The sequence below is a fragment of the Panthera uncia genome, chromosome E1 (genome assembly GCF_023721935.1).
Source record: "Panthera uncia isolate 11264 chromosome E1, Puncia_PCG_1.0, whole genome shotgun sequence".
Lineage (NCBI taxonomy): Eukaryota > Metazoa > Chordata > Mammalia > Carnivora > Felidae > Panthera > Panthera uncia.
The window spans coordinates 12,401,235-12,468,480 of NC_064814.1; the positions used below are offsets into that span (position 1 = coordinate 12,401,235).

Below are 67,246 nucleotides of genomic sequence, written 5' to 3' on the forward strand. Positions count from 1 at the left end.
TCCCTTCTTTCTTAGGTGCTGTGTTCACATCCCTATTTTGAAGTCAAGAAACTAAAGCTCAGGAAGAGTCTCAGCAGGGAGACCATCCTGGTTTGCGACTGTGGTTCTAGTGTCATGTGTGGAGCACCCCCTTCACCCTTTGAGGTATCTGAGTTTGGGTAATAAATGATATGGTTATCCTAGGTCTTTGTGAGCAGAACGCACATGAGCGATGGCAATCAAGGGTGGCCTCCAGTCCACTGCTCTCGTATCACACCCTGATGAAGCAGAAACAGAGGACAAAGGGAGATCTCACACACACACAAGAAAATAAATTCCAATGGGTCTCTGTTGGGGCACCTGGGTGCTTAGTCAGTTAAGTGTCCGACTTTGGCTCAGGTCATGATCTCGAATTCTGCGGATTCAAGCCCTGTGTAGGTCTCTGTGCTGACAGCTCAGAGCCTGGAGCCTGCTTTGGATTCTGTCTCCCTCTCTGTGTTCTTCCCTCACTTGCACTCTCTCCCTCAAAAATAAAAAAACATTAAAAAAAAAAAAATGGGTCTCTGGGGCGCCTGGGTGGCTCAGTCGGTTGAGTGTCTGACTTTGGCTCAGGTCATGATCCTACAGCTCGTGGGTTTGAGCCCCCCATCGTCAGGCTCTGTGCTGACAGCTCAGAGCCTGGAGCCTGCTTCAGATTCTGTGTCTCCCTCTCTCTCTGCCCCTCCCCTGCTCACACTGTGTCCCTCTCCTTCAAAAATAAACAAACATTAAGTTTAAAAATAAATAAAATAATCACTTTCTTTTTTTCTGGTTTTACCACCCATGGGTGCACAAAGCCAGGACTTCTACTCGGGTCTATGAAACTCCAATGTCTTTGTTCTTAACTTCGAGATACTTCCTCTTGTCCTAACAGTTGCTGAAAGATTGGTTTAAATCCTCCACCAAGCATGGATTTGTTTCTTCTTTTAGCTGTCAACTTCTGCTTTACATATTTTGAGGCTGTTATTAGATGCAAATTTAGAATACTTTGTCTTCCTTTTATCATTACGTATCCCTCTTGATCTCTAACAGTGATTCTGAAAGTCTCAATAATATGACACCAGGGGTGCCTGGATGGCTCAGTCAGTTAAGTGTCTGACTCTTGATTTCAGCTCAGGTCTTGATCTCACAGTTAGTGGGATTGAGCCCCACGACGGGCTTTGTGCTGACAGTGAGGAACCTGCTTGGGATCTCTCTCAAAATCCATAAACATTAAAATAATAATGTGACACAAGCTCTCTTTGGGTTAGTCTTCCGGGATACCTTCTTCCATCTCTTTTCTGTCTCAGTAACACACTTAGAGCATCTTTCTACTATATTTGTGTGGCCTCTTGACCTATTTGCAAAGTCATTGATACTTTTTAGTTCTAAAACACTAGAAATAAGGGAACACTTATTTCTAAACACTTATTTCTAAAACACTAGGAAAATAAGGGAAAAAAAAAAGAAAACGAGATATGATTGAATCTAAGCCCGAGGTTGAACCTCCAGACTGACTCGCCCTCCCCTAGACAGTCACATTTCCACAGGAAGAAAGGTTGCAGCTGCTCTTTAGAGAAATTAGTACACTTCCTCAACATAATGCTCCCTTGTGGAGGTTATGACTAACAGGGGCCAAATTAGAAAGCTGTTTATTCACAGATACTCATCGTGTAAACACACCAGAGAATACTGAATAAATCAGTCATATGCATGTGGTACCATAACCATTTCAAGTCAAGCTATTTTATTGTCCAAGAGACTCTGTGGTCACAGGAGGCCCGTTCTCAACAGCAGGAGCCCCAGGGAAGTGTCCAGATCCTCACTCCTCAGCACTCTGAGTGCTGATGTAGTCCTGGAGAAGCGCCTGCACCTCTGCCCGCCGGCTCATCTTGGTGGCCTTGCCCTGGAAGCGGCCTTTCTTCCCGGCTCCTTTGCCTTCCAGGACCTCAGCCACCCTGGGGAGCAGAGAGACATTCAGGCAGGAAGTCTTCAAGGGAAAGGCCACAGAAAAACCAAGGGCAGCTCAGAGTCCTTCCCCACAGCCAGGGCCGAGGGGAAAGAAAGATGGCTTCTAGAAACCCTTCTTAAAAATACTTGCACATATGCAGAGATATATGGACCATGTTTATTGTAAGAGTGAAGAACTTGGGGAACAAAAAATGAACTAGTATTTGTTGTTCTACATATTTTTTTTAAAAAGCGTGAATAACTGGATACAACAGAAGAGTCTAGAAATGGGAGGCTAGATAAATTATGGCAACACTCCTGGGAGTGTCCACTAGGGGTAAGGAGCTGCGGACACAAAAGCCTGTGGGGAGCAGCAGTGAAGCAAGCTGGGGGGGGTGAGTGAGAAGGGAGGGGAATGTGGACAGAGGGACAAGCCTGTCCTGTCTGAAGCAGGCAGTCACCACCCAGTTCCTCACAGCTATTGCCATGTGGGCCCAGTGTTGCCAGAGCATGCCTTTCTTTTCCTTTTGTGAGAAATGCTAGAACTCTACATTTTTATGTATAAATCTCCTAGTTTTAAAATGTAACAACTAACTTTGAAATTTTAAAATCAGGGTGCCTGAGTGGCTCAGTCGGTTAAGCGTCTGACTCTTGATCTCAGCTCAGGTCTGGACCTCAGGGTCCCGAGCTCCTGGCCTGTGCTGGGCTCCATGCTGGGCATGGAGCCTACTTAAAAAAAATAAAATAAAAAATTTAAAATAGTAAACAGCCCAAACTAATCTGTAGGCCACATCTGGCTGCCTGTCAGGAACCTCCACTTTAATTTCTTATGTTTTCCTTTGAAAACTCATCAGAACCAATCAGGACTTTGAAAACCCTAAACACCAGAAAGAACAGGGGACACTACACTCTGTATCTAATTTAAAGTGAGAAAATATAAGGGCACCTGGGTGGCTCAGTTGGTTAAGTGTCCTAGACTCTTGATTTTGGCTAAGGTCATGATCTCACAGTTGGTGAGATCGAGCCCCAAGTCGGGCTCTGCACTCACTGCACAGAGCCTGCTTGGGATTCTCTCTCTCCCTCTCCCTGCCCCTCCCCCGCTCAAGTGCGCATGCTTGCTCTCTCTGAAAATAAGTAATGTTTTTTTTTTAACATTAAAAAATAAAGTAAGAAAATATAAGCAATGAGGGTAAAGAAATTCAACAAAGTTCTAATTTTCCCATGACAATTACATCAATGCTGATTTTTACTTAGTCTTAAAATCCTAATCTCTTCTCCAGAATAGTTGGTCTGTGTCTCTGCTTTGCTGGTGCCTTAGTCACCCGTTTTATTGGCCTAGTGATAATACAGCACCTGAATTCGTGCGTCATTTATGTTATCTCAATTTCTAAAAGAAAAAACAGAAAAGCATAGGAGATTTGGAGCAAAAAAGACCTAGGTTTGAGTCTCAGTTCTACCAACTGTGAGATCTCAGGCACATGATATGTAGTCCCTCGTCTGTAAAATTAGGAATGACTGCGGTGATAATTGTTCCTGCTCAGCCCACCTCATATGCCTGTGATGTGAATCAAAATGAGATCACAGATGTGGTGGCCCTCTTTGTGGGTCAAGGGCTCTACTAGCAGGTTAGTGCAGACAGTCCACAGATTACCTGGGGCCCAGGGTTTCCACGGCTTCAGCTGGCCCTGCCAGTAAGAAGAGCCCAGCACCTTTCTCATCACCCACAGTTAAGAACAGGAGGGTCTCCTAGGAGGTAAGATAAAGAGAAGTCCTGATACTTGAGAAGTAGGGTCAATCCCCCTAAATGCTGCCCTCTCCTCACTCTCAAGATCAGACTTTTGCCCTTAAACCATGAGTGATGTTCCTGATGAGAGATAATGCAGCCCCTATGCTCTGGCCCACCAGGGCCAAGAAACTTTTTTGAGAATGACTATAGGAACTTAGGTTAAACATTAAGAAGGCAGAAGGCTGCTGACCATGGCCAGGCACTAAATGCCTTTTGTGACCTGACTCCCATCGACTTTTGCAGCCTGCCCACCGCTTTCCCTCACACAGCCTGCGCCTGCCACTGCCTAAAGCTGCCTGTCTCCCTCTGCCTGGCTACCTTTGCTTCCTCATCTGATGACCACTAGGCAGTTCTGCAGGCCACTCCCCTGGGGGCTCCCCACTCTTTCAGGTAACATGTTGTTCCACTTCCAGCATTCACCGCCCGAAATTAGAAATGTCACCATACGGTACATTTGCCTCCCAGACTGGAGAGTGAGCTCCTTGAGAATCAGTATGCTTTACACAGGACTATAAAGAGAGACATGTACACTGTTTGGCCCGGGGCAGGTACCCCAAAGAGTGTTTTTTGGAGTAAATGCAAAAGAGAGACCTGGAAATCATGAAGTTGCAGACTACCAGGATGGCACCAGAAGCCAGAGGAGAAGGAAAATGGAAAGGATGGCCTTCAAAGGGCCTAGCCAGCCCCATCGCTTCTAAAACCAGGCCCTTGGCACATATAAATGTGGGTGGCTTGGAAGAGTTTCAGCTCTGATAAAAGGAACTCAGAAGCTGGTAAATATTGCAGCCCCAGAGAGGTCACTATCACAGATCTCACAGCTACTGCTAAAAAAAAAAAAACCAGTACTGAATGAATTTCAATTCCCTACTCTTCATGCATTCACGGGAGGGACTTCAGCTAAACTAATGCCCCTCACTTAGGTCTCTACCCAGGAGAGATCAAGAATCTCATGCTCCTCTTACCTCTGACCCAATCTCATTGGCAATGATATTCATGAACTCAGAATCCCCCTCCTTCCTACAACAAAGGACACAGACGTCAGATCCAGCTTGGAGCAGGAGATGGGAAGCTGCAGGAAGCCCCTCTCCTCCTCATAAGGCTGGCCTTGTGGCAGGCTGTCTGTGCGAAGCCCCAGACTCTCTCAGCAAAGACAGAGAGTGCTGGCTGAGAGCCAGCAACATGTCCTTCTCGGCAGTTTATAGCATGCTTTGTATTTATTTCTGTCTCCCTTCAACAAGATCGGTCAGGTAAGGAGACATCTGTTAGATGGTGAAGGAGGTGAGGGAAGGTGGTAATGAAAGTTACAGTGTTACTATGAAGATGCTCTTATAGAACCCAGGAAATCTGGAAGGTAACACATCCCCTCAGGTCTGCTCAGCCTTGAGAAAGCAGTGAGTGACCCACCCCCTCCCACTCTCCCCTGGTGCAGTGCCTCCCACTAGGCACTGCACCAGGGGAGAGGCTGAGCCCCAAGCCCAGCAGCCCCGTACCCTGTGTCTCACCTATGTAACGTGACCACACCTCCCCAGTCCGGGCTGTTCCGCAGGCTGTGGGCAATGTGCACGGCCAGGTCTCTGAGTAGATTCAGGTTGTTCTGCAACAGATGCCGGAACTCAACAGACAGAAGGAGTAACGGGAGCTCACCATCTTCGCCCCACTTCATTCCCCCTCACTCCGGCTCTGATGAACTGGTTAGGCCCTCTCCAACCTCCATGGAATAAATCACCTTCTGCAAGAGCTTGGAAGAGTTCTGTAGCTTCTTCACTGCTTCCACGTGATCCTCTGCTCCACACCTGCAGGAGAAAGCTGTGTGGTCACCTGCCCGGCTTCCCAAACTGCTTTTGGGATGAGGTGTATATCCATGATGCCCTTCTTTCTTAAAAAAAAAAAAAAAAATTTTTTTTAACGTTTATTTATTTTTGAGAGAGAGACAGAGACAGAGAATGTGAGCAGGGGAGGGGCAGACAGAAAGGGAGACACAGAATCCGAAGCAGGCTCCAAGCTCTGAGCTGTCGGCACAGAGCCTGACGCGGGGCTCGAACTCACGGACTGCGAGATCATGACCTGAGCTGACGTTGGACACCTAACCGACTGAGCCACCCAGGTGCCCCACCATGATGCCCTTCTTGATAGTCTCCCTCCAGATGGGGACCTGGGGTCCTTCCAAGGAGGCTGCCTAAGCAACTGACGAAGAAGATATAAAGGAATAAACCATTTTACATGGGTCTGACTTACCATCCAAAGTGCTTCATCACTTATGATTGCATCTTACCCCCCTCCCCGTCCGCCCCGAGATAAAGAGAGAACTGTCTACCCCACAGGTAGGAGAGCTGAACTTGGGGTGGCCAGGACCTGAGACATGGGGGCAGCAGGGAGCATACTTAAGCAGCGTGGTCAGTGCTTTTTCAGTTCCGTGGCTTCTCTCCATCCACTTCAGCACCCGGTTCCCAGCCAGAAATGCCAGGTTGGTTTTGTTCTTTTTCCCCTTCTCGGTGCCCAGAATTTTAATGACCTACATGAGGCAAGGGAGTAACACAAGCACAGGTATAAACTGAAGTGGGTGCCAGAGCCGAGGGAGGAGATCCCTAGACCTGTGCCCCAGCTGGGAAGCACTGAAGGAGTGACTTCAGCCGGGCCTCCTCAGCTGTCCCCCTCGATCACGCTCAGCCCTCTCATGATCCCCACTTCCCTAACACCCTCTCTCCCAACCACTCAAGAGCCCTTCTTTACCCACCTGAAGGTCACTGAGATTGCTCACATGGGTCCCACAGCACATGTTGGAATCAACGCTCTCGATGGTAACAACTCGAACGGGCCCAGCATGATCGTCGGGCAAACCCCGGCCCCTCACCTAGAACACAGCAGAGGGAGAAGGGCTGTCTGAATTTTGATGACAGGCCCTTGGAGGGCCATTCTACAGACGCTGCCGCACTGGCTCTCTCTCACCTGCTCCACCTCAGGGTCATCCAGGCTCAGCTCTCGCACATTCACAGGCAGGCGGTCTCTGATTTTTTCATTGACGCTCTGCTCAATGGCAGCCACCTGCTCTGCAGTCACAGAGGGGCTGTCCAGCTCAATCACACTCCGGAGCCGCCCTAACTCCCTGCCAGAAGAAGTGCAGCAGTCACAGGGTGCTGATGATGACAGTAAGAATATAACAAAGTCTACAAAGAATGTTCACATAAATTCTCTTATTTAATCCTCACAAAAACCCTCCAAGGTAGAGACTGCCAGTCATTTCCTTTTTTATGGGTGAGGAGTAGGAAGGAATGTGATCAAGATCATGCAGCCAGAATTCACCCTCTGGCTCTCTGGGCTCCAAACTCCATATTCTTTCCTTCTCGCATCCTCATGCTTCCCCTGAGACACACAAGGTCACCCACCACCCCCACCCTAAGGGGAACAGGAGAACACAGCAGATTTTGAACCCTATCCTTTCTTTTATCCTCCTACCCGACCCATTACTGGGAGAGGAGCTGGCAGTCTGGGACCTGCGACCTATGGTTAGTCTTAGGTCCCCTGCTCACCAGGATGTGGTCTTCAACCCAAACAGATGGTCAGCAACTGCTGTGATGAGATGCTGCCCTGAGCGGAGAGAGCAAGAGACAGGGTAGAATGAGAAGTGCAGCCAGCCACATGCTCCCTGATATCATCACAGAGATTCTCCCCGTGGAAGACCTGCCGGGTACTGGCTAATAATACTCTTATGAGATATTTTACTGAAAATCCTCACAAGAACCCTACAAAAAGCTTTACGATGCCATTTCACAAATGACCTCTATCAGGCGTCTGGGGGAAAGACAATGAGAGCTGGGACCAGGATGACTGTGCTAACAGTGGAAGGAAGTGGAGAGATGTTCAGAAGATAAACTGCCAGGACTCAGTGGTTGGCTCTCCCCAAAGAGGTGTCTGCACTGACTTTCAGGATTTGAGCAACCAGGTGGATGTTCACGAACACCTGGTCTGGGGGAGGAAATGCCTATTTAAGTCCATTTTGAACACGTTGAATTTAAAGAGCCTAGGAGATATCCAGGTAAAGCCAAAAAGTGGGAGGTTGGTAAAACTCAAATCCAGAGGTTATTCTAATACTTTTACTTTAATTGTTCACATTGTTATAACATTTATCACCTACTGTCTGAAACGGAGCTGATTCTGATTACGTCTGTCCTTTCCAAAAGGTTAACCCCCAGAGAACCCAAAGACGTCCCAATCATTATGGCATTCCCATCCATGGCAACAGCCCCTCCTGCAGATCCCCCAGGCCGCCCCGCCTACCTGAATGCTGCTGCATGTGGTCAAACCTTCGCTCCCAGTCCACCCGGACCTGGACTTCAGTCCCTGGGGCCAGGGCTGTCTGTGTGAAATGATCAGCCTGAGCCCCGCGGCGGGTCACTCGCAACACAGAGATGTCATTGATCGTACCGTGGTCATCAGGCTGGGGAAAGAAGTAAGACTAATCAGCGGTGGGAGACAGAGCTCACCTTAACTCCTGGATACAAAGACCCTCTAGAGAACGTATGTGAGAAACACACCCAGAATCTGAGATTCCCTAAGGGACAAGAGGCACTGTCCAGTGAGGTGGTCCACTTTGTTCTGTGAGGGGATTCTATTCTCTTCACTCTGAACACCCATATATTTTGTTCTTGAGAACAAAACAGCAGACTTAAAACAGAGATTATAACTACAAAAAACAAAGATTTTAGTAAAACCCAAAGAAATGTAATCATCACTCTCACTGCCTTTAGATTCTTATCTTCCAAGAGTTTCTAAAATGGTTTGATTTTCCTTCCATCCTCCACACTACTACTAGAATTAGATACAAAAATATTCACTCATTTTAAGGACGCCTGGCTGGCTCAGTCAGTGGAGCATGCGACTCTTGATCTCCAGGTCATGAGTTCGAGCTCCATGTTGGGTGTAGAGATTACTTTAAAAAAAATAAAGAACAAAAACATTCATTCACTTAAAAAAATATCTAGTGCCACCTGCTTACAAGATCTGGCCATGACCCCAGAATACAATATAAACAAGACAAAGCCCCTCATGGATCTTAAGCGTCTGGAAAAAAAATACACACACACAGGTCACTGCAATATGATCTACAACACGCTATAATGTAAAAAAGTACACTGTTCTAGAGGAGTTCACAGGAAAAAGACCTAATAGTCTCAAGGAATTAGGGAAGAAACGTATACAATGAGTCTTTCTATAGTTGCCTGAGGTTACAGGTCTTCCATCAGCAGAAAACCCCTGTAATAATGACGCTGATATGAAATTGGAACTTTCTCGCTATCAAGTTTACTGACCATGTTCTCTCGTTTCACTTCTTTGCCTAAGTACTTCATGGTTCACCACAGCTTCTTGAATGAAGTCCACACACCTTAACACATCCTTCAAGTTCCTCTGAACTGACCCCAACTGACCTTTCCAAGGTCACCTCCAGCCTGTCATCAACACACACCATAGGCTCCAACTATATTAGACTACTTGCCTTTAACTAGACCTGTCGGATTCCTTCAGCCTTCCCTGCCTTTGTCTGTGCTATTATCCCTGCTGGAAAAAGCCTCTCCCATAACGCCCACCTTTTTGCTGTTATTACCCTCCTTTCTCCAGTTCATGTTGGACCTTGTCCCTATCCCATCACAGCACAAATAAGCCTGTCCTCTGTTGTGCTCCCTCAGGGGGAGCGTTTCCAGTCCCTGTCAAACACCCTAAGCTAATTCCTAATTCCTTTGCACTTGTTTTCTCGCTGCCTGGAATACTTGCTCCTTTCCCCCAAACACCATTAGGTAACTGCAATGGTTTACCCACTCCCTTCACTTAGGTCTGTACTGAAATAACTTCCCCCCTACTTAGGAGAACATCCCATGACTGTCTTTCCCTCAAGCTTTAATTTTCCTTAGAGCACTTACCAAACCAAGCACTCTATTTTATCTATTCACCATTTTGTCTGTCTTCGCCGATAAATATTCTCTGTATGTAGAGATACTGTCTTGTTCACCCCTTATCCTCAGAACCTGGAGTAAGTACCCAGGATATGTTATGGCCCAGTAAGTATGCGTTGGTAAGTATCTGTTGAATGAACAAACGAGCCGAATTGAACTAACTTCCATCTGTATTCATCACGGCTGGGGCAGAGGGGCAAGAGGGCATTTCCTGAGCAGAAAGGAATGAGGGGCTTCCTGGGAGCGGGTCGGGGTGAGGCGCGGGCCTGGTACCTGTCCCCCGCCCTCGGGGAAAAGCAGCGTGTCTTCCAGCACCACTTGGAAGCCACTCAGCACTTCCTTCTTGCCGTTGCTTCCTTCGGTCTGTAGCTCCGCGGGACGGCAGGAGACCACGGTGGTGGTGAACTGCACAGAGAGGGACACAGAATAAGGCGGACCCCAGCCCTCAAGACACCGGGACTGAGTCTCTCCCCGCAGCCCCTGCACGCGGCTCCATCTTCCCGCACCGCCCCATCCGCCCGGCAGCCGCAGGTGCCTCGCCCAGCCGGCCGCACCTCGCGGGCATAGCTGTCCCGCTGACACCGGAACGCCATCGCCGCTGTCTCCCGGGACGCGGAGAGACGCGGGAACCCTCGCACACTGGACGGCCCGCGGGAGGACGGAGAGCCGTGCGGGACAATCTTCACTGAGAGCGCGTCTCCGCGCAGAAGCACGAGGACAAGGGACGGGGTGTGGCTTGGACAAATTTACCGAAAACGCGATTTGTAGACGTTCCGGGGCGCCTAGCACCTGTTTGAAGACTTTGGCAAGGACCTGAAAACAAAATAAAACTGCGCTCGGCCGGGATTTGTCAAGGCACTGAGGTCAGCCTCGGCTGGGGAAAGAGGAGGTTGGGGCGGGGGGTACTGACATGGATCCAGGGCACTGCTGCTCAATAGAAATTAGTGCAAGCCATATACGCTAATGTTTCAGATTAACAGATCCAGAATATTATGTCATTTAATAAGTGTAAAATTAAGTGAGATTTTTTTTTTCTGCACAAAATTTTCAAAAGCTGATGTGTATTTATGCTTATAGCACATCTCAGCTTGCACTAGCCACATCTCGGTACTCAATAATCACATGCACTCAATAACCACATGTGACTAGTGTTACCTAACTGGACAGTGTAGAAAAGAAAGGCTAACAGAAATTAACAAACTGTAATCAGCGCCTTAAAACGTTAAACAGATTAAATGTTAGAATTAACTTCCTGCTTTCTTAAATCAAATAATAAAAAGCTTGAAGACGCCAGGTGTATCAGAATTTAGGATTTTTTCAGATTTTAGGCAGTAATGCAGAGCATACCCACCATGTGTTTTGTATGTGAATGTATGTATGTGTTTATGAACCCCATGTGTTCCATTTGGAATTCTGGAGCAACATCATGTCATCCAAAGCATTACTATTTATGCTGAGAAATAAATGCACTAAATAGAATAAACGAATACTATAAATAGCTTCACATCATTTTAGGTCAGGTTTTGCTGTCAAATGAGTTTTGCTGTCAATTTTTGTAAGTGGGTTTTCAGATTTTTTCTCGGTTTTCAGAATTGTGGATAAGGGAGGGACATATGCTATACAAGTTCAAGTCCCAACTCTGCCACGTATTGTTACCCGTTCAATCACCTATGAATAAAACCTAATTATAAAGTTGATATGAGGTTCAAAATTTTTATTAAGATAATATATAAAGACTTAGTAAATTGTACAGCATGATACAAGTACAACTTTGTATTATCAGACTTTTTAAAAAGCTTAAGAAGTAATGTCAATAGCAAAATGGGCAAAAGGTATGGACAGAGCACCTTAAAAGAAATACCAATCACTAATAAAAATAAACAACGAACAATCTTATAATTAAAAGTAAATTAAGTCGAGTACAATTTTTTATCTTTGTGAGTATCTAAAAGGTTTTGAAGAACGGGCCACTCTGTTGGTGGGAGCAGGAATGGGTCCAGTTTAGCTAAGAGCAACTTGGGCAACAGCTATCAAAACGTTTAAATGTATCTACTACTCTTTGACCTAGCAATTCCACTTCTAGGAATTTACCCTACAGATATTCTTGCCAAACATATAAAGATCTATTTTTGAATCCTTGTTGCAGCATTTTTTGAAAACTGAAAAAGACTAACAACAACCTAAATGTCCCTCAGTGAGGAATCGGTTACATTGTGGAAAGTATATTTAGCTGAATACCATGTAGCCATGAAAAAGAGATCTATATACACCAACTTGGAAACAGCCCCAATATATATTAAGTTTAAACAAGCAGGGTTTAAATGTACATAGTATGACTTCAAATGTGTACACACACTGCATTTGCTTATAGGTCTATTAAGTTTACAAAAATTTTTTATATTTTATTTATTTTTGAGAGAGAGAGAGAAAGACAGAGCACAAGTGGGGGAGGGGCAGAGAGAGAGGGAGACACAGAATCCAAAGCAGGCTCCAGGCTCTGAGCTGTCGGCACAGAGCCCGATGTGGGGCTCGAACCCAGGAACCGTGAGATCGTGACCTGAGCGGAAGTCAGTTGCTTAACCAACTGAGCCACCCAGGCGCCCCAAGATTTAATATATATTATCCTATATGTAAGTAACTGTATGTTTGTTTCATATGTATTGTTTTATATATCAGCTAACTATATAATACAATATGATTACATAAGCTATAAGTATTAATGCAAGTTATGTGTACAGTGTATATACATATATAGATATATCAATTTATCAGAGAAACTATTAACAGTAGTTACCTCTCTTAAAGGAGTACAAATTCAACTTTAAATTTTATACCCTTCTATACTATTTTAATTTTTAAACTGTATCTATATATGATTGACATAAACTTTTGAAGTTTAATTTTTTAAACAAATCTCAGTACTTTACCATGAGTTCAAGGGCAAAGAGTGGGTACGTCATTTTGTCTAAGTCACAGTTTAAGTACACATTAGGCACTCGAAAAAATGTTTGTGGATGAATGGGGTAGATAATGGATGGAAGAGCAAACAGATATAGGCATTAACTAATGTAACAATTAGCTATTAAAGTTCAAAGAAATTTCTGGGTTATGCAGGAAGCTGAGGTGGGTTTCTGGCTAGTTCTAGGGGTGGCAGAATTTACATGGTTCTAGGGGTATAGAGAAAGGCTGGTGTCTGGTCTGAGAAATAAGCATTGATCTAGGCATGGGGAAGTCCCATGTAGGTTACAAGCCTACTCCCAAAATCTTTGTTTCCAATCTCAACAGTGAAGACCAGGATCTGCAACACCCACCCCACCCCTTGAGAGGAACAATAAAGGTGGAAGAGGTTTGCCTCCAGGAGGAAGAAGTGCAAGAAGAAAGGAGACAGAGAATTGTTCTTACAGATTTATTATAATCTATACGCTGCTTCTTTGGCTTTTGCTCTACCACACACACATGCTCAAATACTCAAGAGAGCCCTGATGAGTGGCCCAAGCACAAAGATTACAGCCAATTGGTAGGAAGTCAGGAGCCCCACCAGTCTACTCTCCTATCCTGCCATCTGATGGAGCCATACTCAAGTGCCTAGGAAAAAAGAAATAAAACATAAAAGGACATGTAAAAAGAGTTTCTAGGAAAGTTCAGAGATCCTGGAGACCCCACAGCTAAGAGCTGGCAAAGACCCCAGCCCTAGCTTTTCAGAGCGACTGGAAGATGCCCCAGCTTCCTCCCCAGCTCTGCCGTCACAGAAGTTAATTACTTGTTGCATCAGCACTGTCAGAATCATCCTAGGGAAAGAAAAAAAGACAAAAGCGCCTGTAGAATCTGCAAAGAGTGAACATTTGTGTTCACAAACTCTACTCACTCCCTCCCGCTCACCAAGTTTTCTTTTGTGATTTTCTAAATCATACCATTTCCTGGTAGGCTAACAGAAGGATTTATACTTTCAAAAATAAAATAAACCACTGGCACTCAATTAACAACACTGTGTCAACCATCACATGGTTTCAGAATTTCAATTCAGGCCACTGCTCCTTACAACTGTGAATGCAGTCAACAGGGCCAGGTCTGCTCTAGGATAGAGAAGTAGAGGGGAGATGGGAGGGAGAAGGGTCTTGCTGGGGTTTTCTACAGCCTGGAGAAGAATATTCAACCTCCTGTGTCAAATCCAAATTTGGCTGACATGCACTGAGAAAAGTATGGTGTGCCAAGGACCATAACAAGAGCTTTCTAGTATCTTATTTTTTAGGGCTAAAAGGAAACCAAAGGGTTGAAAGGCAGGCTTTACTCACATCCAGGTCATCCATGCCAGGGGGAGGTCTCTTGATGCTGACCTTCTTCAAAAGCTAGTAGGAAGAGAAAAATGATTACAAAAGAAAAGAAGGGCAAGGGAAGAGCAACCTGTATGTTGATGGACCACAGGAGAATGGTCCCAGCCAGGCAACTGCCTTATCTGTACAGCCCCTAACACATCACTGGAATGAACTGGAGAAAAGTAAATCGATCCCCTTTTTAAAAGGATGTTGAAACACACACACAGCATCCTTCTTACTAATGCAGGTTACAGTCTGTTAGTATTTTGGCAACTTGAATAAATAGTAGCCGAAATTCTAAAACCAAATAATATATGGCAGGGCACAATTTATTTGTTTTATGATGTAAATTTTTATACTGCTTAGTTTGAGCTTCCCATGAAGTTGTCTGGCTCAGGAAACACACACACACAGAAAATAGAAGAGAGAACAAGAATGACAGAAAAGTTGGTAAAGGTTTTGCCAAACTTTTTCAGAATTCTGTGACTAATGCATGAATCCAAGTGTACAGTTTCACTAATATTCATTTCTCCCATCCCTCCTAAAGAAACATCACACAAAATATGTAAACAATATGAGCACGAATGAGACAAGCTCATCTATCTCTGTCTAGCCCTGATGACAGTCCTCCGTATGAGCAGAGACACAGAGAATGATCAAGATGGGCAGAAAATGGCATTACCTCTGCATAGTGTTCCACCTGAGCCAGCTCCACCTCTTCATCCCCCTCCCAGTCTCTCCAGTTATCAAAGTCCACAGACAACCACACCGGCTGCAAGAGGAAAGTATAGAGCATCACAAGTGCACAGAAGAACATGGCCGTGTGCACAGGAGCATGCTTAGGGGCAAAGAAGGCCATTGGGGGTACAGTCTTCCTTCCCCACAGCACCTCTTTGACTAGCCCCTTTCCAGGATGCCATCATCATCATCCGCAAAGATTTGCCAGGAATCTACTAAGTGTGAAGCACAATGCCAGGCATTATAGGAGATGGAAAAGCATAGAAATTTGGCCCTCCAGAAGCTGACTGAATAGAGGTATAATACCTCTAGAAAGATAAGTGTGTCATAAAATACTATAGGAATCAACCAAGGAAGACAGACAAGCTGCATCCCCTGGAGTTGGAGATAACCCTTGGAGGCCTGTGTTCTAAGTTCTTATAAACAAGAAAAGAAGTTACTCACTCATTGATTTTAACAGCTATTTATTGAACACATACTATGGGCCAGACTCTGAGCTTGGCATTGCAATTCTAAAAGGTTTAACAGAGGGGTACCTGGGTGGCTCAGTTGGCTGAGCGTCCGACGTCAGCTCAGGTCATGATCTCACAGTTTGTGGGTTTGAGCCCCATGTTGGACTTTGCGATGACAACGCAGAGCCTGCTTTGGATTCTCTGTCTTCCTCTCTCTCTGCCCCTCCCCTACTCTTTCTCTCTCTTTCTCTCCCTCTCAAAAATAAATAAATGTTAACAAAATTAATTCAAGAAAATGTTTAATATATATAGTCCCAGCCATCACAAACCAAGTGGGGAAGGGAAATTTAAATAAATCATTATAATAATAACAGCGTGGAAAGGGTGGTGGTGGCTTACGCAGGGGATATTATGGAAACACAGAAAGGAACTATAGGAGCCCAGGCTTCTTAGAGTAGCAGAGACTTAAAGGATGTGCAAGGGTTAGGTGGGCACAGGTAGTGATGATGGCTTTCCAGGAAGAAGGCACAGCATGAGCAAAGATAAAGTAATGACAAATAGCCTGGTGTGTGCAAAAGAGTTGCAAGACATTTGCTATGGCTAGAATGTAAAGTTTAGGGCAGAGACTAATGGGATATGATGCTCCAGAAGGGAGGAATAGCTTATATGTCACGCTGTGGTGCTTGGATTTCAACCCAAAGAGCAGAAGTGACAAGTTCAAATGCCTGAAAGAGGGTGCTAATGAAAAGGAGTAAAGTGCAGTGCACATCCTCCATTTAAAGCCCCATTTGGGAATTTATTTATTTATAAAGTAATTCTCTACATCCAGTATGGGGCTTGAATTCACAGCCCCAAGATCAACAGTCGCATGCTCTACCAACTGGACCGGTCAGGTGCCCCTGGCATTTGGGAATTTAGGCCAGTGTGATCAGAATCTCCATTTTCTTCTTCTTCTTTTTTTTTTTCAAAGATTTTACTTTTAAGTAATCTCTATACCCAACATGGGCCTCAAACTCACAACCCTGAGATCAAGAGACGCATGCTGGGCCGACTGAGCCAGCCAGGTACCGTTCAAATGTGTGTTTTAGATAGGCCATGCTGGGAGCAGTGCAAAGGATGGATTGAGGGTAGGACTGAAAATATGCAATAAACCTCACCCACTGATGGATGAGGCCTGAATTAGAAGAGATGAAGTAACAGACTCAAGAATATTTAGGAAGTCAAGTAGGACCTCGTGAGTGACTGAATGTTGGTGCGAAAGGAGCCAAGGGTGATTCCCAGATCTATGTCCCCAGGTACACAAAGAGCAGAGGAGAAAGAGCAGGCCATTCCCCACACACCTACTTTGATATCCTCTTTGGTGAGTCGAGGCCAGGCCACCTTCTCCTTCCATTTCCTCACAAAACAAGTAATGGAACGACCGGAGCGTTTATCCTGGGAGTCCTGCCAGATAGACAGCCTCATTGTTAGGATCTGAGGTGTAGAATGAATCTCCAATTTCCCAAGCAGCCTTTCCATCCAGACCTTACTGTCCTGTCCCACCCTTACCTTGGAGTTCACCTTAGCATAGAACTCAATCTCATTGTACAACTCCACTCCATCCGCATTCTTGCAGCTGAGGAGACAATGCAGCTGAGGAAATGCGGCAGGCTGAGCATGGGCACATTAGGAGAAAGGAAAGGTTCCTGGAAACCAGGCCCTCCAGAGAGGAGGGCCATTACCTGAACACAATGCGGTGGTCTTCGATGAGCACGTGGACATCGGTGCTATCCTCAACACAAAACTCCATGAACACATATTTGGGCCTGTCATACCACAGCGTCCTGGCATGCTGCCTGAAGAGGAGTTGCGGTGGGGCTTCATAGGAGTGGCATAGGGAAGACAGGGGGCATTGGGGAAGGGGGGGGGATTTTAGGGACGTTTTATGCCATGGCCCTGTCAAAGTGGAGCTAAGTGAGACAGAAGGAAGTGAAAGGGGCGTGATGGGAGTGGGGAGGAGGGGGGGGGTGAACCTAGGGAGAATCGAGAGTGCAAAAGTTGAGAGGTAGGGAGTTATGGAGAACATTCAGGTCACTTCCCTCACCACCCGAAAGTTATAGAGACCCGGAGTCTGGGGTTTCCATGGGACCTCGCAGGGCCCAGAGCGCCCAGAAAATGGTGGGACAAGGAATCTCCAGGGAAAAGGGCGACTGGAAACACTCACCTTGCCATGGCGGCTCCTGCTACCCGGTGGCGTTTGGAGTCCGAAGCAGAGACCGCTATCTTTAGATACTGGGGACGCCCCCAGCAGCTGCCTCTCCTTATATGGTCGGGGAAGGCCTTAGAGGAAGGGGGGATGTGGCCACACAGCCAAGGGATCTGCACTCCAGAGAGACTCTGGGAGAGCATAATCCCGGCAGTCCTTCACATCTCTGGGTCTCCAGAAATGTTCAGGTTAGGAATAGACCACCCACCCACGGGGACCAGGGCAAGAGCCACACTAGATAACGTGCACACCGAATAACTTGCTCCTGGCTTCATTCACTCGTTTCTCCAACTCTCAGGGCACTCAGTGTCTGATTCACGATAGGCGCTCAATAAAAAATTATCAGCCCCAGTTAAATCCCCTGGGAAGGCCCGCCCCAGGTGACCATAAACTGTCTGACGTATGTGCCCCGCCCACCCGCTCCTGCGGGTTTCCCAGACAGCTCGCCGTTGCCATGGCAGTGAGGGGGCGCGGCTGACGTGCGGCGGCGTTTCCGGGAAGATGGCGGCTGTCGAAGCGTCTGCGGAGCCGGTAATGGTGGTAGCTGCCGTTGGTCCAAAGGCGAAGGACGAAGAGGAAGAGGAAGAGGAGTCGCCGCCACCTTGCGAGGCGGTGCGCTGGGCCCCGGTGGGGGCAGTGGCGGAGGCCGGGCCTGGGACAGCTGCGTTCTCGGAAGAGGCGGCAGCCGAGGAGCCAGGCGCGGCCCCGGGCTCCCCTCCCGACTCTCCCGGCCGGACGCTGCGGCGGCTGCGGGCTGAGCGGCGGCGGCTGGACTCGGCGCTGCTTGCGCTGTCCTCGCACTTCGCGCAAGTGCAGTTCCGCCTGCGCCAGGTGGTGCGCGGTGCGCCCGCGGAGCAGCAGCGCCTCCTGCGCGAGCTCGAGGACTTCGCTTTCCGCGGTTGCCCGCACGTCCTGGGTTATGGGGGGTCCGAGGACCCCGCCAGCGACGATGGCGATGGGTTGCCAGGGGACCGGCCACGATTGCGGGGCGAGAACCAGGTGAGCATCTGGGCCAGACCCCTAGGGACAGGGGCATAGGGGGTTGGGTGGGTGGCGATGCTGAACCGGACCAAGGTAGCAGCGGTGAGAAGCCGGCTGGTCTCGGTGAGTACTTCGCGCGTTGGAGACGAGGAGATAAGACAGGTGTGCGAGGTTTGCTGAAGGGCAGGAGGACCCCGAGGCCTGGGAACCTCATTGTGAGGGGTGTCCACCTAGGGTGTGGAAAGAGATGCAGGTGTGGTGACGTGCGGGACAGAAGAGTGGTGAGCAAAGAGTATTCAAAGGGCAACAGGGCAACCAACCAAAGCAGTGCTGCTCCCCCTCACCTTGCCGTGGCCTCATAAAGTACCCAACGCCCGAGCACATTTGTTGATAGAGTACCCCGACCTGGGGCTGAGAACATTGGCTAATGAAGGGTAAGTGAATTGGAATCCATGGAAATTTAGACCTCTTGCCTGTTCCTACTTTCCTGGAATCTAGAAAACGTCTTTAATCTTTAGGCTTTTGTGGGGGCAGAAGCTTTGTTGAACAGCAGGATCACTTAGTAAATGAAAAAAAACACAACTCCTGATTATAGCCTTTCCTACAGCTGGAATTTTAAACCTCCTTGCCCATCCTGCCTAATAACTAGGTATTAGATAGGAAGCCCCTTTGGTAACTGTGACAAGATCTGTTCAGTTAGCCTCCACTGAGTAATGGGAGTCTGTATGCCAATGCCATTTCCTTAACAGTCTTTGAATCTCTGGAAGTGCACAGTTGCAGATAGCTTATTGGAGGTGTTGAAGAGACTTGGCCGTCTTCTCCACATTTTCATTCTTCAAGTTACTACCTGTACGTGGCTTTCTTCCCACTTAAATTGGGTTTAACCAAGGCTTATCAGTAGCAGATACTGACTTGCTTATTTTAACCTGAAATGTTTCCAGTGCAATCCTGTGTTTGTGGTTCCACCCTCCTCTCCGTATACCCGCAGCTCCTGGCACAAGGAGCAGCCACCTCAAATTGCCAGACTTTTAAAGAGTAGAAAGGAGTAGAAAGGATTACTGTAACCAGGCCCTTGTTCAGGAGCAAGAAGCATCAGAGTTTCTGTGTGGATGTGGTGCTCTTTTGGTTGTTCATTTTCTCTTTCAGAAGCAGAGTACAACTTTAAAAAAAAAAAAAAAAAAGTGCTCACCGGGCGCCTGGGTGGCTCAGTCAGTTAAGTGTCTGACTCTTGATTTCTGCTCAGGTCATGATGCCATGGTTGGTGAGATCAAGCCCCATGTCAGGCTCTGCACTGACAGCACAGAGCATGCTTGGGATTCTCTCTCTCTCTCTCTCTCTCTCTGCCCCTCCCCTGCACATGCTCTCTCTCAAAATAAATAAGGAAAAATTAGGAAAAAAAGCAGTGCTCAAAATACCACTTTGGTACCACCTGTTTATGCGTTAATGAATGCACAGAAGATTACATAAAATATCTAAGTGGGGGGACATGTTTGAACCAGATGATATACTTCTTGTTAGTTCCAGATTTTTTTAAACCAGTATTTCCTCTCACTTCATACTGGAAATCATTTCCACTATTTTCTGCCTTGAACCAGAGCTCGTTTTTCTCTATTACACTTGTTTGCCCACATTCCAATAAATAACACGCTGTAACTGCCATGGTGCCATGGCAGGAGACAGAGTTCAGCAGACATACTCGTGAAAACAGAATCAGGATTCATGGCTGTTTTTTTTTTCTTCTTCTTCCTTGGCTTAATGAAGTTAGGATACAGTGAAAACAAAAACAGAGCTTCCCTGTACTTTCTCCTTGGGCTGGCTAGACAGCTTCCTCCAGTCAGAGCTCATTATTTGGAATGTGTCGTTCTGTACCTGTTTTAGTTCAGTAACATACAGCAAATGTGTGTTGAGAGTTTATCCTGTGCCAAACACCATGCTAGGCAACAGGGGTACAAAGTCAAGGCCTTTGCCCTTAAGGAGTTCATAGACTGGGGGAGACAGAATCCTCAACAAAGATTATAATGTGACATGAGCTAGAGAAGTGTGTACACAGCATAGAGTGAGAAATGATCAGCTCTGCCCCGGGAGATCCAGGAAACCAGAAGGATAGCTAGGCCCTCACTCAGCAGGGGATGGGAAAAAGGTTCTAAGAAATGCCAATACTCAGAAAGGTTTGGAGAGGAAGTGTCCTGAGAAAAGGCTTGCTGTCATGTTGAGTAAAGCAAAAGGATTGCTTTTTAAAGAGCTTGAACAAAAAGTTAATTCATTGTTTTTCATTTGTCCTGTCTCATATCTTTTGGAGGGCTTGGTAAGTTCCATTTGAAGGTTAAATTTAATGTCCTATAGACTGCTGGTTGAAAATGCAGCCTTATACCTGCACCTGACTTGCTAGTTTTGTTTTGTTTTGTTTTTGATAATCAAGAAAGTTAAGGAAGAACTAGTATTTGAGAATACATTGGCAAGACTTCACCACCCTGAAGGATTTTTCATCATTTAAATGCAGAATCTGCCTGGTGGCCAACAATGGAGAAAGGAGTCACTGGTCAGGGAAACTTACCAGACTCTTTTTTTTTTTTTTTTCCTTTCTTTTTTAACATGGTTACCTTCCCACCCCTGTTGCTTGGCTTTTGGATTTTATTTTTCACTGCCCCAGGCACCTGCTTTAATTCTTTTGATTGTGCGAACATCTGTAATACATTGGAGGGGCTTTGAATCTTAAGAAAACTGGTTATGAGGGGTACTTGGCTGGTTCAGTCGATAGAGTATGCAACTCTTGATCTCAGGGTTGTGAGTTTGAGCCCCTTTGGATGTAGAGATTATTGAAAAATAAAATCTTTAAAAAATAAGAAGAATAAAGAAAACTGATTATGAATTATAAATCTTTTCTCTTACACCCTTATCTCTAGATTCTCTTGCAAAATGTGGCCGCAGAAAGTATTCAGGAGTTGATCTGTGGTAATTGGCTGTGGAGGATGGCATGTTTAATTCCTGGGGGGCTGTCTTGTCTAAGATAAATTGTCTCTATCCTAACTAGGCCTTTGTGGAGGGGCTGGGAATGCTGTCTTAACAAAAGGCCTCATTGTATTCATATTCTGTTTCCAATGAGGGACAAATACCTTTTTAAAGAAAACACATTTAATAAATTACTCTGGATGAAATCGTTATTCTCATTTTTGAACCTACGTATGAATTCTGTATTTCCTTAGGATTATATGGAAACACTTTGTTTCAGTAGTCATGGTTAGCTTGCGAGGATTCTTAATGTGCCCTTGTGCCCTGATTTTTTCTTTTCCTATGAAATAGACCTAAGTATTTTCTTGTCTTAGAGTGAGCAGGAGAAACGGGAACGTCTGGAAACCCAAAGGGAGAAGCAGAAAGAACTTATACTGCAGCTCAAAACCCAGCTGGATGACCTGGAAACATTTGCCTATCAAGAGGGCAGTTACGACTCCCTGCCACAGTCCGTGGTCTTGGAAAGACAGCAGGTGAGCAGACACCAGAGAGGCGCCCACCACTACCTAAGGCTACCTTGTCCCTTCCTGTGTTCACAGGACATTCTTTCCTAGCTCGTCCACCCTTGGTCTTACTGAGAATCCCTTTGCTGGCCCAAATCAAAGGGAAATGGGACAAGTCTTCATTCACACATGGAAACACAAATTCCAAAGCTTTCTAATATGTTAACTGAGCTCTTTTTGGTGGTTATACTAATAGTAGTGATATATAATAATCGTTTTGGGGCGCCCGGGTGGCTCAGTCGGTTGAGCGTCCGACTTCGGCTCAGGTCAGGATCTCACAGTTTGTGAGTTCGAGCCCCGCCTCGGGCTCTGTGCTGACAGCTCAGAGCCTGGACCCTGTTTCAGATTCTGTGTCTCCCTCTCTCTGCCCCTTCCCTGCTCGTGCTCTGTCTCTCTCTGTCTCTCAAAAATGAATAAACGTTAAAAAAAAAAAAATTTTTTTTTAAATAATAGTTTTTCATTTGATCATTAAAACAGTTCTACTTGGGCACCTCCTCCAGTGTAAGTTAGCTTTTCCCCACTACCAGTTGATAAGTATTCCAGGAATCCAGACTGGTTTTAATGCCATATTTATTTAAGCAACACCTGGGTAGGCAGGTAAATCTCTGGCAGAAATACAGCTACAGCCTCCCCTACAAACATGTTTATCTCTCACCGTGATGTGGCTGTTTCTCTGGCTTGGCTGGAGTTACATTAACTGGATTTCAAACTGTTCCAAATATTGTCACTAGGGCATTTTGGCTCTAATGCACTTTGATATTTAGTAGAGATTTTTTTTTTTCTTTTAGTTGCCTTGAGTAGGGCAAGAAGGGATGAGGAGAACTAGAAACTAAAGGAAATCCATATGTATTCTCTTGGAGGCTTTGGGGAAAGCTAACTATGAGGCTTTTTGGACTATCAACCACTTTGGATTACTCACACTGTTATTCTCCTGCAAGTTGCCTGGCCTGGTAGAGAATGTGCAGTGAGAGGAGCCATTTCTGTCTGAGAGGAACCAAGGGTCCTTGTTACTGTAGGAGAAGGAGCTCTGTGCTCTCACCTTGATCAGCAGTCGCATCGTGTCCTCTCCCAGGTTTGGGAGTTCTGTCTGTCGTTGATTTCCATTTAAAGGTAGGAAGCACTCCAGCAAATAACTCCCTTTTCAAGCCCTCTCCTTGAAAATTCTAAAGGGTGTGCCCATTGTTTGTGGTCTTGATAGGTGATCATAGATGAACTAATAAAGAAACTGGACATGAATCTGAATGAGGACATCAGTTCACTGTCCACCGAGGAGCTGCGGCAGCGTGTGGATGCAGCTGTGGCTCAGATTGTCAACCCGGCCCGAGTGAAAGAACAGTTGGTTGAGCAGCTGAAGACTCAGATCCGAGACCTCGAGATGTTCATCAACTTCATCCAAGGTCAGAGGAAGGGATGGGAAGAGCAGGGTGGACAGATGTCATAATAATTATATGTAATCCAAGTACTGGTTCCTAAAGGTGCCCATTCTTCATGTACTGTGTAGGAGGTTTGATCACTCAGTGAGGGAGCCAGCACGGTAGAATAGAAAGAACGTGGATTTTTCTTTTTTTTTTTTTTAAGATTTTATCTTTAAGTAATCTCTACACCCAGTGTAGGGCTCGAACTCACACCCCTAAGATCAAGAGTCACATGCTCCTCCGACTGAGCCAGCCAGATGCCCCAAGAAGATGGATTTTAGAACCAGATAGTTCAGATCCCAGTTCTGCCACTTCCTAGCCTTGGGTCCTTGGGGAGGTTCCTAACCTGTTTAGTCCCGCTCTCCTCACCCCTGAAATGATGATTCACGCTTCCTTCATTCAGCAAATATTTATTGAGCCAGTCACTGTGCCACACAAATCAGATGTTATTTGTAAAAGTCTTACATGTGGTAGGCACTAGTAAATATTCATTTTCCTCCTCTTTGTAACTCCTGCTTACAGATGAAGTGGGAAGCCCACTGCAGGCAGACAGTGCACACTGTGAGTGCAAGGCCAGTGGGAAGACAGGAAGTGGCTCCACCAGAACTGACAGCGGCAGACTGCCTCAAGGAAACAGCAAGAGTAAGTACAGCTTCCAGAATAGGCGAATCCAGAAAGGTAGGAAGTAGATTAGCAGTTACCTAGGGCTTAAGGGGCTGGGGAGAAGTGGGAATGGGAAATGCTAACGGTACAGGGATTGTTTTGGGGATGATGGGTGCACAGCTCTGTAAATACACAAAAAATCACTGAATTATACACTTTAAGTGAGCGGGTTATTTGGTGTGGGAATCACAGTAACAGCTATTATTAACCCAAAACAGTTAGGTCCAGCAACATGCTAGGTGGCTCTTGGCTTCCTGTGGGACGTGTACTGTAGCTCAGAAGCAGGACCGGATCCCAGCCCGTGACCTGTTGAATGTACCTCTGTGCCAGCATGGCCCTAACTGATGAGTCGTTGCATTTTCTGAACAGCAAAGGCAGAAGACGTGAAGAAGGTTCAGGAGACGGGGCTGCACCTCATGCGGCGTGCACTCGCAGTGCTCCAGATCTTTGCCGTTAGCCAGTTTGGTTGCGCCACGGGCCAGATCCCACAAACCCTGTGGCAGAGAAGCCAGGCTGACAGGGACTACTCCCCCTTACTGAAGAGGCTGGAGGTATCAGTAGACAGAGTGAAGCAGCTCGCCCTGAGGCACCAGCCGCACGACCACGTCATCACCTCCGCCAACCTCCAGGACCTCTCTCTGGGAGGCAAGGACGAGCTGACCACGGCCGTGCGGAAGGAGCTGACAGTGGCTGTAAGGGACCTGCTGGCCCATGGACTCTACGCCTCCTCACCGGGGATGAGCCTTGTCATGGCCCCCATTGCTTGTTTGCTGCCAGCCTTCTCCTCAGCCCCTGAGGCCATGCACCCGTGGGAGCTCTTTGTAAAGTACTACCATGCTAAGAACGGCCGTGCTTATGTGGAATCCCCCGCACGGAAGCTCTCCCAGTCCTTTGCCCTGCCAGTTATGGGAGGCACTGTGGTGACCCCCAAGCAGAGCTTACTGACCGCCATCCACATGGTGTTGACGGAGCACGACCCTTTTAAGCGCAGCGCAGACTCAGAGCTCAAGGCCTTGGTGTGCATGGCACTCAATGAGCAGCGGCTCGTGTCCTGGGTGAACCTGATCTGCAAGTCGGGGTCACTCATCGAGCCCCACTACCAGCCCTGGAGCTACATGGCGCACACAGGCTTTGAGAGCGCCCTCAACCTGCTCAGTCGCCTCAGCAGCCTCAAGTTCAGCCTCCCTGTAGACCTGGCCGTGCGCCAGCTCAAGAACATCAAAGATGCCTTTTGAGGAGAGTGCCCTGGCCCTACACCAGTACCTTCCTCAGTAGGGTAGGAACAGATGGTTAGTCTTCTAGGATAGAAACAAAGAGCAAGAGGAGGGGTTTAAAGACAGTTTCCCTTGCCAAATGACTGCAAAGTCTGTTTTCCAACTTAGCATATCAGAAAGAAATGCTGGAAACCCTCCCGCTAAAAGGTTCTGCCCAGGCATGTAACGTCTGGGCACATATGTTAGAGCCTATGTAAAAGAAATCAGCTGCGGCACACAGTGAATGTACCACCGCATCGTGCCACGTCTGAGTTTTACAAAACCCAGGTCACTCTAACCATTCTCTTTATGGTGGTGAGTGACAACATGAGTGAATTGTCGGTCCTGGAAGACATTCCACTTGAGGCTCTTGCCATCCAAGCTGGGAGCCGTATTCCTTCACTTGGAGCAGGTTCGAGAGAGTCCTAAGGCCGGAATTTAAATTCCCTTTATGAATACAGACACCCCTTTTCTTCCTGACCCCAAGGTCAGGGAAGGCCTTGTATTCCTTAGTTGCCTCTAAAACTGGGAATGGGGATATCTGATAACAGCATTTCTAAGGGAGTTAGTTAACCACTGTTAGGCTCAGTGTGAGCCCCTTTTTGGGGGGTAAGAACTGAAATCTGTTCCCGACAAGGTGGCGGCACAGATGATGCTCTTTTGATTCTGGAGCTGGTTATTTATGAGGAATGACCACCATTGGCTGGTACCATGTCCTCTGGCAAATAACCTTTCCCGTACACAACTCCCAACAAGATGCAGACACAATCTTTTTAGAAGTAAATACGTTAGAGCTGTACTCCTCAAGAGAATCCTTGCCCCTAAGTCAAGTGTGAATGGGAACACACTTCAGTGACCAGCAGCAGCTCCCCCCAGGATTGTGAGCCCACTTGTCCCGGAGGCTGGATGATGGAGGCAGTCTGACCATATGTAGATACTGCAGCGGAGGTAGGGACTACAGATCCCTGTTGACAGACAAGGGACTGAGCATTTCCTTGTAAAATGGACTCTAGAGTGATCCCATTTGGTCTTCAGTATTTTAGCCTTTTTAGTTCGTATTTATCATTCAGCTTGCATACTGCTTCAGGACTGACCAAAGATGGGCAAGGTCTATTCCTTTCTGGAAAACCAAATGGGATCTCAACCCTACGGATTCAGCATTGTTTCGTGTATTAAATTGCCAGCTGCACTTTGTGTCTGCACTATTACATAGTGCATTTTAACTTAATTGTTTTTCAACAACATGTTATTTAAGATGTATTATTGATAATTCATTAGAATTAGTCATCCTGTGTGAAGCAGGATAATTGCAAAATGTGGAAAATGATAGATCTGTGGTTGCTAATAAAATCATAGTATTTTATGTAGCTTCTCTGAAAGACCGTAGAGACTCTTGGCTTTGGTTTATAAGTCTGTGTGTTATTAGCTCATCCGATCCAGATCAGTATTTTCTTGAGCAGCGTCTGGCTCTTGGCCTTTCTGCCTCTTCTTGGCCCTCTATCCTGGACCAGGTCAACTTTGGTGGTGGTTTCTTTCTCCCAAATGTTATCATCCCATCTCGCCCAGGCGTGCAGTCTGTTCCCACGGCAAATCTCACCTTGCCTGCCACTTTTGGAGCTGGCACTTTTAAGTCCATTTATCTAGATATCATCCAGGGTGGATGATAAGTGCCGTGACTATGTGGCACAGCCCTGAACCACCCCAGTATTTTTCTAATCCTCACAAAGACTAATTTGTATCAAGGTTTTGATTCTAATCTGTATCAAGCATCATGGGAAGCTGTTTTAGGCCATCCTAACTGAATCCTCACTACTTCTAAGACAAGACCATATTATCTCCATTTTATAGCCGAGTACACTGAGGTTAAACATTTTGTCCAGGTGTATGTGATGGAAGAGCTGAGATTTGTACTCAAGTTGCCCGAATCCAAATCTTATGGTCTTTATATTCTATCATGTGACCTCATTGTATCATGCTGCTTCTAGATCTTTTCTTCCTCTCTCTCCTTTATCCACCCCCTCGCTCCACCGTCACTTTGGGGAAGAGAAGGTATTTCCCACATACCTACCAGAAATTTCAGCTGCCAAGGGACTAGGCCACAAGGAGATGGACAGACAGCCACCGTTCTGTCGAGTTCTTCCTGAAACAAAAAGACAATATGTAGAGACGGAGACAATGCTGCCAGCATCCCAGCAGTCAGATATCTGCTAGTCACTGATATCATCTGCATTATTACTTAGGACAGAACTCTGTCCTTGGCTTGGGGTGAGGCACACAGGACAAGGGAGGAGAGAAGGGAACAGTCAGCCTAGGTCTAAGCATATGCAAGAACAGGATGAAAAAGAATCATGGATATGTATCCATGAAAGTGCAGGCTGCACTGTTATAAAAGTATGATCTGCAAAGCATTTTTTTTTTTTAATTTCTTAAGTTTATTTATTTTGAGAGACAGAGCGAGCGGAGAAAGACAATTCCAAGCAGGCCCTGCGCTGTCAGCACAGAGCCTGACGCGGGGCTTGAACTCCTGAACCATGAGATCTCCACCTGAGCCGAAACCAAGAGTTGGATGCTTAACTGACCAAGCTACCCAGGCGCCCTTGCAAAGCATTCTTAAAGGTAGAGGCAACTGCCTGGCTCAGTTGCTAGAGCATGCAATTCTTTATCTCAGGGTAATAGGTTGAAGCCCCATGTGGGCTGTAGAGGTACTTAAAATCTTAGAAAAAAAGATTTCTAAGGCGTTCTGCATTCATTCATCCTTGAATGCCTGCCAACTGCCTGGGCCAGGCTAGATACTGAGGAAAGAGAGAAAACATACTCCCTGCCCTCAACAAAGACACGATCTAAGGACATTGGGGATTTGGGTAGCTTGTTAAAAATTGCTGGGTCCCATCCTACAGATTTTTATTCCGTTGTTCTGGGGTGTGGCCTGAAAATTCACAGTTCTAAGGTTCTAAGCATCCCAGACTGATGCAGCCGCTTTAGGGACAACACTTTGAGAACCATTGATCCAAACCAAATAAGATGTTCTCTAATAAAGATGAGTATGGATTGGATTGCTCAGGGAGCACAGAAGGAAGAGATTGATTCTGCCTGGGAGAACTCTGGAGTGGCCTTGAAGGATGGATTTGGACAGGGTTTTGCCTAGCTACAGTGGAGGAGAATAAAGACACATGGACCCACCTGAGTAAAGACCCCAGGAATCAAAAAGGTTGGATATTTCAGTAGTTGGGGGTGGGGAGTGGGGAGGGAGTGGTTATGTGAAGATGTGGAAAAATAAGGAATTTAGGCTGCAGGAAAAGAAAGGTGAGTTTAAACTTCGGTACACAGAGCCAATGAAGGATTTCAAGCACAAAAATGGGGAATTTAAGAGTTATGTTGAGGGAAGCTCCCCAAAATAAGCTCTATAGATCATATATGGCTCCACTCCAGACTGAAATTGTTATCTCCTAAGTTAGAAATCCATCTTTCATAAGCATAGCAAGCAATTCAGATCCACATAAAAGTTTGAGGAAGAGAGACACTTGGGTGGCTCAGTCAGTTAAAGCATCTGACTTCAGCTCAGGTCATGATCTGGCGGTTTGTGAGTTCGAGCCCCGCGTCTGGCCTGTGCTGACAGCCCAGAGCCTGCTTCGGGTTCTGTGTCTCCCTTTCTCTCTGCCCCTCCCCTGCTCGTGCTCTGTTTCTCTGTCTCAAAAATAAACATTAAAAAAAAAAAAAAAAAAAAAAAAAGGTTTGAGGAGGAGAAGAAAAAGATCTGAGGCTGGATCATTTAGGGACATTTTCCTTTTCTGGAAAAGGACAGAAAAGATTTAAAAGACAAGGAAAAATTCAGAAGATTTAGTACTAATTTGGGAGAGTGTTTGTGAGAAGAGTCCAAGGCAATTATGAGATTTCCGGCTGTGGTTTCTATTTTCCAAAAGATATACAGCAGAAGAGGCAGCAGCAGGCTGGGAGCAGACCATGAAGGTGGAAATGGACAGGGTGATGTAGTGTTATTAATAAGAGCACCAGGTCAGGAATGAGAACTTGCTCTTGCACCACCATCTCTGTGACTTTGCTGCTCTAGAGCTGTCCTCTTAGAGGCCAGAGTAGATGATCTCTGGAGGTCCCTTCCAATTCTAAAATGTCATCTTCCGATTTAAAACAAAAGATCTTTTTTTATTTAAAAAAAATTGTTTATGTTTATTTTTGAGAGACAGAACAAGTGGGGGGCGGGGGGAGCGCGGAGAGAGAGATACAGAATCCAACGTAGGGTCCAGGCTTTGAGCTGTCTGAGCAGAGCCCGATGGGGAGCTGAACCCACCAACCGCGAGATCATGACCTGAGAGGAAGCCGGATGCTCAACCGACTGAGCCACCCAGGTGCTCCGAAACAAAATACTGTAATTGAATATAGATATGTAAGTACATAATTATTGTGATAAACCACTGGCATGGGGTGTTGGCTGCAGGGAAAACTGGTCCCTGGAGAGGCTAAGAAGAGAATTGATGAAACCCTGATTTTTCTCATATCTTGCCCAAGACCAATTCTATAGATTCTTTCATGTTCAGAAAAGGAAAAACTGTAAGATGGTTTCCCTTTCTCTTGAACTCCGAAGACAAGTAAAGAACCATCTAAAAACAGTCTTCCAGGGTCACCTCCTGTATCATTTGGTAAAGCTAGGCTACCTAAAAAGCCTAGCACAGAGTAGGTGCTCAGGAATTATCACCATCATCCTTCACCTTCTTCACTGCTTATTCTAGTCGGGAATGCCTGTGACATCGCTAGATTCTAAATATTGGGGGTAAGCACCTTTGCCTAACTGATCTTCGTCTCTCCCCGCTTACGCCAAAAATGCACACTAATACAAGTCCTATTTTTGCTCTCTGACTCAAGTCATAAAAATCTATTTCAAACTGTGTCCCCTTCTAGCGCCAGAAAAAGGAACTGCAACCAAGGGGTGCGGCAGAGCAGTGGAGCCAAAGGTCTGCGCGCTTTAGAGCCTTCCTTGCTCTTCCCACCCACGCGGGAGGAAAGACTTTGCTTCTAGTGGAAGCTACTGATAAAGTTTGATTTGAATAAATGAACGCCCAAGTACTGCTCTCCCCGCCAGAGCTTCTTACGCCCGTAAAGGATTTCAAGAGGTGGGGCGAAACTTGCGGGGCGGGACCGGATGTGAGGTCATACTCCCCGAGGTGAAAGGTTAGCGGAAGTGGGCTTTCTTCCTTTCTGCCGTAGGCTCGAGTAGCTGGTGTCGGTGAGTAGAACCTTGGGCGGGATGTTCCAATCCGCTGCCATCCGCGGCCTGGGGGTCGAGATCCGGGGTGGCGCCGGGCGCTTTCCTTTGCCCGGTCTCCGGAGGCTTCGTAGCGGTCCTATCCTGCGATCAGGGGCCTGCGGGCGGCCTGGGCCAAGACGGCAGTGAGCGCAGCCTTGGCTTCTGGGCCCACATCCCTGGCTTGGCAGGTTTCTGAACGGCCCCTTCTCCTTCCCCTGCAGAGATGGGCAAATTCATGAAACCCGGGAAGGTGGTGCTGGTCCTGGCCGGACGCTACTCCGGACGCAAGGCGGTCATCGTGAAGGTACCCTCCTCGCGAGCCTCTGCGCGCCTACATCCCAGGAACGGGGCTGGTTTCGGAAGGCCTGCAAGCGTGGAAGTCAAGAGCTAGCTTGGGGGCATTGGTCACTGAGCATTGCGGGTGGGAGTGAGTGATCGGGGCTCTTGAGAGAGAAAAATGCAAAATACAAACAGATGTGAGTTGAATTGGGCGCCCAACATATAATGGGTTCTCTACTAAAGAGGCTTTAAAAAATAATAACGCCCGGCGTTTATCGAGCGCTTGCTTGGTATCTGGCACTGCTTTCCAGGTGGTGTCATGCCCAGTCCTTGAGGTAACCGTAGGGGATTCTTTTCTACTGCTGATGTCTGGAGACGTTAAGTAACTCAACTGAAGTAAAACATTAAGTGCTGCAGGTGGGATTCTGTAAAAAGAGGAGAAATTGTTTCTAGACAAAACGATCACTTAGCATATTCTAGCCCTCCGTTCTTTGCCTTCTGCCTACATTTTGTGGCCTCTTGTGAGATTTTGCTAAGCTCTGGCCAAGCACTTGCTTTTGGTTGTTGTGGGACCACTGGGACACCCTTTGTTTCCCTTCCCTCATCTGTCTGAGACTGGTTTCTGGAGTTAGACCACCAACTAGCCATGTAATTGTAGAAGTTAAGAGATGTTAAGTCCTAAGAACCAGTGCTTGATAGAAAGCAAACACTCCATACATGCTAATTATTGTTAGTTTTAAATCACTTAGCTCCCACAAGCCTTTCCAGATTCTTGGTGGGAATGAATACGACCCAATACTGTTTGGGCATCTAGCCTAGCACTCAGAATGTCTGCTTTGCGCAGTTTTTCCAGTAGCGGGTCTCAGATTGGGAGTGGGGGTATTCTTTTTATACATGGCCTGCATTTAGCACAGTGCCTCAGTAGGCCCTCGGTTACTAACATGTGATTCTTGCTTGTTCAGAACATCGATGATGGCACCTCAGACCGTCCCTACAGCCACGCTCTGGTGGCTGGAATTGACCGCTATCCCCGCAAAGTGACAGCTGCCATGGGCAAGAAGAAAATCGCCAAGAGGTCAAAGATCAAGTCTTTTGTGAAAGTTTATAACTACAATCACCTCATGCCCACAAGGTGAGCATATCAAGAATGGTTATGAAAGTGACTTTCTTTTCTCCCCTCTGGCCTGCTGAATAAAGAGACAACTTTCAACTTTGCAGCCATTCCAGTGTGGGGAAGAGACATTTTCATGTGTGACTTACAAAGTGGTCATGGTTTCAAGTGCTGCCTCTTTTTTTTTTTTTAAATGTTATTTTTGAGAGAGCACAAGTGGGAGAGAGGCAGAGAGAGACAGAATCTGAAGCAGGCTCCAGGCTCTGAGCTGTCAGCACAAAGCCCGACGTGGGGCTCGAACCCACAAACTGTGAGATCCTGACCTGAGCGGATGTCGGACACTCGGCCGACTGAGCCACCCAAGCGCCCCCCCCAGTGTTGCCTCTTTAATTCAGTGTGGAGCTGTGTTCTGTCATTTTCTGTGGTGACTTCCCTTACTGGGCCAAGCAGGATTGAAAAATCTTTTCCAAGCTTGCTCTTGATCTGTCTCCTCACCTGAAAATTCTAGAAGTGTTAGGTAAAGACTGCTGCATTTGTTTGCAATCACGATAAATACAGGCACGGGATCTGGCCTGCTGTCTTCCACTATTCCACTTTCAAGGATAGTTTTTATAGGCTTTCAAAAATTGTTGATAAATAAAGGAAAGCAAACCTCTCCCCAACTGATTCCACTTGGCTCTCAAGCCCTTGAGTTCCTGGCCGTTCACAGTATTGTGTGCCATTCATGCTATCTTGGTGTATAGGTTATAAGGAAATAAAAACATTTGAGAGAGTCCTGAACGATAATTGCCAAAACCCAGCAGTGTGTGCCTTACAGTTTGGTACCGGTGGCTGCATGTTTACTCTTAATTGGCTGTCTTAAAAGGGCATTGCTGTTTCTCAGGTGCTGGGAAACAGACCTCGGTAACTAGTCACCCAGCTTTTGCATTCTCATAATGAGGCTAACCCTTCCCCGGGCACAACTTGAACACCACTAAATAAAAAGGCTCCAAACAGGAAGCTGGCCAACCACCATGATTAAAGTGACAATCCTTAGCCAGAAAAATAGTCACTGTGGAAAGTTGAGAATGAAACGTGAAGTATTTTCATGGCTTGAGTCTTTTTAAATTGGCAGTTTCCAAAAAATATCATCAGGACTTTGGCACAGCTTTTGCGGATTGCTCTGTGGAGACAGACCCTGCCATCCCAATGTCCCAGACTGTGTGAAGGCCCTGGCCGCATGTGGGCTGATCTTCCCTCCCCACTGTTGTCCCCAGGTACTCTGTGGATATCCCCTTGGACAAAACTGTTGTCAACAAGGATGTCTTCAGAGACCCTGCTCTTAAACGCAAGGCCCGACGAGAGGCCAAGGTCAAGTTCGAGGAGAGGTAAATAGCTTTGGTAGTGGATGTTGGGAATATGGTATCCATATCCTCCATGAAGGGAATTGAGTTTCACTGTTCTCATTGGTGTCCTTTTCTTTCTGTCTAGGTACAAGACCGGCAAGAACAAATGGTTCTTCCAGAAGCTGCGGTTTTAAGTTTGTTTTGTTTCAGTCATTAAAAATACCAAAAAAAAAAAAAAAAAAAAATCACTGTCTGCTTGTAGCATGTATTATTAGACTGTTGAAGAACATTCATATGATAAGACGTTGGGTGGTGGGTGAGAGGAGAGGTTGTGGGAAAGTATATAAAATAGCGCTTTTGTGAGATTTGGACTACTTATGTCCTCCTCCTGATAATCCTTTAATCATCTGACCGCCCTCGGTGGGTAAGGCGTGAGCTACTGAATGATTTCCCAAAAAAAGACTACTACTGATGTGTAGGTGCAGAGTTGTTTAGCATCCCTGGCTTCAACCTGTTACCTACATAGAGAACCTGGGCCACTCTCCTCCCTCCACCCTCCATTGTGAACACCTACAGGCCCCTCTCAGCAGGCACTGATTACTTTGGATTGAGAGACACTAATCTGAGGTTCTCTGAACAATGACAAGGTGCTGAAGTCCCACTCTTGAGGTTTAGTAGGTCAGAATTTCAAGCAGGTTGTCCAGTGATCCCTGTGCTGCTGTGATGAGGCCCACACTGGAGAACTGCTCTAGATAGCAGTGGGGACTAATGAAGGCCTGACCCCTAGAGCACCCATTGTTAGTGAGATTAGAAGAGGTCCTCAAATGGCCTGGCTAGCAGAACAATAAGAAAAGGTGTGGTTCAAGGGTCTTGGGCATGGGTATGTCCCCACAGTTGCAGGAAAGATAATTTGGTCCTTTTATTTGGCATTTTACCTTTCATTGGACCCTAAGTGTTGACTCTTTTACTGGCAAAATAGGCTCTCCATTTGAATTGGTTCTGTCACTAGATGGAAGGATTCAAACAGGCACATTTGCCAAGCCTTACACTTGGCAAACATACCCTGGGATGTAGGGAAAGAGATTGAGAAGGGCTGAGTATAAATTACTCTGGAAATATCATGGACTAGCTAATAGGAAACATTGTGCACTGTGTCCTGTGTAGTTTCATTTGATTCTTCACCTTTAAGTATCAAACATCTCTCGAGACAGACCCCTCTAAGTAGCTTGCCTGCTCAGTCACAAATGGAACTGAATTTAAGCCTTCTGCCTAAAACTTCCAAGTTCCTTCCACTCAACCTCAAGGCTCAAGTTCAAGTATTGTTCTAACCAGGTTTAGATACATGCTTCCTAGCAATAGGACCTCTAAGCAAGTTTCTGCACTTCTTTGCCTCTGAAGTTTACAAGCTCATCTGTAAAATGGCAAAAATGGAACCAACTTTGTGGGGTTGTTTTAAAGATTAAGTTAATTCATGTAAAGCAGATCCAGTATTGGGCACAGAACAGCTCCCAACAAATGCTGGCTATTAGTACAGCTCTTGTGAATTTGGTGGAAAGGCTTTAGCCATCCTGGTTGCCTTTCTCATTCAATTAATCTTAATTTGTGTGTGCCTGGCATCTTTCTAGGTTCCAGGGAAATAACAAAGACACTATTCTACCAAAAGGCTTGTGTTAGAATGAGGGGTAGGTTGGGGCCCACATTCTGTTTGCCTATGTTTATGGGTAGACTCCCCTGAGACCTATCTGGGTGAAGTCAACTTCCGAGACCAGAAAGGCTCCTCCCTGGGGTGGGGAAACCAGCTGGGGGCGTGTGAACACCGAAGGGCAGGGATTTTGGTGAAATGAAAGTGGAAGCAAAGAGCCTGCCGGTTCTACATCAGAAGTGTATTTCAGGTCCGGCTTAGAGGAGACTAAAGCCCATCAGAAGGTACAAGCAAGAGTTCTGTCGCTGTGGACACTGCCACTTTGTGCCTGGCTCCGAAGCCACAACTCTTGCCAGCCGGACCCCAGGCCCATGTCAGTGACCCATGATGCCGTAAGTGAGGAGAGTGTTGGGGGGAGGGGCGAGAAGCAGAGGAGCATTTCGCTCGGCTGGAAATCTGCAGGTATCTCCGGGTCTGGTGGCCAAGCCCCTCTCTGCTCATCTCTTAGACTTGCTGAAGGACTGGGGAGAAATGTGGCGGGGATTACCTCTCCCCTAACCCACTGCCTCAAAGATAGTTCTATAACCTACACCTCAGGAGCTCAAGCATTTCTTGTGTGAATGTGCATTTTTCTGAAAGAGAATCCGTAGTTCTTGTTAGATACTCAAAGGGTTTTATGACCCAAAAAGTGTAAGACTTGTTCACACCCTTATCTCCTGAGATCTTGCCCAACAAACTTGCTTCCTTATATTTCATCTTAGAGTTGAAATAGATAGTTCCTCACCTTATTGTTGATGTCAGCTGAATCTTAGGCCCTCTTCCAGGTCACAGGGAGACATGTCTCTCCTCTGAGAGCTCACCTTCCCACTGTGTGCTGTGCTCCTCCCTTTCCTGACCTGTGAATGATCCTACTCCTGCTAGACTAAGACTGGTCCCCCGTCCAGCCTGTTCACCATGCCAGCACTGTGCCTGGCATGCACGCAGCCCTCAATAAACAGCTGTTAAATGAATGCATCTCCTCCCCTTTCCAGTTTCTTCCTTTTCCCCCCTCCCTGATACTACCCCATCTGTTATAAATACACAGATGTCTTTCTTGCTTGGGAATTTTTCACTTGCCCCTCAAATGTAGTAAGAAAGATCACAGGCTCAGGGCCGGCTGAGCCGGTGGAGCATGAAACTCTTAATCTCAGGGTTGTAAATTCGAGCCCCACGTTGGGTTTAGAGATTACTTTAAAAAAATCTTTGGGGCGCCTGGGTGGCTCAGTCGGTTAAGCTCCCAACTTTGGCTCAGGTCATGATCTTGCGCTCCGTGAGTTCTAGCCCCGCGTCGGGCTCTGTGATGATGGCTCGGAGCCTGGAGCCTGCTTCGGATTCTGTGTCTCCTTCTCTCTCTGCCCCTCCCCCACTGTGCTCTATCTCCCTCATGGCACAAAAATAAATGTAAAAAAAGTTTTTTTTTAATTTAAGCAGATAATCTATAAGTCAATATAGTAAAAACTTAGCACACTGGTTGGCACCTCCTAAACTTACAATACGTGTTTGTTATTCTTAATATTATTGCCAACCTTTCAGAACCCCTATTCCCCAAGATTATCTTGATTCACCTCCATTTCACTCCTACCTCTAAAATGGGTGCAGGAGACTTTTTTATTATGACTTTTTTTTATTGTTTATTTTTATTTATTTTGAGAGAGAGAGTACGAGTGGGGGAGGAGGGCAAACAGGGAGAGAGAGAATCCCAAGCAGCCTCCACACTTTCAGAGCAGAGCCCAACCTGGGGCTCGATCTCACAACCATGACCAAAGCCAAAAAGAAGAGTCGGACACTTAACCAGCTGAACCACCCAGGCACCCCTATGACTTTTTTTTAATGTCCATTTATTTTTGAGAGAAGGGTGTGAGGGTCAGAGAGACAGGGGGACAGAGGATCTGAAGCAGGCTCCAGGCTCTGAGCTGTCAGCACAGAGCCCAATGTGGGGCTCAAACTCACAGACCTGCAAGATCATGACCTGAGCTGAAGTCGGACACTTAGCCAACTGAGCCACCCAGGAGCCCTTCAGGAAACTTTTTTTTTTTTAATGTTTATTTATTTATTTTGAGAAAGAGAGAACAGGGAAGGAACAGAGAGAGGGAGAGAGAATCCCAAACAGGCTTTGTACTGTCAGCACAAACCCTGACGTGGGGTTTGAACTAAAAAACCATGAGATCATGACCTGAGGCGAAATCGAGAGTCAGATGCTTAACTGACTGAGCCACCCAGGTGCCTCTGAAATGAAACTTTTTAAATCAACAGAATAGAGATCACACTCTGTACAGTTTTATTTTGTATTTTGCTTTTTTAGCTTAGTGTATTTCTTCATATTGTTAAATGTTCTTTAATGTCTTCTAATTGCTACGTAATATATTTATTAGGCTATTCCTCTACAGTTGGACATGTAGATTTATTTTTGACTTTTTTCGTGTGGGCTTTTTTTTGTTTTTTGGCTTTTTTTTTTTTTTTTAATGTAAGCTCTACCCAACCTGGGTCTCAAACTCAGACCCTGAGATCAAGATTGCATGCTCTACTGACTAAGCCAGCTGGACACCTCTCTTTTGGGCTGTTTTTGTTTTTTTCTTTTTTTTTACCCTTTTTTTTTTTTAAATGTGTATTTATTTTTGAGAGATAGAGAGTGTGAATGGGGAGGGGCAGAGAGAAAGGGGGACAGAGGATCCAAAGCAGGCTCTGTGCTGACAGCAGAGAGCCCAGTGCTGGGGCTTGAACTCACAGTGAGATCAAGACCTAAGTCAAAGTTGGACGCTCAACCGACTGAGCCACTCAGGTGCCCCAAAGATTACAGTTTTAAAGCTCTGTCCCTCACAGAGCCCTTCCTTCCTTTTGACTTCTTCCAATACACATGCTGCTCCAACCCAGAGTTATTTCCACCAAGTCCTGTCCCTGACCATATGTGTCTTCAATGGCCTCGAGTTTGACTTACTTTGGCTCATTAATTAACCCTGACAAACCTCAGGTTCCTCATATAAAATGAGGATTCATAAAATAGGAAACATTCAACATAGCACTCATCGTGTGCCAGGCACCATTGTTCCCAACAAAATTATAGGTGGAAATTGCTATTATGTCCATTTTGCAGATAAGGAAACCAAGGCACAGAGAGTTAAATAACTTGTTCATTGTCTTGCAGTACTAAAAGGAGCTGGATGTAAGCGTTGGAGGTTTGTCTCCAGAGTTTGTGTTCTTAACTGTTATGCCGAACAGCCTCCCAATACCCTATGATGAACATAGACAGCAGGAGATTTTATCTTATGGGGTGGTTAGGTTGTAAATTTCGCAAGTAAGGCAGAAGAATGTAGGTAGTCAAAATTAACCTTAAATCATTAACTCACCCCTACAGTATCCAGAATTTACAGTCACTCAGTGAGCTCCATGTAGAATGGATTGCAGTTTTTTTCGGTTAAGCACCAGATGTACATTGGCTTACATTTAGGAGACCATGTTATCATGTCACGCAAATAATAGCATATATAGTTGAATTCATGTAAGTGACTACAGTCAGCTTGTGTTGTCCTTAAGAGGGTCCTATAAGAGAGAAGTTCCAGTTGGAACTTGGAGACAGGAGGCAGTTCTGTGATACTTAAAATGAGACGGAGTCCAACTGTGCCCAGCACCTGGCAGGCCCCCAATAACCACTTGCCCTCTTCCCTTGCCTGCTGGGTCAGTGGATTCTACCAAATTCTTGACCCCCAAGTCTACAACCTTGGCATTGTCTCTCCAGTTTGTCCTCTCCGTCTCCTTAATATAAACATCCACAGAGTCTGGAGGCCTGCTTCCTGAAATGTGCTCACCCGTGCATGCCCATTGCCAGAGGTCCAGCTCAGCTTGTGTCGTGTCAGGAGGAATTAGAACCTCAGAGTGTCCCTCCCCAGTTCCCGCTGCTCCAGCTCATCGTGCCATGGCTGCCAAGTTGCTCTCTTAAACACCATGTCCACCACCTCACCCCCCTCAGAAATCTTCACTAGTTCTCCATCCCCTACTTATATTAGATCTGAACTCCCCTGCTCCAATGCTTCTTTTAAAAACTCTATATTTAGGGGCGTGTGGATGGCTCAGTCAGTTAAGTGTCTGACTCTTGATTTCAGCTCAAGTCATGGTCTCACAGTTCATGGGATCAAGCCCCAAGTGGGCCTCTGCACTGACAGCATGGAGCCTGCTTGGGATTCTCTCCCTCTCTCTCTCTGCCCCTCCCCTGCTCATGCACCCACACTCTCTCTCGCTCGTTTGCTCAAAATAAACATTAAAAAAACTCTATAGTGGGGCACCTGGGTGGCTCAGTAAGTTAAGCATCTGACTTCATGGCTCATGGGTTCGAGCCCCACATCACACTCTGTGCTCACAGCTCAGATTCAGATTCTGTGTCACATCAGAGCACAGCCTGATGTGAGGCTCAAACTTATAAACCGCAAGATCATGACCTGAGCCAAGATCAAGAGTCAGATGCTTAAATGACTGATCCACCCTGGTGCCCTTTTTTAAAGCTATTTTATTTTATTTTATCTTTATTTTTAAATTTTGTTTGTTTATTTTATTTAGAGAGTGAGAGATAGCAGAAGTGGGGGAGGGGCAGAGGGAGAGAGAGAGAGAGGAAGAGAGAGAATCCCAAGCAGGCTCTGTATTGTCAGTGCGGAGAGCAATGTGGAGCTTCAGTCCACAAAACCGTGAGGTCATAACTTGAGCCAAAACCCAGAGTTGGACACTTAAACAACTGAGCCACCCAGGTGCCACTAAAAGTTATTTTATTAAATAGCATTGCTAATTACTAGATTTTCAAACAATTATGTATATTTAGATCAAGATTTAAAGCAGAAGTAAAAAGAGAATAAACTTAGGACTGAATCTAGTTCAAAACATCTTAAAATGAATTTCATTTTTTTTAATTTACTTTTTCATATATTTTTAAATTGAATTATCTCTTTCAAATAAAAATTCAGATTTTTATTTCCCTTAAAAATGGGAAGATATGGGGAGGGGCACCTTGGTGGTTCAGTCAGTTGAGTGTCCGACTTCGGCTCAGGTCATGATCTGGTGTTCGTAAGTTCCAGTCCCACATTGGGCTCACTGCACAGAGCCTGCTTCAGATTCTCTGTCCCCCTCTCTCTGCCGCTCCTCTGCTTGTACTCTCCCCCCAAATAAATAAATATATATATATTTTTAAACGGGAATATATGGGGCACCTGGCAGCTCAGTTGGTACAGCACATGACTCTTGATCTTGGGGTTATGAGTTCAAGCCCCATGTTGGGCATAGAGCTTACTTTAAAAAAAAAAAAAGAAAGAAAGAAAAGAAAAAGAAGAAATGGGATACAGGAACCACATTCCCATGTGAGAAAATCTTGGTTGGATGAGGTGCCTGGGTGGTTCAGTTGGTTAAGTGTCTGACTCTTGGTTTCAGCTCAGGTCATGATCTCATGGTTTGTGGGTTTGAGCCCCACATTGGGCTCCACACTGCTTTTGCAGAGCCTGCTTCGGATTTTCTCTCTCTCTTTCTCTCTGCCCTTCCCCCTTCCTGCACATGCTCTTGCTCTCAAAATAAATAAATAACTTAGAAAAGAGAAGAAAATCTTGGTTGGAGCTGAGAAGAAGTTGCCACTTTAGCGGGGACATGCTCTCTCCAGTTTGTGAGTCCCTAGCGCTCCCTATGGTCTACACTGGCTCCCTGGACTCACCGATGTCATCTAACTGGCCCTTAAAGACACCTTGTTTGTAGGCATATAAAGAACTAGGTACCTTTCTCACTACTCATAAACCAGCATTATTTGGTCAAGCCCTTGTTTTTGTCTGTTTAAAATAGAGTGAACTCACACTGAATAATTCAATGCCCTCTGTAATATACTCCCATTCTGTCATTAATTCACTTCATTCATTCATTCATTCATTCAACACACATTTACTGAATGCCTGTTTTGTGCCAGGAACTCTGCTGAACACTGGGGATACAGAGATGACTAGGACAGAGTCCCGCCTTCCCCAGTGAGCTCACACTTCTCTGAGCTGACCTTATTTATCAGGCTTCCCAACCACAGAGTGAACTCTGCCAGCTAATATCTACTTCATCCCACAAACAAAGGTGCATTTATTCGTATCCCTGGTGTCATTCCCCTGCCCATGTTGTCACTCTCTGTCTCTGGACTTGCTCCAAATCACACCCAGCCTGAAAGGCTGCTTGCTGCAGTGGAAAGAATGGCAGTCAAGGGACAAGCTAGGAGATGTGGGGTAAATTGTTCCCCCACCCTGGGCTTGATTTCTTCACTGTAAAGCACAGATTAGCAGTCTGGAGTCAGACTGCATAGGGCTGAATGACTTCAAGCAAGTCACTTAACCTCTCTGAGCTTCAGTTTCCTCATCTATAAAATAAGGATAAGAGGGAATTTATTTCACAGGGTTGTTTCAAGAATTGAGCCATATAAAAGCCGTAAAACGCTTAGCACAGGGTGCCTGCATGGCTCAATTGGTTGAGCATCTGACTCTTGATTTCGGCTCAGGTCATGATCCCAGGGTCATAGGATCGAGCCCCGCATTGGGCTCTATGCTGAGCATGGAGCCTGCTTGAGATTTCTCTCTCTCTTCCCACTCCTGCGTGCTCTCAAAAAAATTTTTTTAATTAAAGCTTAGCATAGTGCCTGACATATAGTAAGTGCTCAATAAACATTAGCTGGGGCACCTAGGGTGGCTCAGTCAGTTGAGCATCCAACTCCAGCTCCAGTAATGATCTCACAGTTTGTGGGCTCGAGCCTCATGTCAGACTTTGCACTGACAGTGTGGAGCCTGCTTTGGATTCTCTCTCTGTCTCTCTCTCTCTCTCTCTCTCTCTCCCCCTCCCCCGTTCATGTGTGCATGCATGTGCATGCAAGCTCTCTCTCTCAAAAACAAATGAACATTAAAAAAAAAAGTTAGTGAATACTATGACATTTTGCCACTCTAAGCCCCCACTCCTCCCAGAGGCCTCCCTAGTTATGTTAAGCCCTATGGGACTGTCCCTCCTCCATACTCCTGATGTCCTCCACAGTCTATCATGTGAGGGTACACTGTCTTGGGTGGTGTTTTGTACAGACCCGAGGGCTAGCCTCTTCTCCCCCCTTGCCCTGTGTCAGTGCCCAGCACCGCACAGCAGGAGCTCGGTGTCTGTTAAATGCAAGCTGTCCTGTAACAACGCAGCTGTGGCTGCTGCAAGGGCTCCTCCGCTTGTCCCCCTCCCCCAGCTGAGATGAGGCCAACCAAATCCTGAGGGGAGTGGGCCAGGGCCAACCCCGGGACAGGGGAAAGGGGTTGGGCTGTTCCGGAGCTGAGCTCTGCTGTGGGAGAGTCCAGGATCGGGTCCCTTTCCCCTGGGCTCATTCTCTGGGAAGGCAGATGGAAGTCTGGTCGTCTCCCCCACCCCAATAGGCTCTCCATGCCCTTCGGGAGGAGCAGGCCAGACTAAAGAGGAGGCTGCAGCAGCTGCAGCAGCGGAGGAGGGAATTTGGGGACTTCCCTCACCACAACCAGGTAAGCTGGGAGAGGGGCGTGGTGTGGTAGAAAGAACCAGTTTCTCTCCTGGCTCTGCCACTTCCTCACTGCATGACCTCCAGTATGGCACTTGAACTCTCTGGATCTGTTTTCTCATCTGTGACGCTGAGCTACCAAACTTGCAGGCTTGTGAGGACAAAGCAACATCTTGTGTGGAAAGTGCTCCTACAGGCTTGACCTACCTTCATCCACCCGTTTATCCAGCTCTCCTTTCAATAAGTGTGCTCATCCCCGGCCTCAATTCCATGGAACGCTTTCCTTCTAGGGGTGGTGGGGCCTCTCCCACCCTTGAAGGCTGCATCAGCCTCCCCTCCCCCACCTCCAGGTCCCATTCCCGGTGCCCTTGGTCCCGCTGGTGTTCCGAGGACACACTCAGCAGGGCACAGAAGGGTCCAAGCCTTTGGTTTCCAAACTACGGATCTGCTACCCTCTGCCTGGAGGCTCTGCTCTGGTCACCTTCGACGATCCCAAGGGTGAGCTCTCACAGAGGCCCTGGGAGGGAGGCTGGGAGGCTTCCCAGTACTGACCCTGCTCCCCCGACCCAGTGGCCAAGAGGGTGCTGCAACAAAAGGAGCATAAGATCGACATCGATGAGTGCCGGCTGCGGGTGCAAGTCCAGTCCTTGGAGCTGCCCGTGGTGACCACCATCCAGGTGACAGGACTGCAGCGTCCTGGGACATGCAGGGGGTGCCGTGCACTTGGGCACAGGGGATGAGTGGGGCTGTACCTCTCCCTCCTGTCTGTCCCTAGGTGTCCACACAGATAAGCAGGAGGAGTGTGCTGGTCAGTGGGTTTCCTGCAGGGCTCAGGCTGAGTGAGGAGGAGCTGCTGGACAAGCTGGAGATCTTCTTTGGCAAGTCCAGGAATGGGGGTGGCGATGTGGAGAGTCGGAAGCTGTTGCAAAGTGGTGTCGTGCTAAGTTTCACTAAGGATGCAGGTAAGGGTCTTGCCGACAAGACTGGGGCTGATGCATCCGGCCACAGGGGAGAAAAGCCCTGATGCTAGAGGTCCATCCCTCTCTGTCCCCACAGTGGCCCAGCACCTGTGCCAGGCTGGCCAGTTTACAGTGCCACTGGGCACGAAAAGCTTCCCTTTGAGAATCTCTCCCTTCCTAAGTGGGGAGATCCAGAAGGCTGAGGTAAGTGGGAAGGTGAAATGGTGGCTGGGCCAGGAACCTGTCTGCCTGGCACTTGCCCAAGAAAGGATCAGAGTCCCCTGACTCCACTGCCCTCCCCATTGCCAGCCAGCCTCTCAGGCCTCCCGGCCCTTCCCAGACCCCCAGGGGTACTGCCTGCCCCCAGTCCCTGACTCTCATGAACCAGGCCCATCTCCTGGCTCCTTTTCCAGATCGTGTTCCGGCCAGTGCCCCAGTCAGTGCTGGTGCTCGACATTCCTGACGTCCTGGATGGCCCGGAGCTTCAGGACATCCTGGAGATCCACTTCCAGAAGCCCTCCCGTGGAGGTGGGGAGGTGGAGGCCCTAACAGTCGTGCCCCCAGGACAGCGGGGCCTGGCGGTCTTCACCACCACGTCAGGCTAAGAGCCTGCCCTTCTCATCCCCTCACCCGCACCCCTGCCAAGCCTCTCAAACCAGGCTGGATTTGGGCGCACAGGTGCAAGAGATCGTGCTGGTCAACAGCGGCAGGGATTATGGCTTATGAAATGCTGCCCAAGAACAATAAAAGTGGCGTGACCCTCTTCTCATTTCATTTCCTGAAAGGAAACTTGATGTGAGCACAGAAGGAGGAACCCTCACCTTCCAGGAGCCCACCTTCCCCTCCACTCTCGGAGGCAACATCCAGGACCCAGGGTTTGGCTTTTTATTGACACAAACACAAAGGCAGCTTCGGTAACAGTAACGGGGTGGGGTACACAAAAGCAGAAATCGCCCTTCACACATTTAGGCCTCATTTAGACACTGAAGAGGCTGAGCCCCTCCCCCCACCTCCCATTGGCAATAGCTGGGCAGTAACCCTCCCTAATTCCGTATCAGAGAGCGGAGGGAGTTGTACCCCTGCGCCAGGAAGTCCCCACTTTGGTTCCGGTGGCCCAGGTCCTAACCACCCCCCTCCTTATTCCCCTGTTCCATCTCCCCACCCATGTAAACAAAGTTTGGGGCTGAGTTTGAAAAGCTGCCCTCCTGCTCTGAGAAGGCAGTGGGCCTCCCTCGACTACACAAGAAATGTGCTTCGATTTTTACTTTGGTCCCAGAACAAGAAACAGATGGCATTGCCTCTCAGAGCTCTGGCTGGTAAATGCCACACTTATCTGCAAGGCTGAGAACGCCACCCTGCCTTTTTCCCCTCAACCACCCAGAGAGAAATGACAGCCCCAGAGACGGGACACGGCACAGACCCCAGGAGGCTAGGGGCTGCCCCCCGCCCCCACTGGCACACACACAGATTTTTGGCAGTGTTGTGGGACAGCAAAAGCCCACCTCCACCAGAACGAGGAAGGCACTGGGGAGTTCAGGGGTGGAGGAGGAGATGTGAGACAGGGACCCCCCACCCACCCACACACGCAAGCACAGGTTTTCCGTTGCTAAGGCACTGAGAACAAATCCACTAGAACTCAGTGAAGGATGGGGCGGAGGGGGGGGGCTCTGTGTCCCTCCCACAGAGTCGTGACCTAGGGAAGCAGGTCAGATTCCCACCCTTGTTGTAAGAGGCAACCTTGGTTAAGAGTGGCAGAAAACCTGCAGGTGGAAGAAACCCAGCTGTGCTCAAGGAGACGGGGACCAGAGGACAAGGCCATGCAACGAGGCAACAGAGTTCAGAGGTGGGCGCCAGTTGGCCTGGGCTGAAGGGACAGGAGGGCGAGACAGGGACATGCTGGATTCACACAAATTGGCCCCATATCCTGAGCTGACATTTCGATTCTTTGGGGAGGGGAGTGTGGGGCAGGGGCAGGAGGGGAGATGAGGCAGAGGTGGAAGCACACAGAACTGGACGGAAAAGGACTGGCTAACCTTGGCACAAAAGCAGCACAGCAGGCCCAGGGAAAGGGTGGGGGCAGGAAGCAGCCGGCCTCCCTCTGACCCTCCCTGTCCCCTTGGCAGGGCCCAGACATCCAAGTGGTCACTTCCCAACCTCTTCGGAGGGCAGGAAGGGGGGAGGGGGCCCTGCCTAAGGAGAAAGAACAGGGCAGGGGAGAGGTCATCACCACGGAGACCTTTGGGGGCAAGTGGGCAGAGCATTATGAGGAGGATGAAATGTAAGAGAGTCTGGTGACCAACACAACGTGGCTCCCTAGCTTCTCTCTTCCCAGGTCCCGAGGGTCTGCCAGCCCCGGCCCTAGTTCTCCTTCTCTGGTCCAGGCACCAGGAGGACTTTGCCCACATTCTTCTTCTCCTGCATCTGCCTCATGGCATCCGCCACCTGGAGAGGAAGACAAGACCCGGTGCCATCCGGCCCCTCTAGAGAGCCAGCCTAAAGGGGTGAGCCCTCCTCTTCCCAGGAATCCTACCCCTGGGAGCCCAGCCTGCGGGGACCCTCCTCCGGCCCTCCCTGCACAGCCATCACACTCACCTTCTCAAAGGGCCACACGGAGTCAATGTGGGGTTTGATGCGGCCCTGGTTGTACAGAGCCAGGAGGCGGGCCACCACACCACTGACTAGCTCCACCTCACCCTCCAGGTAGCCCAAGTGGAAGCCACACACAGCGCGGTTGGTCGGCAGCAGCTGCAGCGCAGTCACACTGAACTGGTTCCACCATGTGCGCGCCAGGGCCATCAGGTTCCGCTTGGGGCCCGTCAGCAGGTTGGCCATTCCTGAGGGATGAGGAGACGCGGCCCGTGAATCCAGGTGCTGGGCACATCCCTGTCCAAATCCATGCTCATCCACCCCCTCTGGGCCTCTTACAATCATCCACAGCAGTGCCAGGGAGTGACAGGATAATCCCCCACCTGCTGGCTGCCAGGCCCAAATGGACTCCAGCTGACTCAAAAATTGCCTGAATCTTTATTCACTTGCTGATTGTGTGTGTGTGAAATAGTTTTTCTTTCTTTCTTTTTTTAATCTATTTTTGAGAAAGACAAAAAGAGTGTGAGCGGGGGAGGGGCAGAGAGAGAGGGAGACACAGAATCCGAAGCAGGCTCCGGGCTCTGAGCTGTCAGCACAGAGCCTAATGTGGGGCTCGAACTCATGAGCTGTGAGATCATGACCTGAGCCGAAGTCAGATGCTTAAGCAACTAAGCCACCCAGGTGCCCCATGTGTGAAATCGTTTTGCAAATGAAAATGCAGCCTGACCAAGAAACCCAGGAAGGTAGGACAAAGGAAGGCAGGCTGATTGATTTTGCATCTGGAAAAATCCCCAAACAGGAGCACAGAGAGAACACAGAATGCACTGTGACTCACAGGAACAGTAGTGAAAGAGAATGAGAGTAGCTGCCCCCCACCAGAGGTAGCAATCTGAATGCATCACCCAGGCCAGTCTTAACCCGATGCTCCCTCGAGCACTGGAGTCCCTGGGCCCCTGCATCCTACCCTTCAGACCCACCCTGCTTCCCACCTCCATGCCCAGCCTACTAACTCACCATAGGTGACCACTTTGCCCATGGGTTTGAGGAGGTTGTAGCCTTTGGCAGTATCTGACCCACCCAGAGGGTCCATGACGATATCCACTCCTGTCACAGAGTAGGGGGGCCCAGAGGCAGCATTAGGATCCACAGATCTGGAGTGTCCCATCCCTGTCCTGTGCCATCCTGCCCCTGCCCATACCCATACCCCGATCCCACCTTTGGGGGAGACCTTCTTGATCTCATCCACATAGTCAGTCGTATGATAGTCGATGGGGTGTGTGACCCCGTTCTCCTTCAGCACCTCGTGCTTGCTGGCCGAAGCCGTTCCGAACACCGTCACATTCTCCACTGTGCGACACAGCTGCACGGCGGCCATACCCACACCCCCTGCAGCAAGACACTTTCATAAGGAGGGGATGTGGAGTCACCCCGCCACCGCTCTCCATTCTTGCCTCTCAAGGACTCCATTCATCACCTTCATTTTGCCTGGGCCCATTTTGAGGCTTTCTCTCCTCATAACCATGTCCAATTTCCATGATTGAGAATTGGGGGGAAGGGTAGCTGGCAAAGGAGGGGGGTGCCGGGTGAGGGCACGTTGCTACGGATAGCACACCAGGCTGGACCTGGTGCCTGCATGTTACCACGGCAACAATACTGCAGAGGCCTCTGGGAGCCATAGGCCGAGGCAGCCTGGTGTTGCCATGACAACCGTCCAGACAGGCTGCAGGGAAGGGGCCCGAAGGAAATCAGGGTGGGGTAAGGAGGGGGGCATAAAGGGAGGGGGACTGTCACCTGCAGCCATGTGTACCAAGACGCTGTGGCCAGGCCGTAGGTTGCCGAAGTCAAAGAGGACCATGTAGGCTGTGATGTAATTGACCAGCAAGGCAGCGGCTTCCTCAAAGGTCATGGCCTCAGGCATCTGGAAGGTCTGGGCTGAGGGCACAGTCACCTCCTCCTGCCACATGCCTGACCGGATCAACACCATCACCCGGTCCCCCACCTTGAAGAATGGAAGAAGAGCAGCATTCAGTCCCTTGCTCATTCACCCATTGGTGATTTATCACCTGCTATGTACAAGGGCCTCTTCCTGGCAATGAAGTAGAGATAGAAGCAGTCACAGTAGTCATGGTAATAGTAATAATAATAATACCATCAAAAACAATACTAACTTACCTTTACTGAGTGCTTACTAAGGGCCAGGTCCTATTATAAGTGCTGTAGGTCTATTATAATTTTTTTAATGTTTATTTTAGAGAGAGAAATAGAATGTGAGTGGGGGAGGGGCACTGAGAGAGGGAGACATAAAATATGAAGCAGGCTCCAGGCTCTGAGCTGTCAGCACAGAGCCTGATGTGAGGCTCGAACTCGTGAACCGTGAGATCATGACCTGAGCCAAAGTTGGACGCTTAATGGACTGAGCCACCCAGGTGCCCCTAAGTGCTATAAGTCTATTATATATAAACGCTCAATTAATCTTTACCTGCTCTTTGAGGTAGAGACTGTCCTTATCTCTACTTTACAGATCTTATACTTCACTATTGTGTAAGATCCCTGAATGCCACAAGCTTACAGTTATGGCAGCATGAAGTATTGTTAAAGAGATCAAACTGTTTTGGTTAAAGAAAGATGGGCTCTGCTGTTTACCGAACAGTGTGACCTTGGGCAAATAAGAACTATTTAACCTTTTTGAGCCCCAGTTTTCCTGTCTGTCAAATAGGGTAGTTATGATGAGTAAGTGGCAAAAAAATCATTTGGTAATTTTTAGCCCAAGTGTCTGTGTCTGGAAGCAGTTCGTAGTATTAAATAATAAGAATGGTAAAGTGCCACTAAAGATCTCTGAGCAGCTAGGGCTGGGTGCAATCACCTCCTGAGCCAGTACTGGGGGCCCAGAAAACACCTTCACCCAGAGTCAGGGGGAGAGGTGATGGGCAAGGACAGCTACACAACCCTATCCACCAGGAAGAAGCATTTTTCCCCCACTCTCTCAGCCACCTGCACAAGAGCCTCATTACAGGAGGGAAAGGGGGCAAAGAAAGCAGAATCTTTCCCTCCAGCTTAGCATCTGGAGTCAAGAGGAGAGCAGAGGAAAGGTGGCAATCTCAGGAGAAAGGAAGGCCTCTCCTCACTCTCTGAAGCCCATGGAGAGGGAAGTGTGAGTGCTATTCCAGGACAATCCGAGTCTGTCTTTGTCCCTGCCAGGAATGATGGAAATTCTGTATATTAAGGAGACTTGGGATGCATGGGAAGAGGGGATGGGACTCCCACACACACCCCTTTTCATGTCCCCACACTCCATTAACAAAGAGGATGCAGGTTGGGATCTTGCCTTGCAAGCGCTGGCCTGAGATGAGGTCTGGGGAATGGAAACATCCCACCCTAGGACCTCAGGACCAATAGACTCAGAAATGGCCCAGGAGTGCTGGAAAGTGCAGTGTGGCCAGCCTGGGTCGTGACCAGTCTGGACCCGTCATGATCTGGCTCAGGACAAGGCTCACTTATCCAGGCTAATACCCACCCCTCGCCCATCACAGGGCAGAGCCATGAACCTCTCCCCAGTCCAGACATCAGGAGGGAGGGAGGGCTCTCCCCACAGAATCCAGCCTCTTACATCAGGTTCTTGCCCTGGACAGGATATCCTGTATTTACTAAGCGGAAAGTGTGGGGAGGGAGGTTAGGTGGGTGGCCTTCAAACATGAACTACAACTCCCCCCCCCCCCAACACACACACAAAATTCCTTAGTATCTTCTCAAGAATTACTAAGAAGTCAGTGGAAAGGGTGGGGCCAGAGCTGAATTGAGGGAGAAGTCCTTTAAGGAGGAGATGTTTGCATACACAATAAATCCAAGAATTCCAGCTCTGGGATCTGGGACTAGCAGGTCGAAGAGGATGGCTGCATCTGAGGGGCCTGTCTTGCAGGGGGCTGATTTAAAATGAAACCCCCAAACAAACGACGTGCAAAAGCTTCACCCCAAGTCTCTCAAAAAGTTGCTCATTTGGAACTCCCTCTCTGGTGTCCGGGTTTATGGCCAAGATTAATGATAAACAAAAAGAGAAACAGACCGGCAGAGCTGGGCCAACCTGCTCCCGGTACCACAGCCCCCCCCCGCCCCCAGTCCAAATGGACACCGCTGGGGTTTCCGAGGTGAGGGTCCTCCTCGAGGAAGGCGGAGGGGTGTTCTCTGTCCTCCCTCCGACGTTCGCAAGGGTAGCCTAGGGTCGTGACCCTCTGGCTGAGTCACTGGAGGAGGAGATATTGAAGTCACGGGATACAGAGAGCCTAAGACAATGATCCAGAGACCGAATCTCGTCCCGCCAACCCCAAGAGCAGAGGGGCAGCGTGAGGCCGGCGGGAGGGCGAGTGGCAAGCTCCCTCTCCTCCATGATGGGCGTGCCTCATCTCTTTGGCCGTGCTCTGGGAGGGGCCTCCTCACACCCCCACAGACCACGGGGCTGCATGTGACTGGGGCTCTGGCAGGGTCATGCGTCCCCGCCCAACCCTGACAACATAGCTCCTTAAGCTCCCTCGGGGAAAGAGGCGCTAATCGGTACTCAGGGTCACAGACCACAATTACCCAGGCAGTGTTTGGTGGGCCAGGGTACAGGTGTGGTTTTAAGCGAGGGGAGGGGGGCGAAGAGGGGGTGGTGGCAAGGTGATTGTGCGCATGCGCGTGGGTGCCTTATTGTGTTCCCCCCCCCACCCCAATACACAGCCACGGCCGCCGCTTCTGGGCGGCGGCCGCAATTGAAATGGTTGAGGAGGGGGCGATAACTCCATCTTCACTCCCTACCCCCCAATATCCACCCAGTTCTCCAGGGCCTTCGGAACACAGGCTCCTTTCCTAAGCCTTCCATGCCCTTCTATCTGAATCAGTGCCAGTTTCCCCCGCCCTGCCACACCCCCGACCCCCGCCCACTCGAGCTCCACTGCCCCAAGGCCTGGGCAGCCTCTCCCTGCCCTGCCGTGGCCCGCTCACCTTGCGGTCGTTGACTCCCTCTCCCACTGCGACCACGACGCCGGCGCCCTCCATGCCCGGAGTGAGGGGCAGCGGCGGCAGCCTGTCGTACAGCCCCTGCCGGGCCATAAGGTCGGCAAAGTTGAGCCCGCAAGCCCGGACGCGCAGAGTCACCTGGCCGGGGCCGGGGGCCGGGGGCACGGCCGGCCGGCTCTGCAGCTTCACCTTGTCGTAGCCGCCGAAACCCGTGAGCACCAGGCAGCGGAGCTGCGGCGGCGACGCGGCGGCGGCCCCCTCGGAAGCCGCGGGTGGCTGGGCGTCGCCAGCTGCCTCAGCTTTTGGGGGCTGAGAAGAGGCGTCTTCTCCGGCCCCTGCTTCGGCCGCCGCCACCACGGTGGCCGCCTCGGCTACCTCTCTCTCCGCGGACATGTCTGGGACTCCCGACGTGCGCGCAGCTGGACCTAGGGTGCACAGCTGGGGAGGGCGGGGCGCGCGTCGGGAGAAGCTGCGGCGGTGGACTCCGAGAGGGAGGGGAGGGGCGCCGGGCCGGGGGCGGGGCCTCGCGCTCCGACTTAAAGGGCCACAGCGCGGGCGTTGCAGGAGCGCGAAAAGTGAAGACCTGGAACATCTGGAGACAGACACTGGAGAGGGCATTCTTAAGGTCATTCAGACTGCTGCTTAATTTGCTTATTTATTCATCATAAACCTTACGCAAGTTAAACAATATGTAAAAGGACAATCTGAAGAACGATCCCCAAACCTCAGCTTACATTAGATTTGGGGAGCCAGCCACCTGTGGACTAGAACCCAACTAAGTTGCTCCTCAGGCTCTGACTCTACCCATATGTAACCCATTCGTGTGGTCTTGCAGTGGCAACTTGGAGCAGGGAGACCGAGTCTTTAAAACTTTCCATCCGACTGTTAAAGCTCTGTGCCTCAACTTTCCCTTCTGTAAAATGGTGATATTGCTCGCTCTAAAAGATAAAATTAAATCGAGTATAACCGATGTAAAACAAAGCGCCTTTAAAAGGTAAAAGATGCCATGCAAATGCAAAAACAGTTGTGTAGTAATCATTAGACTCTGGATCAAGCCTTAAATGACTTTAGGGCTTGTCTCTCGCTCCAGCAGGGCTGTCATTCTGGGCAGTTTTATTTTCCTCTTCCTCCCCATCTCTGTCTCCCCGAAGTATCCACCAGAGGACGCAGCTACCCCAAAACTTTCCACCCTGAGCCAGGCTGGAGAAACTCAGTCCACACTTGCCTGCTAGTCCAAGCCCTCCGTTAAGCCACCCCAGCCCCAGACTAGGCCGGTCGTTGCCATGGGGACTGGAACCATGATGTCACCACTGTCCGGGTGGGTGTGTTGGAGTCCAAACCCTCCTATCCCCAAGACTCCCTGCCGGGACGTGAGAGTGGAGGGGTGGGGGGCGAGACCAAACCAAAAAGACTCCCTCCTTCTCCTACCATCTCGCGCCCCCCTCCTGTTCAGGAAGTGGATGGCTGCCCCCGCGCGTGTCCGCACTAGCACACCGGCGTGCACGCGTGGGCACGCAGAAGGCCCGAGCCTCGCGCGTTTGCAGCTTTCACCCTACCCCTCAGAACTTCGCTCAAACTCTGCCCCGCGCCCATCCCCAAAGCAGTCAAAACAGTCAAATAAGCCCGACTCGCCCTGCCCCAAACCCACAGGGGGTCCCTCATATCACACCCGAGCGCTGGAACCCGGCTCCCAGCCCTGGCATTCCCCGGGCCCCGCCCGGCTCCTCTGGGCCCCGCCCCCTCCGGCTGCGCTGGCGGGAGGCGGGGCCGGAGGCGCGGCCGTCGGGCTGGGGGCGGGGCAGAGGGGGGGGCGCGGCCCCGGGCGGGGGCTCGGCGCGGGCCCGCGAGATGCCGGTGTCGGCGGCCCGAGCGGCTGCAGCTGCAGCGGCGGGGGAGGCGGCAGCGGGGCCCCGGAGGGGGGCTGCGCAGGGGGCCGGCGCGTAGCCGGGACTATGGAGGGGCAGAGCGGCCGCTGCAAGATCGTGGTGGTGGGGGACGCGGAGTGCGGCAAGACGGCGCTGCTGCAGGTGTTCGCCAAGGACGCCTACCCCGGGGTGAGGGACCCGCGTCTAGGGAGGAGGGCGCTGAGGCCGCGGGGGTGGGTGACTAGGGCCCTAGGGACGGACGGAAATGGGTGCCAGGGTAACCAGGGTCGAGAGAGAGGGACTCGGAGGACCGCGGACCAAGGGAGGCGCTGGGGACTCTGGAAGGACTGCAGAGGATTGGGGTGGGAGGAACTGGGGAGCAGGGAGAGATGAATGGGGCTTCGGAGAACCAGAGGATCCAGGAGGGGACGCTAGGGGAATGTCGGGGGTCCTGGGCATTGGAGAGAGGAAGAACTCGGGGCCGAAGGGACCGGGAGAGGGTCTGGGAGCCTAGCACACATTCCGCTGAGGCAGCCGCTCCCGGGATCTCCCCTTTGCCCAACACCAGACCAACTTGTGTCCAGGGGCCGGGCTGGACGGTGTGTGGGAGTGAGGAGGGCATTTGTCTGGGATGAAGACTGGAGGATCTCATCTTGACCCATCCCTGTCTGCAGAGTTATGTCCCCACCGTGTTTGAGAACTACACCGCGAGCTTTGAGATCGACAAGCGCCGCATTGAGCTCAACATGTGGGACACTTCAGGTAGCCAAGTCCCTGGGGTCACCCTGACTTCCAAGGCCCCTACCCTCACCCATCCCTTGGCTAGACCCTTAGGCTCCAGGTATGCCCAGCCCATCCATCCAATTTTAGAAGGAAGGAAAATCAATTTCCTACTTAAAGCAAGAGAAACTGAGGTAGAGTTTGCAGAGACACATAGAAACCTTGTCCTGAGGGAGGGAGAAAGCCCCGTATCTGATCTTCTCAGCTGGATTCTGCCTACCTGGGAAAGTTGTGAGGAATGGATTTATTTTGGAACATGTTCCTTAGGAGGAAGGGCTGGGTTTAGGAAAGGCATTTAGGATTTCTTCGGGGAGTGAGGAGCTGCTTCTATAGACAGAAGTATAGAAATCTGAGCTGTCCCAAGCCTGCGCGAGAGCTCTGCCCCTGCCCCTCCCCCTCCTCCAAAAAAGGAGGAGGTTTTTATTTTTACTCAGCTCCCCCGGGGAGGGCTGTAGAAGACGTCAGTCAAAGCTCAGAAAGCACATGCAAAATTTTGAGAATGTGGAGAGATTTCATGAGCTTCTCAAAGACTCAGAAAAGATTAAGAATGATTACTTTTAAAGAAACCCCTAGGGAAGTGGAGAGCTGTTCTCTGCCATCTAACCTCCCTCTGCCAACGCCCCTCCTTGAAGAAACCCAGACTCCTTGATGGGTACCAATACCTGCTCTCTTCCATCCTCTGCCTCTAGCATCCCCTGGTCAGGATTGGTAAGGTCTCCCATTCCCTTCCAGGCCTCCCACCCACACAGGACCCTGTCTGTCCCCTCCCTCCCTGTCTTCTCTCAGGTTCTTCTTACTATGATAACGTCCGGCCTCTGGCCTATCCTGATTCAGATGCTGTGCTCATCTGCTTCGACATTAGCCGACCAGAAACATTGGACAGTGTCCTCAAGAAGGTGGGAGTCTGGGGAAGCAGGATGGCTACACTGAGGGGGACCAGAAACCAAGGTTCTGACACAACATGGCCTGGAGGAGGGAGTGATGGCTGGGGCATGGTCATCAGCTAGAGAGTGTGTGAAGCTCTCCTCTTTCCCCATCCTCCTCACCCATCCACCGCTCACCCCCCACCCTTTCTTCCTGGAAGTCAGTCCTCAGAGCTGGATCCAGCATCTAGGGGGAGATAGAGGAGAACAAGGAGAAGTACTCAAGGGATTCCTTATCCATCCTTCCCATCTCCTTGGGTGTGGGAGCCCCAGATGGAGGGGATGGGAATGCTGCTCCGGGAGCTCAGAAGAGCCCTGTGGTCTCCTCTTGAGGCCTCTGTTTCCAGGAGAAAAGCCCACGTTGAATGGACAGAAGTCAGCTAAAGCAGCCCTAGTTTCCAGGTGGAGGAAGGGCAGATTGGTCTGTTCCCAGGAACAAATTTGGGACAGGGGGCGGGGATGGGAAGGTTTCAGACTGCTAGACCCTTCATGGCCACTAAGGTAGAAGCAGGGCCCCTGACCCTAGAGCCCCTCCCCAGCCCTTTCCTCCCTCCCCTTCTTCTACACCGCATCCTACTTTCAGCCAAAGGCCACCATCCCTACCTCCTTGCTCATGCGGGGGTGTCCAGACGGAGGGGTGCATGGTTTCTGCATGATGTGAGGAAGGGTGTTCTCCTGGCATGGAGTAGGGTTCACTGTGTGCCTCTACCTACCCTTCCATAACTGTTTTCTTCCCCCAAATAGTGGCAAGGGGAGACTCAGGAGTTTTGTCCCAATGCCAAGGTTGTGCTGGTTGGCTGTAAACTGGACATGCGCACGGACCTGGCCACACTGAGGGAGCTGTCCAAGCAGAGGCTTATCCCCGTTACACATGAACAGGTGGGACACTTGACCTCTGACCTAGTCCCCGCCTAGACCTCTCACCTCTGCCCCTATCTCTGATTTGAAAACACCCTGCTTGGCCCATCCCTTGTACTGGCTTCTGACCTATGACCTGATCCCTTGACCTCCCACCCCCCCTCCCGCCACGCCACCCCGCACTGCCCTCAGCCTCCCTTGTCCATTGCTGAGCTGCAGGCTAAGCCCCATAACTTCCTCCATGCACTCCATCCTTCCAGGGCACCGTGTTGGCCAAGCAGGTAGGGGCTGTGTCCTATGTGGAGTGCTCCTCCCGGTCCTCTGAGCGCAGCGTCAGGGACGTCTTCCACGTGGCCACAGTGGCCTCCCTTGGCCGTGGCCATAGGCAGCTTCGTCGTACTGACTCACGCCGTGGACTGCAGAGATCCGCTCAGCTGGCAGGCCGGCCGGACCGGGGGACCGGGACCGAGAGCGAGATACACAAGGATAGAGCGAAGAGCTGCAATCTCATGTGAGGGGCTGGGGCGGGGCCAAGTGTAAGGAGCAGTGGCGAAGGGCTCAATTGTTCCCCTCTGCACCTGGTTCCTGACCTCCTGACTCTGGCAGGGACTTCAGGACAGGCCGAGTGAGGGATTCTCCTGGTCAGGAGAGCTGAAGGCAGAAGGGGCCACCATCCCCACATCCTTATCCCCCTCCTCTCCACAGGAAGCTGAGGAAGCTAGCAGGACAGGGAGCTGGGCTGGGAGCTGGGGGGCAGGGGTGGAGGAAGCTGGCATCAAGTAGTGACTTTGGTTTGAATCTTAGTATATGAAGGGTGCTTTCCCTCCACACCCCCAGTACCCATATCCTGGCCCTGGCTTCCTTCCCTAAGGAAAGTGTCCATTCTGTGGCCTTCCCTTTTCCTCTCCTTTCCCTTCCACAGCTGTTCTCACTCATCCTAACCTCCAGGCAACATGCACTAAATTAAAAAGCAAGTTGAGTCCTTCCCCCTTCTACCCACAGTCCTAGCTCCCTCAATCCCTTCCTGCAACTGTCCCCAAATAAAGCCCATGTCCATGGAAAACAGCTGTGGCTTTAGTTTTGTTGCTTTCTAAAAACCCAATCTATCAATCTCTAGCAGCAGGAGGGAAAGTTAGACTTCAGGAAGAACTTTCTTATCTATGCCCATAGTTGGAGCAGAGGAAAAAGCCTTGGGTCAGATTAGCAGTGTCCTTTTAGGAGCCAGAGGTGGGGGAGTGAGAGGTCTTGGGAATATTCATCTCAGTTAATGAGCCAGACAATCCTAAGGCCATTAGGGGTTTTTAAGTGGACTGATGTGCAATTCATTCCTCAGCCCAGCTGGGGCCACCTGCTTGTGTGGGAGGGGTCCTGCTGAAGTGGTCCAGGCCCCTTGCACACCATCTCCATCCCCCAGCTTGGAATCTGCTGGTGTCCTGGGAGTTGTGGGGGTAGGGAGAGTATCAAAAGCCTCCACAGCACAGAAGCTGACCCTTCTGTGCAATGAAATTACTCAAGGAGACAATGGTTTGATTCTGGGGTCCCTTGGAGGTGAGGGCAGGGGCTCTCACCTTCTTTCCATCCTGAGCTCCTTGATGATTTTGGAGGGAACATCAGCCGTGAGTTAGGGTCACTGCCCCCCCCCCCCCAGAGGGGGAAAGCCAGTGGAGGGGCTGGCCAGAGCTCTTGTTGTCAGGAAAGACAGTACTGGTCTGTTTTCTTGGGAGTCTGGTTTCACATTGTCCTGTATTCCCTCCCTGGCTCTGGTCCCACTGGCCTCTTTTCGGTGACATTCTCCCCCAGGAACCATCCCTGGCCATCCCCTCCCCCCCCAGCCCCAGCCAGTCCTTCCAGACACACTCTGGGAGGGCACACAAACCTTATCCTCCCATCTGCTGGGATCCCCCCTAATTCACAGCCCATCCTTCCCTCGTTCATTCAGTAAGTATGTACTGAATACCAACTGTGTGCCAGACACTGGCTTGGATTCTGAAAGGACCAGTTTCTGTGCTCTGGAGGCCAGCCCAATGAGAGGTATCCCAGGTGTGACAGTACCTTGTCTGCGGGAGCTCCGTACAGCTTCAGGAGCCAGTCCTCTGAGCCAGGTCCTGAGGGTTGAAGAGCAGTTTGCCAGGCAGGGAAGGGGTAGGAAAGGCACTCTGGGCGGAGAGGGTACAGCATGTGCAGACACATGGAGATGAGAATGAATGTGGCACGGTTGGGGCTGCCATGGCGAGGAGGGCAGAAGACAAGGCTGGGAAGGTAGATCAAGGCCACTTCAGGGCCCACAAAGGAGCCAGAACTTCATTCTGAGGATGTGAGGAGGCACCAGGGATTTCAAGCAGAGAATGAAGTGACCAGATTTGGTTTTGGAATGGATGCGTATCTGGATGAGGTGATGGGGGCTGGGGGATTTGGCTCTGAGATGTGTCATTTAAAACGGATTCTCCTTCCCTATGCCAGGGCCCAGTCTTGAGAGGAAAGGAAATCCCACCTACTGCTGGCTCATCAGACACCCCTTTCCCTCCCTGTCCTACAGGACCCTGTCCCAGTCCATCTCAGCTAATCTCAAGGATTCTGAGACAGCTTCATGGGTACTGGGCACCCAAACTGAGGTTAGGGGCTGACTCCAGGACCCTCCTCCAGCACCCTGAGGCGTGGATTGGGGCTGCTGGAGAGGGCTGGGGCCCAGCTAGGTGGCTCTCAGTCTGGTCCCAGAGGACTGACCCCTCCCCCACAGGGACCTGCCACACCATCAACTTGGGATTTTGGCCATGGCTTCTTTTCTCCTTTTCGGTTTGATACAAAGCAGACTCAAGCCTATAGCCACCAATGCGCAGAGTGTTTGGGCCTCTCTCTTCTCCCAACTGCCCTCTCCTGCCCTGCTCAGGGAATGCAAATGCATTTCAATATCCGCCTAAAGCAAACATAATTAGGAAAATAAATCATTGGGGGGAACCCCCAAAGTGTAATACACTTCCAATACCGCCGGGAACAGATTGTGGTCTCTTCTGCAGGTCTGAGTTGCCAGACGTTTTATTTCCTGGGAGGAGGCTATACCACTGGGCTGAGGAGCCCAATGGGTGGGAGAAGGGAATGGGGCTGTTTCTAGATCCTCAAAGGCCCCTGAAAGCTGGAGGGAGGGAACTTTACCCCCACCCCCACCCCAGATGCAGGAGTCAGACCCAGCTTCCTCCTCTGCAGCTGTTTCCCCCACAAATTAGACACCCGTTTGGGAAACAATGTAGCCTCGTTAATCATTTAATGAAATAAACAACTAATCACGCTGAGATGCTGCCAGTGTTTCTTAACCTCGCAATCAGCCTGCTCTGGAGGGAGGAGGGAGGAGGGAGAAGGAAGGGGTGGGGGGTAGGAGCAGGGACTGGGTCTAACCCCTGAAATGCTTCAGCTGACTGAGGGTCCTCCCTCTGGGACTCCAGCCTTCCCAGAAGGGACAGTCCCGGAAAGAGCTTGAGATTTGGAGGCAGAGGGCCTGGGTCTCAGCTCTGCCACTTCTTCCCTGGGGAGCCTTTGGTGAGGTTCTGCACCTGTCTGACCTCAGTTTGCACACCTGGAAAAGAGCCGATCACCGCATCTGTCTCATTGTGTTGAGGAAGATTCGGAGAGGAGAACGGATGCAGAAAAGCTGTTCGACCCTTTATAAGTGAACCTTTATTCCTTACAGCTTAGACATCCAGGCCTGACTGCTTCTGATCCGGGCCCAAGGGAATCAGGAAAGGCCTCTTGAAGGGGGTTTCTTATGCTCTGGATTCAAAGGCTGGAGGAAGGCCAAAAGACAGGAAGGGGGAGGTCTCGGTAGATGCTCCCACATCTACCCTGAGGGCAAGAGAGAGCTTTAATGACTCCAAAGGCTGAAGTCCTTTGGCCCCCATTTTTCTGAACTCCCCCATAAACTGAAGTCTCTGGGTGAGAACCCCACGTTGCCATGGTGACCTCACCCCAGATACACTCAGACTGAGTGTACATTGCAGGCTGAGGGAGGTTGGGGGAAAAGGGTCATGTCCCTGAGGTTCTCAGGGGACATCAGGACCCTGGCTGGCAATCCTGGTACAGCTGTCTCCACCTACTCCACACTTGGCTCCCCAAGAAAGGGGTTCAGCTCTTCTGCACTATTCCCCACTTCCCTCTCTGCCAACAAAAGAGTTCCTTCTACACAGTGCAGCCCTTCTCCCCGCTTCCCCCCTCCAGCTGAGTTCCCAGGTCTGCCTTCATCTCTAGTAAATCCCCCACTCCCTCTCCTCATGGGTGGGGGTGAGGGTCAGAGGGAGGAGAGGCTCCAGGTCCAGGCGGGTGTGGTGATTCCCAAGCAGCTACCCACCCCAGCAGCCGAAGAAACAAGGGGCACGTACATAAGTGCTCCTCCCCCCAAGAAAATGCTTCTGCTGTTGACTCCTAAATAACAGATGTCTGTCTGCATATTAATGAGATTGGACGAATAATTGGTGAGTTTTTCATTCAGTGTCAGAATGAACCCGGAGGCCTTATGTTCATGCACACAGACACCCACTCACCCCCCGACTCTCCCCTTCCCCCAGAGCACAATGAGACAGACGCAGATGCTGGCAAGTTTGACCCACAAAGGGGAGGGACAAACAGGGAACTGGGAGGGGGTGTCAGCAGGAGGGAGACCTCCAGGGTCTGGCTAGGTTTGTGGGTTTTCTCCCTCTTGATCTGCTGCCTCCCCAGACCCCCAGGGGCCTAAGCTTGCATTTGTGAGACTTCACCACCATGCAGAAGGGGCGCAGAGGAAGGTGGGAGCCAGAAGGTAGAGATGGTTGTGGGGAAAGGCAGGTGCAGCCTAGGGGGAGCAAAAAAGCAGTGGCCTCTTTCAGAGAGGTTGTGCCTCCCATGAGCCCAGAATCAGTGGGCCCTGTACCCCACTTTAGCTCCTATGCCACGGTGTGGGGTGGAAGAACCGGGATATGGGAGTTAGACAGCTACCATCTGCCAGCTGGGTGTTCCCAACCTCTCCGAGCCTCTCTTACTCTGTCTCTAAGAACATCTACCTTGCAAGATTGAACAGATGAAATAAGATAAACTATGTCAAGTGTCTGTCATAGTGCCTGGCTTACAATAGGCCCAACACAGGGCACCCGGGTGGCTCAGTAGGTTGAATGTCTGATTCTTGATTTCAGCTCAGGTCATGATTCCAGGTTGTTGGATTGAGTCCCATGTCAGGCTCCGTGCTGAGTGTAGAGCCTGCTTGAGATTCTCTCTCTCACTGCCTCTGCCCCTCTCCCCCACTCGTGCTCTCTCTTAAAAAAAACAAACAAAAAAAAAGGCCCAACACATATCAGTTCTCCCCCCACCTATCTCCCAAACACAGACACACCAAGGTAGTTTCAAAATTGCTGCCTCTACTGCCAGACCCACCCTTGTTAGGGCAGGGGTTAATTAGAAGTTTAGTCATTATCCTGGCTGCCTGGAAATCGGAAGGAAAAGATAGGGGGAAGGAACGAGATGAAATAGACACAGGAGAGAAACTGAGGGAAACCAAGGCCTAGAACAGGAGGAAAGAGACTGCAGCGACACAGAACCACAGGCCAGGAATGGAGAAGGTATTGCAGACAGGTGGAGCGAACCCTGAAATGAGAGGCTGGAATTTAGATCGTACATTTCAAACCCCCCAGTTCTGCCTGGAACTCGACCTCAGAAGTCTCATCCCCTCTTACCGCTTCAGTCTCCTCATCTGTAAGATGAGGGAGTTGCCTTGTTTTCTAAGGTCCCTGCTCAATGTGTAAGAACATGAGATTCCCAGAGGCCTGAGGGAGCAGGGGAGGGGAGGCGGCTACCTCCACACCTACCCCCTCTCTATGGCCCATCAGTCACTCTTGCTCTGTCTCCTCTCTCCCTGGGTAAATGGATCTGCTGCACCAGCAAACAACTGTCCATTGTGTCCTAATGAGGGACGAGCAGGGAAAAGCAATCACTTATGATGCAAATGAGCGGCGGCTGCAGCCTCCCGGCTTTCACTGAGCGCCTCTCTTCTGCCCAGACCCCTGCGCTGCCCCAGTTGGACCTTTCTCCCCAGCCCCAGTTTCCATCTGGTCCTGGAGGAGGGGGAAGCCCAGACTGGCCTTCCCATTGTGCTCACTGCCACTCCCTGCAAGGAGCTTCAACCCTCACAGCGGCCAGGCTTCTCTCCCCATCCCAAAGAGCATCTAGCGCGGCTCAGTTTGTGTTAACTGGGGTGAGATTCATAGGACATACAATGAACCATTTGAAGGTGTACAGTTCCATGGTATTTACTGCACTCACAAGGTTGCACAGCCACTGCCTCTCAGGGCTCGGGGGTCACGCCCCTCTGCCTGGCGCTGCGCCCCTAGCCTCCAGCGACACAGGAAAGCTGTTGAGAAGTCAGCAGAGTCTAGGAGGAATAGAGGCTGGTGCTGGGCTAAAGGCTGGGAAAAGCCCAGAGCCGGCCTGGGAGTGAAGGGGACAAGCCCTGGGCTTTAGGATGGAGCCAGCAGAGAAGATCGAGATTTTGGTGGTGATAGGTAAGATCATCACCGCTTTCCCCAGCACAGCCCTGCAGCCTTATCTTTAGGAAATGGTCTCTTGAATTTTTTTTTTTTCTTCTTCTTAATTCCTCCAGCATCTGGTTAGGAACCGGAGGAGGTCCAGCACAGATCCTGGTTTCCATGGCTTTCATAGCCCCCGTGGGCTTGGGAATGATCCCACAGCAGGTTTCTTACCTCGGCAGCTACACAGGGGCCCTGAGACAGCCCCCAGGGACTCTGCCACTAAGAGAGGCCGCCCCTCCACAGGCTCCAGGGACAGGCTTCACCAAGGAAAGATTTTCTACTTATCTGGCATTTGGTTTATCGCACAGACCTATAGCCTAACAGCTGGGAAGATTCCCATAAGTTGTAGTTTGAGTTTCCCTTGCTAATATGCACTACATTTTAGCTTTATGTCGTTTTCAAGAGAAGATGGCAAACATCTGCTTACCTGTGTGTCTGTGTTACCTTCAGCTTCACTCTCCCCCTACCCCCCCCACCCGCCGCTTCCCTAATCTAGGACATGTGGTAATGTTTTTAAAAAAACAAAACAAAACTCTTCTGGAATCAACCAGTGCCAACTGCTGCAGCATTGCAGAGAAAAAAAACCTTTACAGGGTCACAAACTTTCTTTCATCTTCTCTGGCCCTCGTCCCCACTCAACAGAAGTCCACACTTCCTTTCTCCCAGACAAACACAGCCCAGACAACATAATGAGGGCATTTTCGTCTGTGTTCTAATGAATAGGGAGTCCCAGGCTAGTAAGTTTCAGCTCTGCCACCAACTCACTGGGTGACCTTTGACAAGGACCTCAGTTTTATCACCTATAAAGTGGGAATAACAATTTTTGTCCTAGCCATCTCCCAGGGAACTAGTGAGGAGGAAGAAATACTAGTTGTGCCAGTGCTTTGAAGTCACAAAGAGATTATCATGAACATCATAATTACTTCTCCGGGGATGGCGGCAGCAGTTTGTGTCTGGAGCATCCAGCCTGGAGGAGGCTTTGCTGGAGGACACATGGAGAGGGGAAACTGATGTCCTCCGTCTGTGTGGGTGTTGGCTTGATTAATCACAAAGGAGTAGGCTTCATGGCAGGCAAAAGAGAATCAAGGAGGGAATCCATAGGTGTGGGCTGAGACGAGGAAGTAATTCTCGGACACTTAGATCTCTTACAGCTTTTGGAATAAATTGGGGTGCTGGCAAAGTGGGTGGGAAGGACTGAAGGAATTCGCACTCCCAGTGGCAGAATGTGACTAGTTTTCTAGGGACTCAAGTGGGGAGGGGGGGGAGTGGGGGACCAGCAGTTAGATAAGACCTTCACTCGATGGATCCCTTCATTCATCCGCTAACTCGTTCATTCAGCATATACTTTTTGGGTGCCTAACAAGTATCTGCCACGTACTGGGGGCTGGGTTCCAAATAAAGATAATCTTCTAAGGACCTTCTAGTCAGATGGACAAAATAGAATATACACACAAATAACTTACTGATGGAAGAAAGTGTCATAAATAAAGCAAACTTCTGAGGTATTCTGTAGGAGGAGAGATTCTGGGCTGGAAGGCTGGTGAAGGTTCTGTGGAAAAGCTGGGATGGACAGGATTGGGCCTGTGGAGATGGAAGAACAGAACTCACCGAGGTCAAGTTACAATGTGGGTGGAACCTGTGGGTCCCCATGTTTGGTGGCCAGGGTGCCTGAGAGGGAGCAGCAGGTGAGGTTCTGGAGAGGTTGGGTTTCAGCTTGGGGTGGATGGTTTAGGAAGACCACATGGGTCAGGGAAATGTATCCTCAGAAGACTTTCCCAACTCCTCTTTGTGGATCGTGTGCTCCTTTCCCCTAGTCCTAGTTCTGCTGGCTGGGGGGTGGGGGTGGGTGGGGGTGGTTCTTATCCAGGCCTTCTGCAATCTCCTGGCTTCTTTTTCACCAGGCCAAATCCTACCCAAGCTCCAGGGGTCAGCTTGAGATGCTTCAACCGGAGGTCCTGCCACACAGCCCCCAGGGGGCTTCTGAACCAGAAGGCCAATTCTGCAAGGGTTTTCTGTGGCTTTCTTGCCTCACCCATTGAATAGTAAGCAATATGAAGGCCAGAAATGGATCTCTTCTCCCCTCCCTTCCACAACCACACATATAGAAGCTATCACAGAACTGGGCTCATAGTCTCCCCTCAATCATTAACCTTATTGTCACTCACCAACTCCTAAGGCTGGTTCCCTGCACAGTTTAGCCTCACACAAATCTATGTCTGCATCAAGGCTTTGCCACCTCCTTTTGTGGGCAAAGTTGCTTGACCTCTCAAAGTGTCATTTTCCTCATTTGTATGTTGGAAATAGCGCATGGCACTTCGTAGGAATGTGGCAAATGATAGTCATTAATGATTATTATTGCCGTTGCCCCCGAGACCTGGCAAGATCAGATGGTCCCCAGAAGCCAGGGCTGGGTTTCCATTTTTCTTCCCTTTCAATTTAATCATTTTCTCCCATCTGCCTCCTTCTGCTTTGTCCTCTTTGGGTCTTTCCTATCCCCCTTGACTGGTCTTGCCTGCTTTCTCCCTCCAGGCCAGCTGTCTCTTCTCCCCTCCGAGAGCGAGAGCACACTGGTGGCTGGCTCTCACTAGGTAAGGGTTGTCTGTTCACCTTGCTCTCCATCAGTCAATAAAGATAAATTACAAAATCATTTGTTTTATTTGTTCTTGTTACCTTGAGGGCTGTCTGAAATTGCCTTTCTTTAGAAAGCCCCATTTGCATATCTCCACACTGGAGTCAAAGGCTGCAGCTGTGGTTTCACTGCAATTTAAATATTAATAAAATCTCTAGCTGGTTTTTTTAAAGCAGTCTGGCCCTTCTGCTCCTAGGCTGCTAATATAATTTAATCTTTGTCCTTTGCTTTGTATTTATTTAAAGGGCCATTTTGGAGTCAACTGAAGCCAGCTGCTGCAACCTTGTAGTTAAGAACCACTAACTAGCCCATAAACCTTCGTTTTCCTTAAGAGGTACGAGAGCTACCTCTCCCGGAGACAAAATAGACCTCAGGTGACATTTTATACCAATCGGCAGCCCCTTACACTAAGCCAGTGGTTCTCAAACATGAGCTTCCTTCGGATCGGATTGGCTGGGCCCCACTCCCCAGTTTCTGATTCAGTATGTTGGGAATAAGGCCCTGGAATCTGCATAGCTAACAAATTCCTAGTTGTGGTTTTACTCCCCACCCTCCTTCCCCATCAGGGGATCATGGTTTGAGAATCCCTGCACTGAGCTGCTGGTGAAACTGCCTTATCATTCTGGGTCCCTGAAACAAGATCTCCAAAGTTCATCTGTGCCAGTCCTCGTAACTTGTGGGGAGACTTTCCAGTTGTCCGTTCCTTCCAGACCCTCCAACCATTGCTTAGGTTTTCCTGATCATTCGGACTCATTTCAGGATCAGCACCCCCTGCATCTCCCCAGGGCTGCTCTCTACAGGAGCTGGCTGTCTCCAGTTCTCCTTAATTTTCTATTTGCCCAGATTCATTTCTCTAATTTTCCCCTTGTTATGGGCAGATTTACAGGCTGTGTGAGGGAGCCAAACCAAGCATCACTGAAGTACGGTGGTAACAGGGCCTCTGGCTCAGCCATTCCACAGACTTTGACAAGCAAGCTCCCTCTGTCTCTGGCTAGCAAGCCCTCTTCTTGGGTTTCTGTGGGTAGATCTGTAGCTCCCCTCACGCTGCCCTTCTTCCTGTGCCGCCTGCCTCTGGGGCCCTGCTTATCTGCTCTTCGCAGCCTTCACAGGAGACATTCTGGGCAGCTTGGCTCCTTCCGCTCCAACCATCCCAACACTGATTCCTTTCTTTTTCTTCTGCATGTTGAGTCGATACTTTGTTGATGATTCGGGTTGCATTTTTTTTGGGGGGGGGGGGATAATCTATGGAGCTCTTCTTTAGGTCCCCTCCCTGCACCTGCATGATAATCCCTCCTCTTCTCCTGCCTTTCCAGCTCCTTTGCAGAAGTTCATTTCTGAGATGAGATAACAGCAGCACAGGAACTAGTTCCCCAAATGCTTCTGTGCCCAGAGAGGGTTAAACTGTGGGATGGAGAAGGGAGAGGCCATCTTAAAGCCAGAGGTTAAAGGAGCAAGTGGATTTGCTCCATCATAAGTTTTTTTTTTTTTAACTTTAATGTTTATTCATTTTTGAGAGAGAAAGACAGAGTGCGAGTGGGGAAGGGGCAGAGAGAGAGGGAGACACAGAATCCAAAGCAGGCTCCAAGCTCTGACCTGTCAGCACAGAGCCTGATGTGAGGCTCGAACTCGTGAACCATGAGATCATGAGCCTAAGTGGGACGCTTAACTAAGCCACCCAGGTGGCCACACAGATAAGACTCTTAAGCCCAGCTAGGCATCATGAGGCCAGGGCCAGAAGCTGACTTCCGGAAAAGGTTACGCAGAGCTGAAAAACCGGATGGGTGTGTGTGTGGATATCTGTTAGGAGATCTCGAGAGATCATTACAGAAAACTTTGTATGTGTCTCAGTCATCCCTACTTTTTCCCAAGATTCCTGGGAAGGCATACTATATTACATGGATGTGGCTTTTCTACCAACCTGTCAGTGACTGGACACCCCCAAGGTGTCACTGGAAATGAGACATCCATGACTGAAGACTGGGCCAGTAGCACTTGCTTCCCACCTGCCCTCAGGTTATCTAGACCCAGGGACTCCCTGGTGGGCTGCCATGAGCCCTGGAGAGGTGGTGCCATACGTGAGGCTGGACTGGAAGTTTTTCTGTTTTTGTTTTTTTGGGCTTTTTTTTAATTTGATTTGATTTGATTTTGATTTTTTAAAAGAAAATTTTTTTAATGTTTATTCATTTTCGAGAGAGAGACAGAGAGAGAGCAGGGGAGGAGCAGAGAGAGAGGGAGACACAAAATCTGAAGCAGGCTCCAGGCTCTGAGCTGTCAGCACAGAGCCTGACGCGGGGCTCGGACCCACGAACTGTGAGATCATGACCTGAGCTAAAAGTCAGATGCTTAACCAACTGAGCCACCCAGGAGCCCCATTTTATGATTTTATTTTTAAGTAATCTCCACACCCAATGTGGAGCTCAAACTCACAACCCAGAGATCAAGAGTTGAATGCTTCACCGACTGAGCCAGCCGGGTGCCCCTGAACTGGAAGGCTTTAGTCACTGAAAGATAAGCAGTCATAAGACACAGGATGGATGGAGGTGGAAACAGGTAGCCATGAGCCAATCCTGTCAGTCCCTCTGCCAAGGGCTGCTTTCCCAGGGAGAGCTGCCACTGGGAAGCAGGAACATTCTATTGCGTCCCACCATGGCCCCAAAGAGAGTCTAGAGAGTGCTAATTCCTCTCACAAACCCCTCTTCTCCCCAAATTCCCTTGAG

At 49.3% G+C, this 67,246-nt stretch overlaps 6 protein-coding genes across 13 annotated transcripts; 3 read left to right on the forward strand and 3 right to left on the reverse strand.

Annotated features, from left to right (window-relative positions):
• Positions 1-1,723: 1,723 nt before the first annotated feature.
• Positions 1,724-10,378, reverse strand: AARSD1 (alanyl-tRNA synthetase domain containing 1). Its single transcript, XM_049636181.1, has 12 exons — positions 10,233-10,378; positions 9,952-10,083; positions 8,009-8,168; positions 7,261-7,318; positions 6,680-6,836; positions 6,468-6,584; positions 6,115-6,245; positions 5,460-5,526; positions 5,236-5,327; positions 4,696-4,750; positions 3,599-3,693; positions 1,724-1,955 (listed from the first exon to the last, which is right to left on the reverse strand). The coding sequence occupies exons 1-12, from the start codon at positions 10,269-10,271 to the stop codon at positions 1,820-1,822; spliced, it is 1,239 nt and encodes a 412-aa protein (XP_049492138.1). The 5' UTR covers positions 10,272-10,378; the 3' UTR covers positions 1,724-1,819.
• Positions 10,379-13,070: 2,692 nt separating this feature from the next.
• Positions 13,071-17,928, reverse strand: PTGES3L (prostaglandin E synthase 3 like). 4 transcript variants are annotated; one of them, XM_049636189.1, is made up of 8 exons: positions 17,385-17,928; positions 16,903-17,016; positions 16,730-16,796; positions 16,526-16,624; positions 14,674-14,763; positions 13,971-14,024; positions 13,439-13,466; positions 13,071-13,263 (listed from the first exon to the last, which is right to left on the reverse strand). In XM_049636189.1, exons 1-8 carry the CDS (start codon positions 17,567-17,569, stop codon positions 13,256-13,258), a joined length of 645 nt encoding a protein of 214 aa, XP_049492146.1. In that variant the 5' UTR covers positions 17,570-17,928; the 3' UTR covers positions 13,071-13,255. The 4 variants fall into 4 exon arrangements, with proteins under 4 accessions (XP_049492146.1, XP_049492145.1, XP_049492148.1 ...); XM_049636188.1 differs by having other exon boundaries at positions 16,526-16,796; XM_049636191.1 differs by having other exon boundaries at positions 16,526-16,796; positions 16,903-17,038.
• LOC125926594 (60S ribosomal protein L27) lies at positions 17,927-33,467 on the forward strand. Of its 4 annotated transcripts, XM_049636177.1 has the most exons (8): positions 17,927-18,425; positions 21,731-21,889; positions 23,118-23,316; positions 23,857-23,976; positions 30,729-30,811; positions 31,749-31,918; positions 33,154-33,264; positions 33,368-33,467. In XM_049636177.1, exons 1-8 carry the CDS (start codon positions 17,928-17,930, stop codon positions 33,414-33,416), a joined length of 1,389 nt encoding a protein of 462 aa, XP_049492134.1. In that variant the 5' UTR covers position 17,927; the 3' UTR covers positions 33,417-33,467. The 4 variants fall into 4 exon arrangements, with proteins under 4 accessions (XP_049492134.1, XP_049492133.1, XP_049492135.1 ...); XM_049636176.1 differs by lacking the exons at positions 30,729-30,811; positions 31,749-31,918; positions 33,154-33,264; positions 33,368-33,467 and adding an exon at positions 24,367-26,622; XM_049636179.1 differs by lacking the exons at positions 17,927-18,425; positions 21,731-21,889; positions 23,118-23,316; positions 23,857-23,976 and adding an exon at positions 30,394-30,486.
• A 1,551-nt stretch (positions 33,468-35,018) lies between these two features.
• Positions 35,019-46,393, forward strand: IFI35 (interferon induced protein 35). 2 transcript variants are annotated; one of them, XM_049636184.1, is made up of 9 exons: positions 35,019-35,256; positions 42,301-42,402; positions 42,749-42,896; positions 42,969-43,075; positions 43,174-43,360; positions 43,455-43,561; positions 43,771-45,200; positions 45,690-45,858; positions 46,058-46,393. In XM_049636184.1, the coding sequence occupies exons 1-7, from the start codon at positions 35,236-35,238 to the stop codon at positions 43,960-43,962; spliced, it is 864 nt and encodes a 287-aa protein (XP_049492141.1). In that variant the 5' UTR covers positions 35,019-35,235; the 3' UTR covers positions 43,963-45,200; positions 45,690-45,858; positions 46,058-46,393. The 2 variants fall into 2 exon arrangements, with proteins under 2 accessions (XP_049492141.1, XP_049492140.1); XM_049636183.1 differs by having other exon boundaries at positions 43,771-45,858.
• Positions 44,220-51,436, reverse strand: VAT1 (vesicle amine transport 1). The gene is made up of 6 exons (XM_049636180.1): positions 50,918-51,436; positions 47,735-47,942; positions 47,159-47,329; positions 46,958-47,047; positions 45,950-46,191; positions 44,220-45,799 (listed from the first exon to the last, which is right to left on the reverse strand). The coding sequence occupies exons 1-6, from the start codon at positions 51,323-51,325 to the stop codon at positions 45,716-45,718; spliced, it is 1,203 nt and encodes a 400-aa protein (XP_049492137.1). The 5' UTR covers positions 51,326-51,436; the 3' UTR covers positions 44,220-45,715.
• Positions 51,437-52,796: 1,360 nt separating this feature from the next.
• RND2 (Rho family GTPase 2) lies at positions 52,797-56,974 on the forward strand. Its single transcript, XM_049636193.1, has 5 exons — positions 52,797-52,986; positions 53,472-53,559; positions 54,364-54,473; positions 55,245-55,379; positions 55,619-56,974. Exons 1-5 carry the CDS (start codon positions 52,885-52,887, stop codon positions 55,871-55,873), a joined length of 690 nt encoding a protein of 229 aa, XP_049492150.1. The 5' UTR covers positions 52,797-52,884; the 3' UTR covers positions 55,874-56,974.
• The last annotated feature ends 10,272 nt before the right edge of the window (positions 56,975-67,246 follow it).

Bases quoted from the DNA above. Each gene is read 5' to 3' on its own strand.
- LOC125926594 (XM_049636176.1), top strand. From the start codon at position 17,928: ATGGCGGCTGTCGAAGCGTCTGCGGAGCCGGTAATGGTGGTAGCTGCC. The intron at 23,317-23,856 runs GTCAGAGGAAGG...TCCTGCTTACAG, and splicing joins GTTCATCAACTTCATCCAAG to ATGAAGTGGGAAGCCCACTG. The intron at 23,977-24,366 runs GTAAGTACAGCT...TTTTCTGAACAG, and splicing joins GCCTCAAGGAAACAGCAAGA to CAAAGGCAGAAGACGTGAAG.
- IFI35 (XM_049636183.1), top strand. From the start codon at position 35,236: ATGTCAGTGACCCATGATGCC. The intron at 35,257-42,300 runs GTAAGTGAGGAG...CCACCCCAATAG, and splicing joins TGTCAGTGACCCATGATGCC to GCTCTCCATGCCCTTCGGGA. The intron at 43,076-43,173 runs GTGACAGGACTG...GTCTGTCCCTAG, and splicing joins CCGTGGTGACCACCATCCAG to GTGTCCACACAGATAAGCAG.
- AARSD1 (XM_049636181.1), bottom strand. From the start codon at position 10,271: ATGGCGTTCCGGTGTCAGCGGGACAGCTATGCCCGCGAG. The intron at 8,169-9,951 runs GTACCAGGCCCG...TTCTTTCCCCAG, and splicing joins TCCCCGAGGGCGGGGGACAG to CCTGATGACCACGGTACGAT. The intron at 7,319-8,008 runs GTAGGCGGGGCG...CTCTCCGCTCAG, and splicing joins CCACATGCAGCAGCATTCAG to GGCAGCATCTCATCACAGCA.
- VAT1 (XM_049636180.1), bottom strand. From the start codon at position 51,325: ATGTCCGCGGAGAGAGAGGTAGCCGAGGCGGCCACCGTGGTGGCGGCG. The intron at 47,943-50,917 runs GTGAGCGGGCCA...CCATTCTTCAAG, and splicing joins AGGGAGTCAACGACCGCAAG to GTGGGGGACCGGGTGATGGT. The intron at 46,192-46,957 runs GTGAGTTAGTAG...CTCATCCCTCAG, and splicing joins GGGCAAAGTGGTCACCTATG to GAATGGCCAACCTGCTGACG.
- PTGES3L (XM_049636188.1), bottom strand. From the start codon at position 17,569: ATGCTCTCCCAGAGTCTCTCTGGAGTGCAGATCCCTTGGCTGTGTGGC. The intron at 17,017-17,384 runs GTGAGTGTTTCC...ACTCCTCTTCAG, and splicing joins GCAGGAGCCGCCATGGCAAG to GCAGCATGCCAGGACGCTGT. The intron at 16,797-16,902 runs GTAATGGCCCTC...TTGTCTCCTCAG, and splicing joins GACCACCGCATTGTGTTCAG to CTGCAAGAATGCGGATGGAG.
- RND2 (XM_049636193.1), top strand. From the start codon at position 52,885: ATGGAGGGGCAGAGCGGCCGCTGCAAGATCGTGGTGGTGGGGGACGCG. The intron at 52,987-53,471 runs GTGAGGGACCCG...CCCTGTCTGCAG, and splicing joins CCAAGGACGCCTACCCCGGG to AGTTATGTCCCCACCGTGTT. The intron at 55,380-55,618 runs GTGGGACACTTG...CCATCCTTCCAG, and splicing joins TCCCCGTTACACATGAACAG to GGCACCGTGTTGGCCAAGCA.